Source organism: Podarcis tiliguerta, assembly GCF_965153285.1.
Source record: "Podarcis tiliguerta genome assembly, chromosome: 10".
NCBI classification, from domain to species: Eukaryota; Metazoa; Chordata; class Lepidosauria; order Squamata; family Lacertidae; genus Podarcis; species Podarcis tiliguerta.
Window position 1 is genome coordinate 53947367 of NC_139543.1, and position 72089 is coordinate 54019455.

The 72089-nt window shown below is 44.1% G+C and overlaps 1 protein-coding gene and 1 long non-coding RNA gene across 2 annotated transcripts; one reads left to right on the forward strand and one right to left on the reverse strand.

Annotated features, from left to right (window-relative positions):
* Positions 1–315: 315 nt before the first annotated feature.
* Positions 316–2894, reverse strand: LOC310658985. The gene is made up of 2 exons (XR_014502565.1): positions 2730–2894; positions 316–2147 (listed from the first exon to the last, which is right to left on the reverse strand). It is a non-coding gene; the product is annotated as an uncharacterized lncRNA (long non-coding RNA).
* Positions 2895–2978: 84 nt separating this feature from the next.
* Positions 2979–21497, forward strand: MTPN (myotrophin). Its single transcript, XM_083401586.1, has 4 exons — positions 2979–3660; positions 12433–12546; positions 13718–13801; positions 18576–21497. The coding sequence occupies exons 1-4, from the start codon at positions 3589–3591 to the stop codon at positions 18660–18662; spliced, it is 357 nt and encodes a 118-aa protein (XP_083257712.1). The 5' UTR covers positions 2979–3588; the 3' UTR covers positions 18663–21497.
* Positions 21498–72089: the final 50592 nt, after the last annotated feature.

Here is a 72089-nt window from a genome sequence, read left to right on the forward strand (position 1 = left end):
TCATGATCTGTCCTTCCAGTGAGCACTCAGGGCTGATTTCCTTAAGAATGGATAGGTTTGATCTTCTTGTAGTCCATGAGTGCTCTGACCTCCTAGCAATGGGAGATGTCCTGGAAACTGAAAATACCCCCCCTTTTAAGCACGGTTTTGATTCTATTGCCACTTTTATGTATCAATGATGCTTCACTGTGTTTGCATGGCTCTTTGATCTGTTGCATTTTGGCTATTGGGTCTCTGTTTGCTTCTATATTTGTAAGCCGCTTTGGGTGAACCTACATCAAGGGGGAAAGTGGAATGTCATTTTTTTAAAAAAATAAAAATTTGTATTATTCCAGTGCCTCTGGGATATTTGTATGTTGATAAGCATATACAAATATATAGGATTAGGGTGCCAGACTCAAACATTAACCATATTTGAGAGGTTATGCCTCATACCTTTTTTTAAAAAAGTTTTATTTTCTTAAGTGAAAAAGGGGTAAGACTGCAGAAAAATATTGTATTGCTCACCTCTCCATTTACTAGTGAAATCAGTCATTATTCAGGCCAAAATGTTCCCAGATTTTTATTTTCTTGGAAGCAACCTCCTTTGCTAGTCCTATTAATTTTAATGAGCACTTAACCCCTGTCAGGAGTTTTTGTTTCAAAAATTCTTGAAGCTCTTTACATTTTCAAGGTTCAGCAGTACAAAGGCGAAAGGAGAAAGTCACTGAAATAAAACCCAAGGATCCTCTAACATGCTTACCTTCCATTAATGAGGCACTGCTGGCAGGTCTCTCTATATTAATGGTGCCTTTCATAATCATGCAGCTGTACCGAACTGTATTAATTTTTGAGATTCATAATAGGTCACACAGCTTCAATAATATTTAAAATACTTTCATTTTACTTTCCTTGGAAGGTGGAAAGTATACTTTTTTGGTTGTCATGGAACAGCACACATGAATGAAAGTGACACCGCGCTGTTTGCTGCTACAAACTGGTAAAAATGATGCCACAAAAGACTGAAAAGTGGGGGAAAATGTTCAGCACTATACAACTCCGACTTCCCATAAGCATTTGGTTGGCCACTGTAAGATTAGAATGGAGGAATAGAATAGATGGACCAGTGGCCTGATCCAGCAAGGCTCTTCTTATACTCTGATGACTAAACTTGGCTCCAATTCCTGCTGCCCTAGCTTTAAGTTCTTTGCTGGCACTCCCCCAGAAACTTTCCTTTGTTCACCTACTCACAAAACATTTTGTTCCCTACCACTGTTACTTAGAAGACGCTGTACAGAGGTTATACATGCTAGGGATGACCCACCTTCTATACAACACCAATATGTAGCAAACCAGCTAGCAGATCCCTGGTAGATCTTTCAAGGGGACTCTGCCAATTGATTGTCACTTGGTGACAACAGGGAAGCAGACCTTCTTGGTGACAGCACCCAACCTATGGAATGCCCTTAAGCAATTTGTAAGGCGGAGACAGTAATCACCTTTAATTGCCTCTTAGAAACATTTATGTCTACCAAATATTTCCTAAACTGACACGTAATTTTCAATGCTGTTCAACTTTCTTTGTGCTATATAGTTTTGCTTCTATCTCATTTTAAAGGAAACATTGAAAATTGTTGCATTTTTATTGCTTTTATGCAAACTGCTTGGGTTTTTATTATGCAATATATAAATAAGCAATATACTTGAAGGCTTCTGTGAGCAGAGGCTGTCCTGTCCAATGGTAACAAATGTACTACATGAACACAATAAATTATAGCAACATTATCAACTGACTCATGTGCCTCCTCCCTCTCCAACCCTTATTCCTTTTGTGTCATGCCTGTTAAGACTGTAAACTTTTTTTGTTTGGTACTGACCTGTTAAGATGCAGGGAGCCTGTTTGGATGAAAAGTGGGATCCTGTTGATTTCAATGAGACTTAAACCCAAGTAAGTGAACACACAAATTATTTTATTACATTTTTTATCTTACCTTTCCTCCAACAAGCTGGCAATGGCATACATCCTGCTCCCTATTTTATCCTCTCAATAATCCTTTGAGGTACAGTAGGCTAAGCTGAAAGATGCTGACTGGTCCAAGGTCACCCAGTGAGCTTCATGCCTGAGTAGGTATTTGAACCCTGGACTTTAAAAATATTTGCTGACTGCCCTTCATGAGGAAAAAAAATCAGGCAAAGCTTGAATAAGAACTAATTCATGCAAAACACAGGTACAATTTAAAATCAGCCAAAAAAGGAGAGATAAAAACAAATCAAAGCCCAAACAACTAAAGAGTAAACTAGAACCAACAGCAATCTTCCCCAAATGTAAAATGTTAAAATGCCTGGGATAACAGAGGGAACTCTACCGGGTGCCAACTGTGTCTCCTTAGGAGGAAATTCTCAGGGAAAAGAAACTAAATGCACCTCTACTAAAGAGGGTAACAGGAGCAGAAATGTTAAGAAAATATTCCCACCTCCTTTTTTCCTTGAAGTTTTGGCATTTGTTCTACGATCTGAAGAGCTATAAATTCAACAGCTTGATTACCCCTCAGCAGCCTTGTATAGGATTGTCCTGTCACAGCGTGTCTACTCAAAAGCCTGTCCCACTGAGTGTCAGAGGAGTACGGCTGTAATCCTAACCCCACTTTCCCAAGAGTAAACCACATTGAACTCAACAGGCCCTACTTCTGAGTAGGCATGGCTACTGAGCTACTGGCGTGCACAGGGTTGCAGCCTAAAGCTGCACTTACCTGAGAGTAAGCCTTGCTGAACTCAATGGGACCTAGTTCTAAGTAGGACCTGCACGTATACTTAGGGGAACAAGCCCCGTTGAAATCTGTGGGGGGGGGGGTGTTACTTCAGAGTAAACCCTGAGAGCATCGAGCTGCTTTCGAGACCTTAAGTTATTGGTGAATCAGAAAGCCTCACCGCCCATCACAGCCAACACCATCTACGCATGCGCGAGCACGAAAGCTACCCAACAATTTATCCGGTTTAAGTTTGAACGAGCTAACCTGGAGGAAATAACACGCATGCGCGCTTTTTTTTTTTTTTTTAATCCGCCGGTCCATTCTCGTTTCCATGAGCGACTTGGACGCTCCTCCTTGCGCATGCTCCGCAGCCCGTGCCTTCCTTACGGCGCCCAAGGCACAGGGAAAAAAGAGGCGGCTAAAGCGGCTGAGGACCGGATACCGCCCCCATGGCGCATGCGCGCTTCCGCGGGCTTGTCTCACTTTTCTTTTTTCTGTGGGGGCGGGGCGAGCGAGCGAAAGCGGTGTGGGGAGAGATGCGAAAGGCGGGGGTTTTTTGGGTTATTGTTAGTTTAAAAGCACACTTCGTTTAAAGTATAAACGACTCGAAAAGTTAATGGCGGACGCTAAGTTTCCCCCTTTGCCGGCCTCTCCGTGAGTAAGGCGCGCGCAGCGAGCGGCGTTGGCGTGGCAACGGCCGTCACCGCCGCGAGAGGCAGCAGCCCAACGGCCGCCACCAACGCCGCGCCCGCTTCCGGTCCAGCCCCGCCCATCTCCTCCTCTTCCTCTTCCCCCGCCCCTCGTCGCGCGAACGCTGCCAGGCCCTCTCGCCGTGTCCCCTGTCAGGGCGGCAGCCGCTATGTCCGACAAGGAGTTCATGTGGGCCCTCAAGAACGGAGACCTGGACGAGGTGAAGGACTACGTGGCCAAGGTAAGGCCGCCGGGGGCGGGTGGGCGGGGAGGCAGGCAGGGAGGGCGGGAGAGCCTGGGCGCCGCTTCCTGGCCTTGAGGCGGGGCTCCCCCTTCTTCCTCACAGGACCCGCCGTCATCTGCTTCGCAAACTAAAGGTGCCGGGGCTCAGGCCCGAGCTCTTCCCCTGCTACTTTCTGGAGACCGCGTGTGTGTGTGTCGGTGTCGCAATCGACACATGCTCAGGGGTGCTCTTGCCTCACTCCAGGGCACCGGAAATGATTTGGATGGTGGGTGACCCCCTCCCCGCTCGCCCCTCTTCGTCGTGCAGCTGCATCTTTCCTGACGCCGTGATGGAAGCTGAAGGGAAGGCTTTGCCTCTTCCTCCTGTTAGAGGCCTAGTCCCCGCCCACCCTTATGCTTGAGCTTGCTTGTGCAGAGCGTGCTATCGTCCCTCGTCGGTTTTATAGAGGTTCAAGCATCCTCCCTCTTTCCCCAGTTCCCTCTTTCTGAACCTCCCCCCCCCCTTAAAGGGTTAGAGGGCAGAATTGCCCCACTCCAAAATTATATTGGGTGAATTGTATGCTGCAAACGTAAAGCCACACCCTTTCTTCAATGTGTGGTCCTTACCTGCTGTATCTGTATCTGTACTTGTATTTTATTTTATTTAGCAGGGAACAAAATATAATCGCTGCATGATAAGTGTGTGAAGGAAATGAGATAGGTGTCTCAACATCCTGCTGGGTTTTTAATTGAGCAAATGGTGATGAGCTAAAATAGCAATGGAAACATTGAATGGAAGACCTTAGTACCCACTAGGTTTTTATTGAGCCAAAGGTGATAAAATAAAGTAGCATTGGAAAAAGTAAGTGTGGAGGATTAAGACCTTAGTATTCTTTAGCCAGTCCGGTTGAGAGTGTATAACTAGTTAAGTTGTGTTAAGAACTAATTAATCCATCTCATTAGAACTGGAGAAGCATGCATGATGGTGAGATGCACCTTTTGCCATTCAGTTATATATTCTCTCTTATTCAAACATTTATTAAAAAGTGGGCATGACAGCCTCTTGTGCTGTTCCGTGCAAGGGTGGAAGTAAGAGCTGGTCAACAAAAGGATTTCATTGTCTACTTTCATGTTTCTGGTGGCCAAATAAACAAATAGCTGATCTGCAGAGCCTTCTGCCTCCAGGGCTAGTGGTGTAACTGAGATCAGAAATAGGGTAGGCAGATTTATAAGAGAGCCAGTTTGGTTTTGTGGTTGGTGTTAAACCAGTGCCTGAGAGACCAGGGTTCAAATCATTGCTCAGCCATGAAAATAAGTGAGTGACGCTGGCCAGCCACAGTCTCTTAGCCTAGCCTGCTTCACAGGGTGGTTGTGAGGATAAAATGGAGGTAAAGAGAACCATATACACCAAATTGAGCTTCTTGGAGTAAAGATGGGATAGAAATGGTGGCTTTCAACTACCAAAGCCTCGCTGTAAAATTGGGTGTCCTTGGACAAGGTGCAGGTTCCTGGAAATGGAAGGCAGTGAAGTTTTGGTAGAAGTTGGGTGCAATAATGATGTTAGGGCAATAGTTCTAGGTGTTAGGGGCAATTTCACATTTATCATGTAGAAAGAAGTGAGGACACTGAAGCCCCGTGGGGCTCTTGTGTTAAGGCATTTTTGGCAGCTAAGGCTACTTAAAGGTAAAGGGACCACTGACCATTAGGTCCAGTCGTGTCCGACTCTGGGGTTGCGACGCTCATCTCACTTTATTAGTCAGCGTACAGCTTCTGGGTCATGTAGCCAGCATGACTAAGCCGCTTCTGGTGAACCAGAGCAGTGCACGGAAATGCCGTTTACCTTCCCACTGGAGCGGTACCTATTTATCTACTTGCACTTTGACGTGCTTTCGAACTGCTAGGTTGGCAGGAGCAGGGACCAAGCAACGGGAGCTCACCCCGTCGCAAGGATTCGAACCGCCGACCTTCTGATCGGCAAGTTCTAGGCTCTGTGGTTTAACCCACAGCGCCAGGAGGAAACCACTTGAGGATAGAAGCTGCAGGCAGGAAAGTTCTGCCCTCCTCATCAGTGTTCCCCTTTTGCTTTTAAATTACATAGACTTGCCCAACTCATTCACTAAATAGTTGGGACACTTCAGTATTTAAATCCATGAAACTACTGCCTTCCTGTGTAACAACTTTGGAAAGTACCCAAGTATGGTTGCTTTCAAAGTATGCTGTTTAGCTGGGTAGACCTTTGGTCTGATTAGTGTTGTTGGTTTATATACTATAGAAGTAGGCTATTCTACTTCACAAAAGTCTTATAGGATGAAAGGATGTAGGTTTCATAAAACCTGAATGTCAGGGAAGAGGGAAAGTAAGTGTATCTACAACAAAATCACTTCGCCAAGCTTGTAGCTATAGATTTGTGTAGGCTCTGGCAAACAATTTTGAACAAGGTGTCTGCTGTAGACTGATACCTGTACTGAAGAATACTTGGTGAAGAATTTAGGCAGCCTATGTAGGACATTTGTAAATGATGTACAAATTCCAGGATAGACATCTATCACTTTAAAAATTTGATTTGTATACAATATCCTTATTGTGTTAGGGTTTGGTGGTGGTCATGTTAATCAATTTATATATTAACAACACTTCTATTTTTTTAAGGTGCCCTGGGTACTCTATGTAGAAAAGCAGGTATTAAATACTGTACTAAATAACAATAGCAATAGCTACAACTGTGGGGTTCTTTCCAGCTTGAATTAGCATGCAAACAGAGAGTTAAGAGAGATGCAGTCATCTACTTTTTCATCTTCCTCCTCTAGGCTAATAAAAGAAAGAAAGCTGCCTTCCCTAGGGTGCAATTAGTAATATGGAATGCGTCTTTGTCTGATCCTATGGTGTATATGGTACAACAGGACATTATAGTGGTGATCATATTTGTGTGAAGTAGTCATAAACAGATGTTCAGCCTCTTCTATTGAGTTCTGAAGGTATGAATCTGCTGGTTCTAGGTTCCATTTTTTGTATTTGAATTGCACAGATGTCTACTTAGCACATTACTTAACATCAGGGATAACTTTCTGACTTAAGAGCTGTTTGACAGTGGAACGGACTGCCTCGGGAGGTTTTTAAACAGGTTTCTAAACAGAGGTTGGATGGCCATCTGTCTTGGATGCTTTAGTTGAAATTCCTTTGGGGTCCCTTCCAACTCTGTGATTCTATGATAAACCTATGTGACAAGAGAAGCTAATCAGCTTGCCATGCATGTACAATTGACTGCAGTTAGGCACAAATACTTTAAAAATGTGAATGGGCTTATAATGGGGTTTGATTTGACAGGTCTTGATTCATAATAAATTAATCAATAGTCAGACTTCATCTTGAGTACTTTTTCGAATTCCTGGGTGCTGCACTATCAGAAGAATGTGAACAAGTTCAAACAAGGTTCAGAGTAGAGCAACAAAGATGGTCACTGGTATGAAAAACAAGTCCTGTGAAGAAAGTTTCAAGGAACCAGGTTTGTTGAGCTTGAAGAGGAGGAGAAGTTTAAGAAGGGGCACTTTTCAAATATTTGGAATGCTGTTGTGTAGAAAGGGACAAAGCCTTGTTCTCTGTTGCCTGGAGGCAGTAATGAGTGTAATAGTATGACAATGGAGCCAGTCACCTGGGGTTTTGATGAGCTCCTCCCTGGAATTCTTCAAGCATAGGATGGATAGCCATCTGTTAGGGATGCTCTAGCTCTGGATTCACTGCAACAAATGGGTAGGTCTAGAGCACAACTCAGGTCAAGTAGGATTCTATGAAAACCTATTGCCTGAACTCAATTTTCTCAGTGTGAAAGTCTCATCAGCTCTAATTGAGTCATGAGTATATTCAACTAGCCCGATAAATAGTACTATCCCTCTGTGTCTTGTAGCCCATGCATTTCTGGTGCTATCTGCTGTACTCAAAGATGTGTTGGACTACACTACAGTAGATCCTTTCTGTTTCTGCTTGATCTGTGTCAGTTCCTGATAGCAGCCTCTGCTGGTTTCATGTTCAAATTTTTCTAGTGCTCACTTTAAACATTTTTCTTTCAACTGTCCCTTTCTCCTCCACCCCGAACATTATTTCCAGACTTCCTGTTTAGAGACTTTGGTTAGACCAGGGATAGGAAACTTGTGGTCCTTCAGGTGTTGGACTACAACTCCATTCATCCTTGACCATTGGCTATGATGGCTGGGACAGATGGGACTAGATGTTCAACAATATGTAGAAGGCCACATTTTATATTACGCTTTTGTTAACAAGATTTATATGCTGCTTGATTGTAGCAAAGCCTAAGCATTTTATAAGAAATATTACCATTATAAATAAAACAGTTAAAAATAGGTAATTCAAACATTTGTTTAAAAAGCAATTACAATCAGCAGTAAACGCATTAACATCTACTTGTCTGAATAGCATCCCTAAACAAAAATATTTTAAACAGGTGCCAAAAAGAATAAAGTGGTACCTCCAGTTATGAACTTAATTTGTTCTGGAGGTCCATTCTTAACTTGAGGCCTCTTGCTGCTGGTGCGCTGCCAGCACACGATTTCCGTTTTCATCCTGGGGCAAAGTTCTCAATTCAAGGTAACTGTCAGAGCTGGCTCCAGGTCCCAGCTCACAGAGGACCAACGCTAGCCGGTAGTAATGTACAAAAGTCTTTATTGAAGTACAGTTTCCATTCTCAAGCCGGAGCGCCCCAGCTCTACGTCTAGGGTTTAGACCGGCGAAGCTCCATCTGAATCTCCGCCCCCTGTACACCAGTTTAAGATTCTAGCCTTACTCCACCTCTTCCGTCTCTCCTTTCTCCTCTGGGTCCTGCTACCCCCCGGGGTCCCTTCCTTCCTGGATTCTTCCGACGCAGACGTTGACCCCCCTGACTCCTCCCTCTCTCTTCGGCGGGCTTTGGGACCTGGCTCCCTATCTGGGCTGCCAACTGCGCCGCCCTCCTGTACATTTGAACTTGGCGCGCGCGCCCAGCCTTCAACCTTCCTCTCGACCGTTTCCTCGCTCCCCGATGTAGGCGTGGCCAGTCCTGCCTCCTGTCCTCCTGCTGGCAGCGCGCCGCCTGATCCCGATGCCTGGGACTCCTCCCCCCTACTGCACTCTGGTGTGGACGCTGGTCCTGATTTCCAACTGCTGCTCTCTGAGTCCCCTCTGGCCCCTTCTTCCTGGGGTGTCCCCCTAGGCACCCCCCTTGCCCTGACCCTGGGAGCCCCTTTCTGTGAATCTTCCGATTCGCTGGACAGACTCAGAGACCTCGGACCGCTGTCATCGCTGCCATTTCCTTCGGACTCCTCCCCCTCGCTCTCCATTTCCTGTGCCTCTACTCCTGAACCCCTGACAGTAACTCTTCCAGGTTAGCAGAATTTGTAACCTGAAGTGTTTGTAACCTGAGGCGTTTGTAACTTGAGGTACCATAGTACAATAAAAGAGCCTGATGCCAATTCAGTAGACAGGGAGACTTTTGTTTTTGCCTGCTCATATAGCACATCAGCTTCCTGTTTTTCTGGCAGATTTGACAAAGAGATTAAGGGTTGGAGAGTCTGAAGCAAAGAACTGAAAAACTAATTAAAACCAAGGCCCAATTCAGACAACTCTTCTCCCTTCTATTGGGCCTGTACTTGTGTTGGATTAATGTACCTGTTTGCTGTGAACATTTCAGTATCAAAATGATTATATTGTGGTTCTAAGATTCTTGTACTCTGACATACAGAAAGGAGCGCACTGACATACAGAAAGGCTCAACCATGTCGCCAGCTATTCCTGGATGAGATGTTCTTGCTTCCAGAACTAAGGAGGCCTGGTCCAGAGTTCACATTTCCTCATTGGCTGCCTCTCTTGTTTAAAAAGCTAGACGGGGCAGTATACACAACACTTAATCAGTTCTCCCTTGTTTACCACTCACCACAGGAATGTAGCAAATTTGATGTCCTAGATCTTAAATTTGCCTTAAATCAGATAATTTGTCAGTTTCATCAAGGTAACCACAGTTCTTGGGTTGAGTTCTATTAACTTCCACCAGCGCATTTAATTTTAAACATCGTAACATTCCTTGAGTCTTCGAAACTTTGAAAAAACTCAAATCTATGTCTTGTATTTCTCTGGGCAAATTTATGCTTCTCACCAGATAATTTAGTTGCTCTTTTCTCTACTTTCTGTGGTTCCTTTTTTTGACATAAAGAAACTGGAGCAAATAGGTGTTCTAAAAATCAGCCTGCTGTAGATCAGAGTGGGCAATCTTTTTCCTTCTTTCTTTTTCTGTTGAGGCCTGCATTCTTTCGGGAGTAATGTCTTGGGCACATGCCAATTGTGAGAAGGGCTGACTTGGAGGATTGGACTGGGACAGAGCCAAAAGAAGACCCCCCTTTCTCTCTCTTTCTCTTTCTCCTTCCCTCCTGCTTTCTACCCAGCAGGAGAAGATCACTTGCAGAGGACTTTTGAAATTTGTCTTGAGTTCTTTGTGTGATATGAGAACTTTAGATTTATATTTTATAGGGGTTTGTTACTTTGTGTCTTCTCAGTTCCTTTCCGAATAATGTTGGTCTTAAGAAAGCCAAGTTGCTGACTTCTGAGAGCTTGCTGCTTTCATCTTCAAGATCTTTTTCCTAAGTAACTGCAGCCAACCCAGAACCTTTTAGTGTGTGAGAGAATTATTCCACTATCTGATGGTTTACATTCACCGTGAAGAAATATAAGACTTCTGGGATACGTTTTCAGTCTTGAGACACTTCAAAAACTTTAATTGGAATCTAGACTTTCATTTTTACTTCTTCTTGAAGGGATATACTATAAGAATCCTTTTCTTAGAATGAATAAATAGGTTTTCTTATACTGACACATATTTCCCTTAGGTTATGCATTACATGTATGAATAGAGGAGGTAATATTGACCTGAAAAGAGCCTTTAAGTGCTTATTAGTTAGAAGCTGAGAAGAAGGTACATGAAGTGGATTTTTATATTGCTGTTCAGGATAGGAGTTGGTATTATCAGAACAAGAGGTGCATTCAGTGGTCTCAAGTGATTAGGGCATTAGTGCTGATGAGCATTCTGTAACAGTTTGACTGAATTCAGTATTCAAAGAAATAATCTTTTAGTGTAACAAAAGGGAAATGCAAAAGACAGGCAAAAGCAAAGATAGTTGGCTTGGCTTAATAATCAGAAGGAAAAGCAATGAACATTTTAAATTATAAACTTAGAGTTGCACAATTAAAAGATTTATCACTAAATTTATTCATTGTGCTTTTTAAATGTTCTGATGTCATGGTGCATCAAATGAGTAAAGACAATAAAAATTTAATTCAGTCTTATAATTTGAGATGCAAATGAATGGAGGAATTTAAATGATTAGACTTTATCAAGAGTCTTATTCAGAGCTGGAAGCACAGTATCTATATGGTCTAGAAGCCTTTGAGTTCTAATAAATGAAAGGGACATTCAGCAGTTCTAAAATTCTGAACCAAAAAAGAAAAGTCGCTACTAGTACTTTAGAAATACTGTTGTAGTGCCAGAAGTATTCCAAAAAGTATATTGTGATAGAGTAAATTGCTACATTCTTGGAAACTTCTAATTATTTGAATTAAGGAATTTATTGGGTCATTGAACTTTGGACATGATGCAATCTTTTAAGATGTTTGTGGTGTGTGGATCCTTCAGAATTTTTATACAGTGCTTGCTATAAGTACTCTATATAACACTTGAAAGTATAACAAACAAAAGACATGGACAGTACAGTGGTACCTCGGGTTAAGAACTTAATTTGTTCCGGAGATCCATTCTTAACCTGAAACTGTCCTTAACCTGAAGCACCACTTTAGCTAATGGGGCCTCCTGCTGCTGCTGCACCGCCAGAGCACGATTTCTGTTCTAATCCTGAAGCAAAGTTCTTAACCCGAGGTACTATTTCTGGGTTAGCGGAGTCTGTAACCTGAAGCGTCTGTAACCTGAAGCGCATGTAACCCGAGGTACCGCTGTATACAGAATTTGGTAGTAGCTTTTACTCTAATCAAGAAAAAACAATAAATTTTGTGGATATTATGTCTGTTAATAGTTGTGTAGAACCTCTAGGTTCAAAATCACTGTACTGTACCAGGGAATGCCAGTTGCCTTTATGGACTTCTTGGTTGCTTCACAAAGCATCTTGTGGCCTATGGAAGAAACATGATGTAGAACAGGGGTCAGCAAACTATTTCAGCAGGGGCCGGTCCACTGTCCCTCAGGCCTTGTGGGGGGCCGGACTATACAGTGGTACCTCTGGATGCGAACGGGATCTGTTCTGGAGCCCTGTTCACATCCTGAAGTGAACGCAGCCCGTGCATGCGCGGGTCGCGATTCGCCATGTCTTCGCATGCCACTGAGATGTCATGCTTCCAAAACATCTACTTCTTAAATAACTTCTAATAGTATTAGTAAGATTTCACTTCTACGTTAATACCACCTGTTGTACATTATTAGTCCTAATAATGGTGAACCTTCAAGCTATGAACAGATCAAAGTTTGGGAAAGTTAAAGGAGGTGTAGAGGGATGAATGGAACAGTAAAAACAAATTTCTTTGCAATAAACACTATCGATATAAATTTTGACACCCCTGGTTCTTGAAATGAGGCATTGCTTTGCAGACTACCTTCCCCATATTGCTGTAATGTCTTGAGCAAGTGTTTTGAGCAAGAGTTTTAAGCAAGTGTTGTCTGCTATGTTTGAGTAATGACCATAGTTATATCTCAGAGCTAAATTTGATGTAGAATTATATAAAAATATTAACTTTTTTAATTCTGAAGGGTGAAGATGTTAATCGGACACTGGAAGGTGGGAGGAAACCTCTTCACTATGCTGCAGACTGTGGGCAGCTTGAGATCCTGGAGTTCCTTCTACTAAAAGGAGCTGATATGAATGTATGTATGTTGATTAAAACTCTGTCTAGTTCTGGTTTAGTTCTGTCTTTGACTGAAGACAAATGATAGTTTTCTGTGCATTTCAAAACAATGATGTAGAGGCATAGTTGTCCTTGGATGTATGTGCATATTATTAGTAGTAGTAGTAGTAGCAGCAGCAGCAATGTTTGCTCCACCGTTGCCTCTTGTTCAAACAGGTTTTGCATGTATTTTAAACAAGACAAAAACAGACTATTCATTAGAAGGGATCATGAGATGCATCCATAAGTAAAATGCCTCTTATGCTACATTCAGCTCTGTGAAAACTAATATGTCTCCAGTCTTCAGTAACTGGCCGATAATTAAAAATAACTAATCTGGTTAATCTGAATGGCTCCGACATTTGAATGATTCAACAGTTCACTACACAATTTGTATGAAGTGAGTTTTTACACTTCCATTTTATTTGATACAATGCAATTTCTGTCTGGTTCATATTAGACCTATGAGAGGATAAATCTGCTTCATTATTAGTATTCTAGTAAGATAATAGTAGTTGGTATTATCTTAGAAACTGCTGTCTGCAGTAACTGTCTTCTATTCAGGTTAAAGTCTGCCAGTTTTCTAATGTGTTTTGTATACTAAGCTTTTATGTAAATATTTTCACCCCGTTCTTCAACCAAAAAATATCCTAACAAACAGGGCAACATCTACCCTTAGGCTTGCAGTCTAAAGGCCATGATACAAAAGGGGGAAAGAGTCTGTAGGAAAGAGGAAATCAAGAAAATCCATGCCCAAATTCTTAAATGTATGAAGTTCCTATGATGACTAGCTGAGATGAAACACTTCAGGGAGAATAGGAGACTTAAAGGAGCTACTCTTTTGGAATGGCCTTGCCTCCCATCCTGCCCTCTGCTGTAGCCTGATGTAATTCCATTTGGTAACCAATTCCAATAATTAACAGCATTTATAAACCATTTCAGGAAAATTAGGGACATGCTTTTGCAGAAGTAGAGTGTAGGTCTGGACTTGCTTTCATTTAGCAACATTGCAGCTGGCTAAATATGTTCTGTGTGCAATAGTACCATTTTTGGCAGATACCCACCTGCCAAGAATGTGATATCTGAGCATTATTAGATATAGTATATTGTAGATGGAATTTATTGTGTAACTTCATTTCTCTTTCTTACAGGCTCCAGACAAACACAATATCACTCCACTCCTTTCAGCAGTTTATGAAGGCCATGTGTCTTGTGTGAAGTTACTCCTGTCAAAGGTAAGAAACGGAGACCTGCCTGGTGGTTTGTTAATCATTCAGCAACTTAACAAATTCCACACTGCCTTCAAGCATTTCATCATTTTTATTTTTTTTAAAGCCTAATATTCATTGGGTGGAATCCAGCTAAGTCATGCTGAGAGTAGACACATTGAAATCAATGGACTTACATTGGTTATGACTTAGCAGGTGAGAGGTAAGGATGCTTAACCTTTCCTGTGTCTACTATTTCTCCCCTGCAATTTTCTCCTCTCTGTTAAGTTGCTTATTGATCTCAGTGGCTCTTTCCTATTACTTAGTCAGTATTACCCAGTGGGCACTATACAAAAATGGAAAAATGGAAATCCGTGCCCATAGGCTTACAATATTAAAACAGACAAGAGACAGAAGAAGAGAAGCTAAGGACAAGGCTTTTAACATAACTTGGGAAAATCTAAGCGTACAGTCAACAGTGTCTTCCTTTTTGCTATGATTTAGTCTTGAAAGTCCCCTTAGGTAGCTATCTTCTGAGCTGTTCTGATGTTATAGAATGCTAAATGCAACTGCAGTGAGAAGGATAGCCAGATTCAATGTGACTACAAAGTAGAGGCTAATCAAGCAAGGAGAGAAACTTCCTACAGGAAGTTTTAGAAGAGCCACATATTTAGTAGATAAAAGCTTGTTCTAAGTGAGAGCTTGTCACACCATTGTACTGCACAAAACAGGCGAATCTGATTGGTGACTGGCTCTTCATGGTTTCTTTCCCAATACTGTTACCTGAAATTACATAGATGAAGATGCTGGTGAGTCAGCCTTCAGCCTCCTGCATACAAAGGATGTGCTCTGTTACAAAGTTTGGGCTACATGCTTTTTAGCACACTGGATAGACAATCTGGAATGTGGCAAAATCTGAAACTTGGTGCCCCCAGCGACTACAATGGGGAAATCAACAAATAGCTATAGTTGTTCTGCTCTCTGACATAATGAGATAAAACTTGTATACATAATAGTCTCTTCTATAGGACGAAACTTGCCATATTTCACGCTGACAGGTGTAATAAGGAGTTGTGTTGGGCAGCCTAACAGTTTATATATAACTATATAACCCTACCTGCTTGTAAAGCCCCCAGAGATCCACCAAAATCCTTTTCTTTCAGGCAAAGAGGGTGTATGTGTGTGTCCTCTTTTCTCTGCTTCAGAACTTGGAAGCCCAGATCTCATCACTGGCTCTATAGTAAGAGCATCTGTGCATCTAAAGCTCTTCCTGCACACATCCCTCCCCATATTATTTCAAGAGGGGAGGGGAGTATCCTCCTTTTGGGGGGGGGATGGGAGCCCTGCTCATCACTTGCATTTTTATTATAAGCAGTGACCAAGTAGGCAGCAGAGGTGACAAGGGCAGCTATCTCCCAGCACCTCCACAAACTCTGGTACCTATATCTTTTTACCCATCATAAGCTTCTTGCAGGCTTATGATGGTGCCAGAAAATGGTGCCTTGCCCTCCTTGTATCAGCAGCCAGGGAGAAAGCACAGGGAGAGCTTGACTCAGGTTATGGGGACTCAGTGGGACTTCATGTTCCTGTCTGCCTTGGAGACTGGGTGTGAAGCATGAATTATTGGTGCTTCTCAGTCCATTATTTGAAGCCTTCAGTACTGCTGCTATTTGACACACAGTCACAAAAAGCAGTGGAAAAACACTGGAAGACTTTCTGGTAAGTTCCACCTTGGGTACTGACAGGAAGTTAAAAAAAAAGTGCCCTGTAAAATCCTCTGGTTGAGAGCTACAGCTGTCAGTCACAAAAGTACACCCCCACTTCCCTGGTATTTTATTTACAGGGAGAGCATCTAGGGGTACGAGAGTACGAATTTTCAGTGATTGTGCATTTGAATAGGTTCTGAAATGTTGGAAACAGACAGAGTTGCCTTGGAACAGTTCAGAAGGAAATTGCTTTGCTTTGGCTGACTCCCAAATATATGAAATGTCCCACTTTGGTTCTGGATTTGGAATTTGTCTGAAGCAAATGCACACAGCCCTAGTATTTGGTTGACTTTAACATTCTCAAACTAAGGAAAATAAAGCCAATTTATTCTGAGAGCTTTTCCCCTTCGGAGGTTGTATAGGACACATACCATCTCATGATAACAAAATGCTGTGGTTCTCTTGAGTTAAAATTGTGTGTGTTTACGTGCTGTTTGTCTGAAAAATATAGAGAGATCTTGCTAGGATTCACTCATACTAAAACTTCAAGCCAGCAGAAGTAGGTTATGAATTGTATTCTTTGTCCTTAAAGTACTTGTGGAGTCAAAAGTCTGTAGATTCATCTTTTGACTTTAAAATAAAGGCTTGGAAGCTAGTTAGTGTCACTTTGCGCTTTTTCAACTCTGGTACTGAGTATATGGGAAGGGTATAAAAAGAACAAAGGGAAAATTTGGAGAAGACCTTCGAGGTTATTTTTTTGTCAATGCCAGTAGTTTCTGCCTTTGATTCAGAAAGTATATTTGATCACATCAGTATGAGTTTGTTCTATCACAAATGAGTTGATTGTGTGGATTACTTTTAAAAAGGAAGAAGAAAAAGCAAAGCAATTACAATGTTTAGATCTCAGTGGATCCTGGATCACTGAAATGTGGCTTGCTGTGCTAAAACTCCCCTCACCTGCTGATCACTTCCATAAGTTTGCTGCCAAATGTTTTGTTGTTTTAGATCGACCTGCCTTGATTACCCTACACTGAATTGATGGCATCGGTGCATATGCATGATTGTATTTCTCCCCCATTTTAACAATCTTTTTAGTCCTATAGTTGAAACATTGTTTGTATTTGAGATTTATTTATTTTTAAGTACTGTTGGTTTTCTTTCTATACTTTTCCTTGTATCTTGACAAAACCTCTTGAGTTTCTAGTTTGAGTAGGAAACATTCCTCAACCCTTTACCCAAAAAGCAAGACACATTATTTCAATCTGCAGGCTGGTTAAAAAGAAATTAAATCTATGCTAGCTTCATAATGCAACATATATGTTTACTAATCTTGTGGAACATTAAGACCCCTGTAGCATCTTCAGTAAAGAAAACATTTGTTCCTTAATTTTCCTCCTTCTGCAAGTAGTACAGGAGCACTCAAGCCAAACGTCATTTCTTGCCCTCTTCCCCTTTTGTGTTCTTTTCTCATGCCATTTTCCTCAAATGTACTCCAAATAATGTGGAGACTGACATGCTCAAATTGATTTATTATTTTACCTCAAACTAAGGTGTACTTGGAAAATTTTCGAGTGTGGCGATTTCAAGTGAATGAGTGTTCCCAGACACAGCTGACATACTAATCATAGTGATTGGCTATAGTCTATTACAGCCTTGACTTTGACAGAGTGGAGCCATTAAGCATCTTTGGGCCATACTTCTGTGCTTGTGGTACTTCAGACCCACCTGACATTCCCTTTAAAAGACAGACAAAGCTGTGGAAAGTTGACAGTCTAACTTGAAGGAGTACATCAACCTTTATTCTAGGCCAATGCCTGCAATAATTAAAGTGCTTTTAACTACCACATTTACTCGAATGTAATGCTCACATTTTTTGGCCAAATTACGTTGCATTAGATTCGATGGCACTTTTACATTCAGCAGCAAATACTTCATTTGGTTTCAAGGTTCTGAAAATTGAGGTGTGCGTGAGATTCACTGGTGTATTAGACTCGAGGAAATATGGTAGGTTTTTAACTAGACAGAGTTTCAATTCTTTTATCTCTGAAATGACTGCATCTAGGAATAGTAACTGTTGTAGAGCGTAACCTTTTCCAACATTTTGTAGAGGTGCATGTGGGTGTGGAGGAAATGCTCTCGAAGTCTGATATTTATATTCCACTGTACGCCTACATATATGTACGTCTACATGTATATATATATATACCTGTACGCCTATATATAAAGCTCCAGAAGGTTACTTGTAGGCGTACAGGTCAATGTCATATAGAGTTCTTTAATTTCCTTTTCCTTCAAAAGTTGCAACACTTGGGACCAGATTCAACTAAATTGTTGCACTAGCAGGAACCACCACGAGTCCTGCTAATACAACAGGGCTACCCATCCTCCTCCTCTCACCCAAAATTACTGGGGGGGGGGGAGGTGTCGGGGGGAAAACCCCAGACCACCACCTGTGGGGAGGAGAGAGAAGAGCAGTCCATCAGGCAAGCAGAAATGTTTGCACTGACAGAACAATCACTTTGAATTCCACCCTGGAGCTGTGAGAGGTCTTTAGCAGAATGGATCCCAGGCCACTAAAGGTGTATGGTAAAACTCCAGTGTATATGCAAAGCCAGTAAAGGCTTTGGAACAGGATTGAGGCTGTGGCTCTGAATCAGAGGAGGAGTCAAGTAGGCAAGGTTTGGGAACCATGGTTTCACCTGGATTTAATTGGCATTTTGTCTTAAGATAACTAGAACTGAGTCTTTTGATTGGAAACTTTAATGTATATTAATACTTTGAAAATACTATTATTCAAGTGGGCCCAAGAGGCTGAGGTGTCTTCATGGGAGCATGAAGCTTTCTATAACTTAAATGTGCTATTTGGATTGTGATATTACTTAAAGCCTGTCTTTTTAATGGTGAATGAATTGAAAATGATCTCTCTTGATTAACGCACACACCCTAGTCAAGCCAATGTGACTCTAGTTGAAGAAATTATATAGACTGTAAAGTAAGAAAACAAACGTACCAGGACCCTCTCACGAGAAACTGCTTCTGGTACATGTAATTCCACCTTTTCTCTAAAAGTGACAGCTCTTCTCATCTCTTTACAGGGTGCTGATAAGACTGTGAGAGGGCCAGATGGTCTGACTGCCTTTGAAGCCACTGACAATCAGGCAATCAAAGCTCTTCTCCAGTGACGGATGGACTGAGATCTAATGTCTCTCCTGTGGCCTCACACTGCTGCCTGTCTGTCACTCTTTGTATCTTCCAGCTTCTTCAGCTAAATATTGGGGAGGGAGGAAAAAAAATCACAGTAAATCAGACTAGTTAGGTACCTCTATCAAAAAGACAACCTGCTTGGAGAAAGTAGAAATCTATATAATTGGTTTCTCCTTAGGACTTTGTTCAGGGTACAATTTTTTCCCCATTTCTAGCAAAATTGAACCTCTGCTGGAGAAGGGGCGAAGAATGGAGTCTGAAATTTAGTCTGCAAACTTTCCTTGTTCTTCTAAGACTTGCTGGAAGTTTGTCAGACAGAAGCTCCATCCCTGTACTTTCTAACTTGTAAAGGCAGTAGCAGCCCTGTGCTGCTATGCTGTCATCTCCCAGTCAAGGCACTGGGATAACTGTATCCCTGTGCCTTACGTAGGTTGTGCAATGCTGAAGGCTTTGGTTTATCATTCCCCGGTATTTAACAGTTGGATGCCACACTAATTTTGGCTGCCTATTTTAACATGGAATATACAGTGATAGCAGGAATGCATCTCAAAACGGGGTGCCAAGGGATGATCAAAATCGTGTGGGGGTTTTTCCACCATCCAAACATTTTGTGAAGAACCAGCCAGATGATAGACAGTGCTTAGTTCTGGGTAAGATTTGCTCTTCAAAGACTTCCAGTTGGAACTTCCTCACCCCAGCACATCATAATATTAACTGGAAGAAAGTGACAGCTCCAGACCTATTGGTGCTAGAGGATGATGACTTTGCCCTTCAAGATTTAGACTCAAAGTATCTTAATTACTAAAGAAGGAATGGCTCTCAGTTTAAGTTAATTTCATTCTTTTAAAGAAGGCAGGAGCTTCCTTTGCCCTAGTTTCATCCTCAACACATTGATCTTGTAAAATGCATATGTCTCTGAAATAAGATTTGAGTCACTGCTATGGCATTGTCTATGAAAAATGTAATTTGACAGATTAAATAGTCATGTTTCCAAAGGAAACCCTGCCTTTATTGCTGCCCAATAAAGGATGCTTCTTTCTACGTGACATTTCACAAAAACTCTTCAAGATGACATTTTTAAAGAACATTCAGGCATAGGGTTTTGTAATATGCTAATGTGTTGATTAGAAGATGCTGGGGCAAATAGCACTTGGATATTCTTCCTCAGAAACTATGGATAAATTTTGTATCATGTTAAAAATTTCCCACTGAGGCTTCTACTGACTTTGCATCAAGATGTGCAATACAATGTCTTCATTGTCATCCAGGTAACTGGCGTGTGCTTTTGTATACACATTTCATAGTATTGAATGTACCTTTTCAATTTTGAAAGCATTTCATTTAAATGGGGAAACCCTCTGTATACCCTAGTAAAACAGAATTAGGAATAAGGCCTCTATAGACAATGCAAAATTGCAGGCTAGCGTTACATCTTAAATTGCCATTTATTTGTCCCTTATTAGCACTGATACCACCCCCAACATTCAAATATTCAGCAGCAAAGGGGGGGAAGAAACTAGATTCTTTAAAGGCTTTCTTAAAAGTAGAACCATGTTCATCTGGTTTTGTTTTTTTGTATTGGTGCAGGAATGTGATATAGAAATAGCAAGCTTTGCATGCAGAGTCTGTGTAGTCACATGTTCACCTTCCTATGCGACACGAAAGGCGTTGCTTATGAAGATGCTAATTGAGTAAATGAACATGTTCAGATTAATTTTAAATCAAACGTTCTTAGTCATAGTAGGCATGATCCACTTAATATCTCCTGAAGTCAAATGAAAGGTCTGATGGATCAAGTGAAGGAGAAATTGAAATTGTGCTTCATGACTGGCTATTTCATAACCCTGTGTCCATTCGCCTTCAATCCTCCTTAGATAGTATTGGATCACTTTGAGCCTCTTTCGTGCAGTTTGTTGCCCAAACATTTGAGGCTCTGCCTGCTTGCCTTTTCTTTAAAAACTATCATGTTGGCGTTTTGCACAGTTCTTTTTTTTCTGGCACATCTTTATTCGTAATTAGAGATGGATTCTGATGTGTGGCTATAATAAAGTATATTTTAGCCACTTGGGTCAGAATACGTAAGAGTTTGCTCTAAGCCAAACTAATGTTTCTGAATTTGCTATGGCATAAAAGGTCCACCCACTGTTTTCTGTCTTAGAAATCAAGAAATCAAACCCAACTTTAGATCTTTGTGTGAACAGATCATGTGCTATTCATATCATATCCTGCTTTTCAGGAGAAAAATGATGGCTACCAATGTCTCATGCTAGCTCTTAGATAGTGAAAACTCTTGGAGTAAATTCTTTTTCCAGGTAGGAAACTTAAGAGAAGTCAAAGCTAGCACTCTAGAAATCAGATTCTAGCACCAATATCCTTCCTTTACTTTCAGATTTCAGATTTCAATTTAAAATAATGACTTGCGGTCTAAAAGCTTTCTGCTCCCCTTTGTATAGGCATTGCTTTCTTAACTTAGTTCTTTAATGCAGTACTAAATGGGTTAATTGATGGATAGAAGAAGCTGGTAAGAGTGGAATGTCCTAGTTGAGCAGTTGCAGTGTTGCATGCTAAATCTCAAACTGAACAGTCTTATATTTTATAAATGGGGAAAACAATCACATCTTTCTACCCAATTGATGGAAGAAAAATAGTGCTTTGTGCATTTTGATATTTGACCTTTTTCCACAATGTAACTATTTTGACACAGTTTGGTTTATCATTATCATGGTTCATAGAAATTGGATTGCTAAATGATACTGTGTTAAGTTTGTGTTGCAAGAATGAATGGAATAAACTTGAATTGTGCTATAGAAAAATCTGAAGCTTTATCTGCCTCTGTATACTTCCCACGCTGTTCTCCCTCGACTGCCAACCTTATAGAATTATAGCTCTACTATAATTCTCTGCATCGAGCACTTTGCAACTTCATTAAAATCCTTTGTAAAACCCGTTTTGTGTACCCCACTCTTACTCTGATATTAAGGTAGTTAAAATGGCAAACCTCATATTTTGGGAAAGGCCTATCTTGATTAAGTACTTTGAAGCTCCCAGCTCAAAATTAGAATCCTGCTGCCTCTGATTTTATGTTTGATTCTTCTCTCATAGTTAGATGAGGATGCAGAACATGTCCCTTAACACACATTACCTAGATCAGCAAACCTACAATTTTGGGGGATGCTCATAACTCTACATTACAACTCTTAATTTTCTGAAAAGAAACATTCCCATATTAAAGGGATGTGTGAATACAGAATACATGCATGCATATGCCTCACTTAAATTGCAATTACTTGATTACCCAGTGCCTGGGCAGGTTCAGGCATTCAACCCAGCAATAAATTTCTGTTTTTGAAGAGTATGCCTGAGCACTGAGGATTAATGCATCTGGTGTTGAGTATAGTTATTTGCATATATGAATGTATCTGCAATTAACCTGACTCCCATGATTCTCTTGTCACACACACCCCATGCAAAAAAAAGAAGAAATAATGATGGCTTTAGCAAGTGGTGAAGTTAGGCAGTGTTCTTGTTGTAAACATAAACCAGCCCCTACTCTAAAAGAAATTCCAGGGCCTAGAGCTCCCTCTCTCTTAAGAGTAGCTGGGAAACACACAGGGCTCCTTTTGGTCTGTGAATTATAATAGCTTCTTCATAGTTTTTCCAGTTAAGCTACCATAGCCTCCATCTCTGCAGTGTATAATGATTCACAGCAGGGCCTTTAAAAAGACATGTTGCACTGTGTCCAGTTTTCCTTCTAAATTATTTCACTGACAGAACAGATTCTTTCAATTTCCCATATTATTTACACACATCATTTGAAAAGCATAGATTTCACACTCTGTTCTAGCTACAGGAAACTCCCATCAGCAACCCATGAAGCTCACCATAAGTAGCTCTTATGAAGGGTTGTGCCTCTAAAAATGGTACAGTATAGCTCACTGAAGAGTACAAGATGTGGCTCTAACTTGGTGACTTACCTGAGTCTGTGTGAAAGTGCAGCTTCCAGAGAATTGCACGTTTTATTGATTAGTATGCAGCACAATTCAAAAACCAATGTGTGTTTGAGAAGTACCAAATGGTTGCCCCCTAGAAGTGTGGTTCGGTGGGGATACAGAATGTGAAGTTGGCCGTAATGCAGCTCCCCCAGGATATAGCCACCTATTTTTTTTTTTAAAAAAAATAAGGTTTCCAGTTTTCATGGCTGCAAAGAGAGTGTGGGCAACACCTTCTCTCGTAAGAGAGGCAGTGAAATGTCTTGAGTGGTTGGTGTGCTGGGTTTCAGCATCCTGAACGTGCCTCTTTTCATGATTTGTGTAGCCCAAACGAATCAGGCAAAGCAGCAAATTGCAAATTCAGTTGTGCAAATGTGCATAGTTTATACAAAAATTAAAGGTTTTGTGTGCAGTTCTTTTTTTTATAAAGACAAAAAACGTGTGGCACACATGCAGCCCTGCCTTTTGAATAAAGTAATGGGAGTAGTCTGTAAACACTTTAAGAAGGGCAGAGTTGAGACCAGAAGAGATCTGAGGTTCCGAGGACCACAAGCTTGTGCAAAGGGGACTTTTTCCCACTGCAACATCTTTACACTCCCAGAAATCAGTTCCTGGGAGCTGAGGGCCCCCTTCAGGTGACAGGTATAGGGAGATTAGCTGAAATTGGGGAGATAGGCACACAGTTCTTGCGTTGTTAGCAAATGGCTTTGTGGATCCATTCAAATCAGGACTTGGAAAAAACACTTGTGTTTAATTGGAATGATTCATAACAAGCACCACCATTAGCACATGGTTACCAATATTGCATTTAGACTTGTTCCGACAGAACTCTTGACTTTTAATTAAATTTGGACCGGGGGGGCGGGGATTTTTCCAAACCAAGTTTCTTATCATTCACCCAGCTTCCAGTACATTTAATACCCCTTCCCTTCTGTGAGAAAAGACAGCTCACTCTTAATTCGCAGTGCAGAGATATGGCAAAGCTACGGCACTTTGTGGGTTTTGTACCTTTACCTTGTAATGGAGAGTAGAAGGTATATCATTATGTCCTTTTGTAATAGGCTGATGAGTTCCCTTGTAATTAACCCAACTTGCCCTCAAGCACATGCAGGAACAATGGCACTGATTTCTCTCATTATGACCCTTAGCACTTCGCTGCAGGGAAGCTTGTTTTTAATCTTTTGTTGGCCATATTGTCCCCAAAAAACAATGGAAGAGGATACAAAAGTCTTGGAATAATGATTTCACAATTGGTATTTCCAATTGAAATGAGTGTTCGGAGTGAACACATCTAGGGCTTTTATAATGTAGGAAAGATGGTGATGTACAGGGAAGTTGGCAAGGGTCGGAGGAAAACAGTACAGATACCAGCTCACAAGTTTTGGGGTATAATGTTGCCCTTACCACAACCCCAAATAGCACCCGAAATTTCACTTTGGGTAGTAGCACCCTTGAGTGTTGCTTTGAAGTTCACTTTAAAGGCATTTATACCTTGCCCTTTAGCAAAGAAAAGGCTCTCAGAGCAGCTTATGAAAAGCAGTAATGAGTCAGTCCCTGCCCTTAGGCGCACATGACACACAAGGAAAAAGAGAATGGGAGGGAGGAGGTGAAAGCAACCTTAGGAACAAGTTCTTGAAGGTATAGTTCAGGAGTCAGCAAACTTTTTCAGCAGGGGGCCAGTCCACTGTCCCTCAGACCTTGTGGGGGGCCGGACTATATGTTGCCATGATTATGACCCGCATTTTTGGCAAAAAGCCTTCTTGGGACCAACCCCAACATTGCCCAAATGTGCTTTGGGGGGGGGGGTTCCCCTCATACACCCATGCTGCTTCCTTTGTGTTTTATGCGTTGACAGTTATTATTTCTCTTGTAAGGTAGGGTGGGGGGCTGAGGTAAGCGCACCATTCCTGTCAGCCCTGGTCGGCATGTACGCATGCGTGGGCAAAGGGAAAAGCCGTTGGCCACGCTAAGTCAGGCCGGTGCTGCTCAAGCAAAAACGTTATTTCCCCTATGTGAGAGAAGATGAGGTGGCGGCAGCTATTTACCTTTCCATGGCTCGCACCGTGTAACTAATGAGCAGCCTCCCCAGCAGAGCGCATAACTGCTTCGGAGTGGAGCTGCCCAGGTGCTCTCCGCTTCCTCTGGTGGGGAGCGCCACAGACACAGTCGGTCATCGCTCCCGAGGCACCTCCATGCCCCTGCCACCACAACTGCCCTTCCTGAGGTCAGTCACCGGCAGCTCCATGGTGGAAATCCAAACTGTGGCTCCTTTTCCCTCTTCCCCACCCCCCCACCCTGGAAGAAAAGATTGCTGTGCACGTGCGTGACAGATGGAGAAGGGGCTTGTCGTGGGCCTCACTTTTGACCCTCAAGCCTGGCTGAGTCGCAAAAACCATTGCATGCGTGCGCTATGCCAGCTGCCTGGATTCCCGGACTGTCCGCGGGCTGGATCTAGAAGGCAACTGGGCCTGATCCGGCCCGCAGGCCTTAGCTTGCCACCCCATGATATAGTTCTTATAACGCAGTTATAGAGTTCTGTCTATGCAGATTCTGGCCTTCTAAAAGAGCAGCAAGTCATCACCAATGTCCGTGGTGGATTGGGCTGTTGGAACACCCCTGCTCCCCCAATCAGATCTAGGATCAGAGCTGATGACCAAGTCCAAACCAGGAAGACAAAGCAGATCCTGCCACACATTTCTTCCATCAGTCTTGACGGCTGTTAGAGTCCTCACTGGAGGGTGCTTGATCGAGCTCTTCATCCTTGTCGCCATTGTCAGTGACTGACGTGGTTCTCCATTTCAGAAAGCCTGGCCAGAGGCTTTCTCTTTAGGGTTGACTCTCTTCCCTTAGGACTCTGCAGAAGACAGCTGGGTATTTTTGAACTTGCCTATTGAATGAGAAGTCCTAGCTGCAGATAAATTGCCGACATGGCTTCTGGAAAGGTAAGTCCCGCCTCGCTAACCTTTTCAAGATCTTCAAAAGTGTCAACAAGCATTTGGTAAGGATATTGCAACAGGCATGATATACTTGGGCATTTGAAAATCTCTGAACAAAGGTTTGTGAGCACACAGCCATCATAGGATAAGAGAACAGATCTCTTACAGCAGAGTTGGGGAACCTCAGGGCCAAGGTACCCTTCTAGCCTCCTCTGTCTGGTCTTCAAAACTCAAGACTTCACGCCTAACTGGTCATTAATATTTTTGTCTAGCTGGAATATGGTGTGGAATTTTGATAATGCCTCTTGCTTCCCTGGGTGGAGGGTAGAGAGGAATGGATGAGGATGTGTACATTCATTGCTCCATTAAGTCCAGAGTCTAAGATTACCTAACCACCCCTGCTTCAAGATCAGGGATGGGTTATCTGTGGCCTTCCATATGTTCTTGGATCGCAACTCCCATCAGCCCCAGTCAGCATGGGATAGTCCAGCTACATCTGAAGGGGCCACAGATTCCACTTACCCTTGCTCTAGAAAATCTCAGAAGTGGTCTCCAATTTAGCTGACTGCTGGAACGTGGCTAGAGGCTTCATATTTATATCTCTATTACATCACAGTCTTGAGATCAGCAGCAAGCCTGCGGTGGAGAACTCTCCAGCTGCTTGGCCTGTATAAATAATGAGGATTTGCCAAACAGTTGGCTCACAAATTGGTTCTTCTCTCTTGTCTATTAAGGAAATTCAGCGCTCACTTAACAGACAGTTGCTTGGGGAGCAGGGAGCTCTCTCGTTCCCGCTTTGCAGAGCTCAAAAGGTTTTTCTGTCAGAGGTGCTTCGCCAAAAGAGGGGCAGGTAGCACAATGCGCTGCAAATTAATGTCAAAGATTTCCCTGTGCGCTTCCCAGAGATGAGATTCTGTCAACTGCATCCTTTCTCTGCGTTCCTGGGTTGACCTGTAGCGTTCACACTGTTCCTCACTTGCCGCCTCCTCCTCTCTCTTTTTTCATTTCTGCAGCATTCAAAACTTTACTTTATCCCATCTGGGGTTTTTCCTTCCCTTTCTAGAGAGGCTGAAAAACAGCTGCCTTTGGAAGTTATTGTTAGTATGCAAAGCTACTGCGTTGTACCTGCTGTGAACAACTATCCCACTACAATCTGCATCTCACCTGGAAGTGGGTCGGGAGATTCTTTGACTTAAATGGAGGAGAAAAGAGGTTTCTGAGAACAAAAGGAATTGCATTAGATACACAGAATGCAGTTCCGTTATCTTTTGACACAGTGACAGATTGCAGCCCGGCTTGTTTTTTGTTTTTGTTTTTTAAAAAACCAACCACAAGCCTGAAGTGACAATCATAAAATCAAAGAATCTGGAGAATGAGGGAAATGTTTATGATCTTTGGTGGTAGTCAAAGGCTGCTTATGGAGATTTTTTTGAAATGCAATTCTTCTAATGCTTTTGATTAGTGTTGCTCTCCAGAGCCACGGTCTCGGTCCCTAATGTCTATGGGACTTGATTTTTTTTAGAATTTGTTTGTCCTCTGAGGTACTGTACCGCAATGGTTCCAGAGGGTGACAAATACTCAATCTAGCTAGAGGGATATTGCCATTCTTTTTCTCCTGGAAGGAAGACCACTTATGCAGCACCCAAAATGAGGAAATGCACTGCCCAAAAGGAGGGCAAAAGAGGGTGCAGATTTGCATAATATTTAAATATGCTGATGTGTATACTTGGAGAGTTAGACGGGTGTCAGTGTACTTTTAAACAGAATACATCTCACAATCGCGGGGAAGACTGTGATCAGGTGGTCTGTGTCACATGCTCAACCTATTGCCCAGGCCCTAACTATAGATTGATCATTTCAATGGCTCTGTTGCTCTCCCTCCTCAATTGAAGTTCTTTAGCTTTGGACCAGACAGCCCTTAAAATGGAAACTTTCAAATAGAGAACTCTCCTCTGTAAAGTACAATACACGGCCACCAACATCAAGTCTTACCCCTCGCGCAAGAAGGCCAGAGGTGCAGTGATTTTCACTCATGTAATAATAATAATAATTACTTATGGCCTGTCCATCTGGCCACTCTGGGTTGCTCCCAAAAGAATATTAAAAACATGATAAAACATCAAACATTAAAAGCTTCCCTAAACAGGGCTGCCACTGATGTCTTCTAAAAGTCAGATAGTTGCTTATTTCCTTGACATCTGATGGGAGGGCGTTCCACAGGGCAGGAGCCACTTACTAAGAAGGCCCTCTGCTTGGTTCCCTGTAACTTCGCTTCTCGCAGGCAGGGAACCGCCAGAAGGCCCTCGGAGCTGGACCTCAGTGTCCTGGTTGAATGATGCGGGTGGAGACGCTCCTTCAGGTATACAGCACGGATATCAGGCATCTGTTTGTTGACTGTGAGAACAGGATGCTGGTCCAGAAGAAGAAGAAGAAGAAGAAGAAGAGTTTGGATTTGATATCCCGAAGGAGCCTCAAAGCGGCTAACATTCTCCTTTCCCTTCCTCCCCCACAACAAACACTCTGTGAGGTGAGTGAGGCTGAGAAACTTCAAGGAAGTGTGACTAGCCCAAGGTCACCCAGCAGCTGCAGGTGGAGGAGCAGAGACACGAACCCGGTTCCCCAGATTACAAGTCTACCACTCTTAACCACTACACCACACTGGCCTGATCCAGTAGGCTTTTCTTTTGTTGTTAGGTTCTTAGTTCTGTCCCCATCTTCCTTCCTTCTGTTTTCTACAAGCAGGGGTGAAGCATGTGGGTTGCCAGGGGGGCCGTGACCCCAGGCACACAATTTTTGAGTGGCAGCGAACCAAGCACCCTCACAGAGGTGCCCCCAGTGCAGCCTGACCTAGTGTTCCTCTCTGCCAACCAAGGGCCATGTCAGCCTGCCAGGCTCCTCCCTCCCTGTGTTGAGCAGGCAGACAACTCAGTGCAGGCCCACTTTGCTCCAGTTGGGGTGAGGTCCCTCTGGCCTCAGCAGGGGCTGGGCTAGTGTCCTGCCCCCCAATGTGTGCGCCCCCTCTGCTTGGCATGCATGTGCAACAACCTGCCCAACAACTGACACTATACTGCTGCCTACAAGAGCAAATAAAGAAAAAAAATGTCCAGTAGCACCTTAGAGACCAACTAAGTTTGTTCTGTGGGATGCAGGGGGCGCTGTGGGTTAAACCACAGAGCCTAGGGCTCGCCAATCTGAAGGTCGGCGGTTCAAATCCCCGCGACTGGGTGAGCTCCCGTTGCTCGGTCCCTGCTCCTGCCAACCTAGCAGTTCAAAAGCACACAGTGCAAGTAGATAAATAGGTACCACTCCAGCAGGAAGGTAAACGGCGCTTCCGTGCACTGCTCTGGTTTGCCAGAAGAAGCTTAGTCATGCTGGCCACATGACCTGGAAGCTGTCATTGTCCAGTAAAGCGAGATGAGTGCCGCAACCCCAGAGTCGTCCGCTACTGGACCAAATGGTCAGGGGTCCCTTTACCCTTTACCTTTAAGTTTGTTCTTGGTATGAGCTTTCATGTGCAAGAGCAAACTTGGTCTCTTAGATACCACTTGACATTTTTTTTATTTTATATATATATTTCTACTGCGTCAGACCAACACGGTTACCTACCTAAATCTAGATACAAGGGCAAAAGTGAGACTTAAAGGAAGCTGACAGCCAGGCCCCCACCCACTGGACTCGTGAGTATGAAGGCAGACTGGATGGGGGCAGGCTGAGGTTTGTGGGTCTGCCCACCATTTGCCCTGATGGACCTGCCTCCCCTGGACTGGCTCAATATAAAAGAGAGGGCTTTTTCTAATGCAAGTTTACTTTTCAGTACACAACAAACTCTGCAAACTTGGAAACCATGTACAGGAGATACCAGTTTCGCAGCTGCTGCAAAGCAGCTGCTGCTCAGGTGGAACAAAGGCCCGGAGATCTTCTTTCCACTCTTTCCCTGAACAAAAGAGGATGTCATTCCTCTAGCAGCGATGGAGTCATCACTTGTCAGCTTCTTTTCACAATCAACTTTAATGTCACATTAAAACAGATTGAGTCTGCTGGAAAGCCTGTCCTGCTCCCCCCCTTTTTTTTTTTGCTTTTTAATTGACATCTTGCACTGGAGCGTAGTGCAGGTGTAAAACAAAGTTTGCACTTCCACGCTGATGTCTCCAGGGGCAGCTGTCGATAAGGAAACTTTGCAGAGAAGTGCAAAGGAAAACCTTTGGAGGAAGGGGGAAAAATCCAATCCGTTCCCCCGCATAATGACTGGACCTTTCATTGCGGCATTTTTATATTTCATATTACATTTATAGACAGCCTCAGATAAATTGCTCACAAGGTCATTTGATGCTCTGAGTATCGCTTAGTTGGATACGACCCAATAACATACCCTCCAACATGTCTGCAATGAAAATAGGAATGTCCTATCCATATTATTATTATTATTATTATTATTATTATTATTATTATTATTCCCCTCCCATCTGACTGGGTTGCTCCAGCCACTCTAGGTGACTTCCAATGTATATAAAAACACAAGAAAACATTAAGCATTAAAAAAAACTTCCCTATACAGGGCTGCCTTCAGATGTCTTCTAAAGGTTGTATAGTTACTTATCTCCTTGGCTCAGGGGTCGCAAAACTCCATACCCTCCAATATTTCTCCAAAGAAGATAAGGACTTCCTAAGGAAAACTGGGACATTCTGGGATCAAATCAGAAACCGGAAAGGCTTCTGTAAATCTGGGACTGTTCTTGGACAATAGGGACACTTGGAGGGTCTGCAATATGGATATGAATGAATGTGAAGTGCCTGGTATTGTGGAATACCAATGTTTCTAAATGCCCAGTTGCTGGAAACGACCAGAAGGGAGAGTGGTCTTGTGCTTGGGTCCTGCTTGCTGCTTTCCCAGAGGCATCTGAGTGGTCATTATGAGAACAGGACACTGCATTAGATGGGCCATTGGCCTGATCCAGTAGACTCTTGTTATATTCTTAAGTGAGACTTTGATGTTTAGATGCTAAGTGATATAAGTAAAAAAAACTGCTCCTTTTTCCGTATGGGGTACCCAAGAACCCATATAGCAGCCGTTCTCAACCTGTGGGTCCCCAGATGTTGAATTACTACTCCCATCACCCCTAGCTAGCAAGGCCAGAGCTCAGGGATGATGGGAGTTGTAGTCCAACAACATCTGGGAACCCGCAGGTTGAGAACCGCTGCCATATAGAGTCTTTCTGTAGGTTCTCTATCAGTAGGAGAAAATTACAGAGACCAACGAGAGAATACAGTGGTACCTCGGGTTAAGAACTTAATTCGTTCCGGAGGTCCATTCTTAACCTGAAACTGTTCTTAACCTGAGGTACTTTAGCTAATGGGGCCTCTCGTTGCTGCCGCACGATTTCTGTTCTCATCCTGAAGCAAAGTTCTTAACCTGAGGTACTATTTCTAGGTTCGCGGAGTCTGTAACCTGAAGCATCTGTAACCTGAAGCGTCTGTAACCCAAGATACCACTGTAGTGAGAAGCAAAGCAGCTAGTAAGCCTGATCTTTATTAACTGTTGCAACCCCACACACAGGAGAGAGGAGGAAGACCCCAAGCCATGGGGCCTGGAGTCCAAGACCACCCCCAGAAACACCATACATACATCGCAGAAGGGGTGTAGCCCAAGACCACCCCCCAGATACATCATACCTACATCACAGAAAAGGCGATCTACAACATAAATCTGAGTGCGTTGTTTATCTCCTGTCTGGCAAGTTATCTGATTGCATTATCTGGGGTTTGGCCACTCTTTGTTATTATAACTACTTAATTCCTGAATCTAGGTCACAGTGGGTCAGAGGCCCACATGCTGTTCATACCTTGACTGTGCCCTTACGACAGGATTTGTGAGGACAGGATTTTTGAGGAAAGAGACAATGGGGAGGTTTCCCACTTTGACCTTGACATTCTTATAACATAAGCAATCCTAATCGCTTTTCAAACTATGGAGTACAGTCGTACCCTGGAAGTTGAACGGAATCTGTTCTGGAAGTCCGTTTGACTTCCAAAGCATTTGAAAACCAAATTGTGGCTTCTGATTGGCTGCAGGAAGCTCCTGCAGCCAATCAGAAGCCGCAGAAGCCCTGTCGGACATTCGGATTCCAAAAGAACAGTCGCAAACCGGAACAGTCACTTCCGGGTTTGCAGCATTTGGGAGCCAAAATGTCCGAGTTCCAGGGCATTCGGGATCCAAGCTATGACTGTACTTTAGTTCATGCACATCCCTGAGTGCATGAGCACCAATCATGGAATTCGTTTCTTGCAAACTTTCCGAAGAACCGGTTTTAACGCAGAAATTGGGAGGGCCCTATAAATTCTGAGGTGGCTGTTGTGGGCTGAGTGTCTCTCCTGCAGAGGACAGCTATGTGACAGAATGTAAATTTCCAGATGGCATTTTTCCCAGGAGCAGCGGTGAGAACCAATTAATAATTTCATGGTCATTTAGGCAGAAAACCGTCACCTAAAAAATCCAACAACCTGCGCACAACTTGGTGGTTCTTAGCTTCAGAGAGTTGTGGCTTACAGGGTGAGCAAATACCATCTAGAAAGAATTCAGCAAAGCTTGAAATAGAGAGTGCAGAGGAAAACAATGTTAGATCTTCTTCCGAGGAAATTCTCCCGAGCACCGAAAGGTTATGCGCAATGTGTCACAACGCTCGACAGCTCTTTCTCTGCATGGCTAGTCTGTTTTTCCTCTCTGACTTCATCTTTATACGTGTGTGTGTGGTTAACCATCGCAGCTGCTGGATGTGAATTTAATCCAGTCAATTTAATGATACAAATCTGAGCAATTCAACTTTTTTTCTTTTCTTTAGAGTACAAGCACAATGCTCCAGGGGTTCCCAAAACGTGGTCTGCACATCACCAGTGGTCTACATGTGGCCCATGCTGTGCCTGTGGATTTGTGGTTGAAGATAGGAGATGGCACTTTCATCGCATTAAATAGTCAAATTGATTTTTAATTTGTTTGCCTCTCCTGTTTCATATATTGCATTTTGTGGCCCTACAATTTGAATTCAAACTGCAGTACAGTAAAATACGAAATATAAGAAAGCAATAAAAAAAATTAAATGATGCAGCATCTAGCACAGTGCATTACAATGGCTACAACAGGTGGAAAAATACCGTATTTTTCGCTCTATAACACGCACCAGACCATAACACGCACATAGTTTTTAGAGGAGGAAAACAAGAAAAAAAAATATTCTAAACGAAACAGTGGATATATGATTTTTGTGGTTCATGCTGTGGCCACAGACATGCGATCTGACAGTGAGTTTGGAGTAGCCCAGTGCAAAAATCCTGAGGATCCATGTGGATCCATGCTTTGCAACCACGTTTTTGCACCACTGAGGCCCCAGGCAACAGTGGGTGCGTGATTTTTTTGGTGCAAGATGTAGCCATGGACATGCTATGTGATCTGATGGTGAATTTGGGGTGACCCAGTGCAAAAATCCTGAGGATCCATGTGGATCCGTGCTTTGTAACCACGTTTTAAGTGGGGAAGGAAGGAAAAGCACTCAAGGGACAAGGAACACGCGTGGGGTGGGTGGAGAAGGATGCTGCTAATAATGCAGAAGAGGAGTTTAAGGGAGAAGGAACACGCGTGGGGTGTGTGGAGAAGGATGCTGCTAATAATGAAGAAGAGGGGTATAAGGGGAGAAGGCTCCTCTCCCCTCCCGCTTTGCTCCTTTAAAGAAGCAGGCTCTCTGTCCCTCTCTCCTCCCCACTCCGCGGCTCTTCTCCCGCTTTGCTGTTTCAAAGCGAGCCACGGAGGAGGGAAGGAAGGGGAACCATGGATCCTCTGCTCACGACTGCAGCAGATCCCCGCCGCCACCCACAGGCATTCGCTCCATAACACTCACAGACATTTCCCCTTACTTTCTAGGAGGAAAAAAGTGAGTGTTGTGGTGCAAAAAATACGGTAATTAAGCAGTCTGCCAAGACGCTCAGCGATTTTCAAGTCGGCGGGGGTGGGGGATACTGACAGAGCTGTTCTTAATGTAATTTCCAGTGGCAGATCCGGTCCTCTGGGTTTACTAAAAAGTAAACCCCACTGAGTTCATGCTCTCAAGCAAGCATGTAAGATTACAGTAACAGGGATGTCATTTAACTGTGAAATGTGTTATGGAAATGTGAAAAAAGTTAATGCAACTTACCTCAGCGGAAGGCAACCCATGGCCCTTGAACTAATTTTATGCAAGTGGGGGAAACCCGGAGGGGAGAAGGGGGGAGGAAAAAAACAGATGGAACAAATAATAATAATAATAATAATAATAAATTTTATTTATACCCCACCCTTCCTGGTTTAAAAACCAGGCTCAGGGCGGCTAACAGCAAATATAAAACATTGATTAAAATGCGACTTAAAAACAGCATAAAATACAACATAAAATGCAGCATCAATATCAATAAAATTCAAAAATTCAGAGATCATTTTGGGGGAGAGGGGACCCATTCAGTAGACATGAAATGATCACAAGGGCTAAACTGGCCAAGTTGGTCCTACTAGGGCCAGCAAGGAGATCAGGGAAGAATTTAAATGTGGGGTTCCAGAAAGGATTTCTTCATAGAAGGGAAAAGGGAATAGAGGATCAAGCTAATTCAAATTGAAGGCCAGGCAGAATAGCTCTGTTTTACAGGCCCTGCAGGAGGGAAGTCGATCAGTTTGAGCCAACTGTCCCTCCCCTTGCAGCCAATTGGGTGAGAAGGAAAAGGAAGAAAGGGGTATCAGAATGAGAGAAAATAGAGTAGCAATGCCTACTTTGGGCTCTGGTCCCACCTACCACAAAGAGCCAGCGTGGTGTAGTGGTTAAGAGCGGTGGACTCGTAATCTGGGGAACCGGGTTTGCGTCTCCGCTCCTCCACATGCAGCTACTGGGTGATCCTGGGCTAGTCACACTTCTTTGAAGTCTCTCAGCCTCACTCACCTTACAGAGTGTTTGTTGTGGGGGAGGAAGGGAAAGGAGAATGTTAGCCACTTTGATACTTCTTTGGGTAGTGATAAAGCGGGATATCAAATCCAAACTCTTCTTCTTCAGGTTGCCCCTGAGTTAATGCAGCAGTCAGCCAAAACAGGAAGATTCTGTTGCATGAGGCCAATGGCCTATCTAATTTATCACCCTGTTCTCATAATGGCCAACCAGTGGCCTGGGGAAAATCCGCAAGCAGCATTTGAGCACAAGAGCACTCTCTTATCCTGTGGTTCCAACCAGGTGGTATTCAGAAGCTTTGCTGCCTTGCAGGCAGAGCATAGCCCCCGTGGCTAGGAGCCATGGATAGCTGTCTCCTCCATGAATTTGTCTAATTCTCTTTTAAAGCCATCCAAGTTGTCGGCCACCTCCTGAGTTCTATAGTTTGATTATGCGCTGCAGGAAGAAGTACCATTGGCTGGATCCAGCAGGGCTCTGTCATTCTTGCATTCCTCCACAAAGCAGCTGATAATCATTGGTGAAAACATGCATATAAAATGACAGAATGTGGAACAGCTAAAGAATGAATCGGCCTAAAAAGTAGGGTACGGAAACAGAATATATGACACAATGCAAATACTGATATAGTATAAAAACCAACAAGAATTGAAATAAAACAGACTGATTTGGAAAGGGAAGGAGGGAGGGAAAGTATGTAAAAAACTGTTGTTTAAATTAAGTTCGACCTCTGCCAATAAATCTGTTCGGACAGATTTATTGCTTTATGGCGTCCAGCACACTCTCTCTGCGCGGGCCTCTGTAGGTCATAAAATCATCAGCAGAATTGCGCAGCGTCGCGTGTGATAAGGGAAGAATCCCGAGACGTCAGCTTCTGTTTCTTTAAAGTTCTTTATTGCTCCGAAAAACACATATTTACACAGATCAGAACCCATCTGAATGAAACTGCATTTTCTCTGCTCCTTTCTCTGGAGCTGCGCAGTTCAACAACTGCTTTCGGTTCCCACTGAACACACACTGCATTCCAGCACGTCACATCCTGGCTGGTAAGCCCTTCCCCTCAGCTCCGAGGCACAGCAGGTTAACCCTTCACTGCTCTCAACAAAAACAGAACTAAGCTGAGACTCGCTTCACTTCTATGCAGACACAATTCCAGAGAACTGGTGCCACAAGGCTGAAGACACAGGCTCAGTTCACAGCAAAGGGGTGTGTGGCCGATCGACAAATCTTCACCCACAGTGGTGGGGTGTAGAGGGAGAGGTGACTTCTCAGAAGCCCTGGCCCAGAACCATACAGGGCTTTATGATACCAGTAGAAAAAACCTTGTATCCAGCTTGGTAGCAGCCACTGGCAGCCACTTTCAAACAGAGGGGGTCTCCTGCTGCTGATAGGTGGCCCCAGGAGATCAACCATGCTGCCGGAATCTCCCACCGGTACCACTTCAGCTTCCAGATCAAGTTCAAGGGCAGCCCCACATGAAGCACATTGCAGTGATCAAGTCTAGAGGTTACCAGTGGATGGATCACAGTCAGCACATTAGAGCACAACAACCTCTGGGGGCCACAGGTTCTCCATCTCCGATGCAGACAATATTGAATTAGGTGGACCACTAGCCCAACTCAGTATGTTCCTATATTCCTATAGTACTGTAGTACCCACTAGCTCCTCTCTCCCCCCCCCCCCTGAGATCAGCTTTAAATTCTGATTGCAATAAGCCTTTCCACCAAAGGGTTTTTGCCATCTTCTGCTCCGTCTCAGCTCACAGACCCAGATCAGCCTTTAATATAAGCGCTGCAGTTCATTATAGCAAAATGATTGCCGTATGGCCCAATGATCCATCCATACAGTGCTAATATTCTGTGTGTTTACAGTGGGGGGCAGGCTGGAGAGGGGGAAATCATAAAGCTCTAGCGATACTGAATTGATAACAATTAAGCTGCTGTAAAAAGGAAAGAAAGAAAGAAAGAAAGAAAGAAAGAAAGAGAAAGAGAAAGATTTGCAGGTTCTGTCACACTGAAAAGTTATCCATTTAACTCTTCTATTCATATATAGCACTCAATGGAAAAAGTATGTATGGAAATGGAAAGCTGAGGGCCCCCAGTCCTCTCCACTACAGTGCCCTTGCTAATGAACTTCAGTTTACACTGCCAGGCCAGGTTCTGCACCAAAGGACTTTAACTAGTTTGCTATAATGTGACAACTGCACTTGAGAGGCTGTTTGTGCTGCTACTCGAGAGAGACGGACAGACAAATGAGCTTATGCTTGAGAACTTTAATTAAAAAAGAAAGAAAAACCCCACAGTTTCATATTATCATTTAAGTGAACAATATTTTTCATTCGGCTTTAACACATTAATTTCTCTCACACTTGAGGTTTTGAAATGTACCAGTTAAATACTAATGTAAACATTTTTATTTTTTTAAAAAACCAAGTTCTGGAATGTGTGGCTTTGGAAAGCTTTGGCTGCAGCTTTGAGCTGCCTGTTTTCGTCTGTTCATTTTTAATGCCTGCCTCGTATCGCATGAGATTTTAGTGGCATCTTTCAACACATCATCTTGCTGCAGGAAATGTCATCTTGGAACACTGCTGAAAGTGTGGTAGCAGCGGCAGCATTTAGCAGACACAGAGTGATGACAGACAGAACGGTTTGGTCTTTCAAGTTCATCTCAGTTTTTTTAAGAAAGGATGGGGCATAAATTTAGTTCAGTTCCCATTTTCAGGCAAACCTGCCTAATTTGCATTTCCTGAAACCAGACAGGAGCTGAGACAGAGCTAGCCTTTAAAATCCACACCTTTCCAAATTTTGTGATGCAGTTTTCCAAACAAAACATGTGTGCAAAAATGAGTATATCAGGAGACACTTGCATAAACACATATATTATGACAAAAACATGCAAAAATGCTTTAAAAACACCAAAAAAAAAAAAATGCTTACAAAACTGTGTACGTTGGTAGAAATTGCTAGAAATCCACCCCACTCACACACAAAAACAAAGACCACCAGAGCCAACCACAAATAAACAACCACACCCTAGAGGCCAACTCCAACCTTTCTCACCACCAAAGGAACACAAGTGAACAGCAGAGAACCTGCACAAGCAACGCTGACACCAAACCCTACATATATTAAGTAAAATAGAAACATAGCCACCCGACCCCACCGCACCCCCACCCATCTTTCTCCCCCCCTTTCCCTCTTTCCCCCTCACCTCTTTCCCCCTTTTCTTCCTAATGTCTCAACAAATGAAACTGATTTGTAAAAATGTTACATGGAAAAAAGAATAATAATATGAGAGAGAGACATTGCACACACTTTTGTAAATCAAGAAAATCTTTAATTAAAAAAAATCTTCTCTGGAGAGTTGGAGGACCCTCCAGAGCAGCATAGGGGGCTGCAGGGGGGGGGCCACCCCACTTGCACTCCAGCAAGAACACCCCCTGGATCCCACTTCTCCTCATGAATGGAAGGTGGCCCTCCGATTCACAGAGAGTTTGTTAGGATCCAAGCTGTAGTGTAAGCATAACTAAATAAATGCAATAAAAGGTTGTTGTTGTTGTGCACAGAACCTTAGTTTCCAATGCTCCACTTCTGATTTTTCCATAGCTTTAGCTGTAGCATTTCCAGGAATGTTTTGCTAGCTGGAAAATTTTACTCCCCACCCCCCACCCCCGACACCAGAGTAGTTCACAAACAACAGGGAAAGCAGATACCTCATGCCAGGAATCGATGCATGTGTGAGTAAATAGCTGCTTAATGACAAAATGAATGCTAATGGGATGCTGCTTTGGAGATCACAGTTTGTAAATAAAATTAAGGCTTAATGAGAGAGGTTGTTTAATGAGACGGAAGGGGATGAATGTTGGAGAAGGAAATAGATGAAGGTCCAACTCCCTTGGCATTCTTTATCTGACTTTCTGCCTTGGTCTATTCCCCTGTGTTGGAAGTGGGACTTGGTGTTCTCAGCAGGGAAGCAAGCAACATTGGCCCACATACCATTCGTTCCACCTCGGGCCTGCTTCTCATCCCACCCTCCCAGCCAATCTCCACCTGCACAGCCTTGCTTTTTCACATGGCAGCCCAATAATTTGGTAAGAAACTTGGCAAGCACTTCTTCTTTGCTAGTTTCAAGATTTAGGCCGCACATTGTGGTGTAGTGGTTAGAGCGCCAAACTAGGACCAGAGAGACCAGAGTTCAAATCCTCACTCAAATCCCCATGAAGCTCACTGGGAGACCATGGGCCAGTCACAGCCTCGTAGGGCTTTTGCCAGGATCGAACGGAGAGGTGGAAAACCATAAGCCCCACCTTGAGCTCCTTGGAGATTAGGTGGTGTTATGTACTCAGCTGAATCCTAGAACAATAGGATCCAGAATGCAGCAGTCTGATTGGTCTGCAGAAGCCACCCAATCCAGCTCCAGGTGGAAATGAATCAGCGACCTGATTGGCCTGCAGGAGCAGCCAATCAGGCTCTTGGAGGAAGTGAATCCGCAACCTGATTGGCCTACAGGAGCAGCCCGGAATTAGCCAATCACATGGGACCCATTGTGTAAATAATGTACATATAGCTAGACGTTTTGGGGAAAGCTTCATTCATTGCTACTACGAGCTGAATAAAGAGCATGAAATTCACACTTGACTCCGAGTGGGCTATAAATACAAAGATCAAGAGCAGAAACAGAGGACCAAGAAATGGTGTCAGCATTCCTCTCCCCAAGAGCCACCCCAGTTATTGGTGATGGTGGGGAATGAGCCTAAATTAGCTACCAGCTCAATCACTCACTAAGGAAAGCTCTTTGTGTCTCTCCTTTGTTCAGATTGGAAGGGAGGGCGAGAGTCCAATCCTGGCAAAAAAGGACATCCACAGGCCATAGCCATCTCCCTAACTGCCCCTATTACACATTCTCTGCGAGTGTGTTTCCCTGGCTGGCAGGAAACTTTGATAGTACCTCTGGCTTGCATGGACAGAGAGAGGTATGTCTCTGTATAGAATACTTTTCTGACTTTTGTGTATTTGAAAGGTAAAGGTAAAGGGACCCCTGACCATTAGGTCCAGTCACGGACAACTCTGGGGTTGCACGCTCATCTCGCTCTATAGGCCAAGGGAGACGGCATTTGTCCACAGACAGCTTCCGGGTCATGTGGCCAGCATGACTAAGCCGCTTCTGGCAAACCAGAGCAGCACACGGAAACGCCGTTTACCTTCCCGCCGGAGCAGTACTTATTTGTGTACTTGCACTTTGACGTGCTTTCAAACTGCTAGGTTGGCAGGAGCAGGAACCGAGCAACAGGAGCTCCCCCCCCCATGGGGTTTCGAACCGCTGACCTTCTGATTGGCTAGCCCTAGTCTCTGTGGTTTAGACCACAGTGCCACCCTGTAAATTACTTCCATTGCTCCACCCACTTCCTCCCTGGCCCCGGCAACCACCGAAATGTGGCTCCCAGAAGAGGGAAGGTCAAAAAAGTTTCCACGTTCTTGTTTAAAGCATCCTGAGAATGAGGCGGGGAAAACAAGCCTCTTTCACGGGCGGAGGAACACTTTCAAGATGCTGAGGGACAGGTTTCATCACGGTCCATGTTATGTGCACACAACTTTCTTGTCGCTTCTCTGCAGGTGTCAGAGACGCACGCCTAAGCAGAGAGGAAATCCATAGAAAGTAGACCCGGGAGGGTTGTGCGAATCATCACTCCAAGAAGAGAGGTCACTTCCCAATCCGTCCTGGCGTCCTACAACAGGCTGTTTCATGCTTGGCTCATTTTGCATGCTCTGCAATCTAATGACCAGCAGAAACCTGTCATTGCCTGACCTCTCTCTTCCCTAACAGGAGGATTTGCAGATGATCAGAGCAGGCGAACAGTGCTCCCCCAGCCCCAATTCCAAACCTAACTTCCTTTTCAGCAAAGAAGTGATCCCCTCTCCTGAGTGGTAATTTTGGCTATGCTGCACTGGTTTGACATCACCATCCCTACGACGGGGGACGACAACAACAACAACACAAGCTTGCTGCTGCCTTATCCTGTAACTTAAAATTCCACCTGCTCACCCTTCTCTGCAGCAACCTGATTGCTTCATCAGCCACTTTTGCCCTGTATCTGGGGGTGTCAGGGACACCTCTAAATTACATAGGAGAGGAGGAGGAACGATATATATATATATATATATATATATATATGCAGGTTTTGGTGTCCTCGGGTGTCTTCCCGTGTAAAAGTTGGGGTGTCTAGGCGACGTTTCGACGAGGTCTCACTCGTCATCTTCAGGCTGGTGCTTTCGGCTTCTTGTTACTGGAACAGAGCCGAAAGCACCAGCCTGAAGATGACGAGTGAGACCTCGTCGAAACGTCGCCTAGACACCCCAACTTTTACACGGGAAGACACCCGAGGACACCAAAACCTGCATTCCTGTACCCGTGAAAATCTACGAAAGCATATATATATATATATATATATATATGGTTTGGACAACAAGATTGGGTAATCCATCAACAGGAGTATCCCTGCTGGAAATATTGCTCTTCCAGACAAAGGAAGTATCCTGCTGATACTGAATACTAAAAGGTTCTTGAGTTCTCTGTGCTCACCCCGAAGGCAGAAGAGGAGATTGTTTTGTTTCCTTTTGCAGGATATGGTCAGGTGAATTTTGCTTGCAACTTTGTACAAGTAAATGGGAAGCAAGTTGCACTGCTTTTTTTTGTTTTTAACTGCAGAGACCAGAGCTGCAACAGGGATGATAGGTAAAAAAGGTAAAGGACCCCTGGACGGTTAAGTCCAGTCAAATGCGACTATGGGGTTGCGAAGCTCATCTCGCTTCAGGCCAAGGGAGCCAGCGTTTGTCCACAGACAGCTTCCTGGGTCATGTGGCCAGCATGACTAAACCGCTTCTGGTGCAACGGAACACCGTGATGGAAGCCAGAGCGCATGTAAATGCTGTTTACCTTTCTGCCACAGCAGTACCTATTTATCTACTTGCACTGGCGTGCTTTCGAACTGCTAGGTTATCAAGAGCTGGACCAGAGCAACAGCAGCACACCCTGTTGTGGGGATTTGAACCACCGACCTTCTGACTAGCAAGCCCAAGAGGCTCAGTGGTTTAGACTACAGTGCCACCTATGTCCCTTGTAACAGGGATGATACAGCTTCCTTGGAACATCAGAAAGTGACTTGAAGAGGCCCTGTCTGCACTGTACAGATTTAAAGCCATGCCATACCATTTTAGACACCCGTGGCTTCTTTCCCCAAAGAATCCCGAAGTTAAGGATGTTGAGAGCTGAGAGTTGCCACAGCTCAGTGGTGGAACACCTGCTTTGCATGCAGAAAATCCCAGGATCAATCCCCAACATCTCCAGGTAGGGCTGGGAGACAACTCTGCCTGAGAACTTTGAGAGATGCTGCCAGTCAGTGTAGACAATACTGAGCTAAACAGGCCAATGACCTGCCTTGGTATAAAGCAGCTTCCTGTGTTTCGCTGATCCGACAGCTAGTTGCCCTGGGACTGCGGAACTAAAGGGAAGCATGTTATGAACATCAGAAGAGACTGCTGACTCCTCTTATGTTTTGACCCCATCCATCAAAGGACTAAAGGCTGCAAGCTCTCTCTCTCTCTCTCTGTGTGTGTGTGTGTGTGTGTGTGTGTGAGAGAGAGAGAGAGAGAGAGAGAGAGAGAGAGAGAGAGAGAGATAGAATTCCTTCCCCTCATCCCATTATTACAACCTGCTGTATTGTAAGCCACACTGAAAACCGTTTCAGTTGAAAGGCAGGGTATACAAAATGAATAAGTCAAGCCTGGTTTTGAACTTCTTGGCTCACAATTCACATTCTTAGACAGTGGCAGAACAGTTCAGCCTTCCAGGACACCCTGGAGCCAAGATACTTCAAAGGGAGACTGCACCATGAAAGTGCCGAATTACAATACATCAAGAGTTTTGAAGCTATCACTTCTGGAGTGAACCTAACAAAGGAATTTTAGCACCTTATCTGTGTCAATAGGCTTACCAATGCCGGCATGTAACCTTTCCTCAAAAACTGTTTTGTGTTATGCATGTAGTCCTCGGTGCCTGCAATATTCTGCATTTTACTTTTGACAGCCCCCCATCACCCGACCACATAGATTGCTATAACACTTTGTGCGTCTGAGGATTGGGGCTCAAGCCCACCAAACCTTGTCCATAATACATGATCAAATGGTTGGTTCTTAGTTCCTTTTGCTGCTCAAGACTAAGATGGCCCCTTCTCTGGAAACATGTAGACAATCTTCTGACAGTAAGAGCTGTTTGACAGTGGAACAGACTCCCTCGGAAGGTGATGGAGCCTCCTTCATTGAAGGCTTCTAAGCAGAGCTTGTATGGCCACCTGTCATGGATGCTTTAGCTGAGATTCTTGAATTGCAGAGGGTTGGACTAGAAGACCCTCAGGGTCCCTTCCAACTCTACAACTCTATGATTCTATGACATTGAACTAGTCCTCAAAAGTGTCCCCTAAAAGTTGAATGCTCTTTCCCAATATTTCTGCATCAGCCCACACTCCTTTGCCACAGCTGTTATAGCAAGCACCAAGAAGAGAAGGCTGGCTTTGCACTTGCCATCCTTGAAAGCAATTTGTGGAGATTAGGGCTACTTTGGAGAGACGTAATTTGAAGGTTTGGGGGCTGGCTATCTGAAGTGATTTGCGATTGGCCAGGGCTGGCTAGCAGACTCTGATTGCTGCTTCAGAAACGACAGGAGCCAAAATAGAAAGTTGTTCACAAATGGAAACTCAGTTTTGTCCCTTATCACAGTGCCTTTTGTTTAGAGAGGCAGAATGTCTCGCAAAGAGGCTCAGAGTCAACTTCTTAATGTGCATTTCAATGATGAGAACTGGCTGCGCCCCACATGAATAAACTGGGACCAAGTGCCGCAGATGGCAAAGAACAAGTCTGCTGCGGGAAGATAGTCTCACGTGGACCAAAGCGAAGTGACCTTGCAGTGACAGGGGAGATCTGCAGGCAAACATCATGCACAAGCAGCTAAAGGTCTAGACTAGACTACACAAAGGAATCGCTTGCTGATTTGTTCTAATTACATTCAAAGTGGGAAGGGAAGGAACCTCCACAAAATGCAGGTTCCTTAAACTTTTAAATCACACTATTCCTTCTAAATTATCGTATTTTTCGCTCTATAAGACGCACCAGACCACAAGACGCACCTAATTTTTGGAGGAGGAAAACAAGAAAGAAAAAATTCTGAATCTCAGAAGCCAGAACAGCAAGAGGGATCGCTGCGCAGCGAAAGCAGCAATCCCTCTTGCTGTTCTGGCTTCTGTGATAGCTGTGCAGCCTGCATTCGCTCCATAAGACGCACACACATTTCCCCTTACTTTTTAGGAGGGAAAAAGTGAGTCTTATAGAGCAAAAAATATGGTACTTCCTTCTTTCTTCCTCTGTCCCATTTCAGAGTAGTGGGGAGAGCTCATTTAGATTTAGGGGGGGCAGTCAAGATTCACAGCACAAGTTTGAAGCCAGAAGGTGGGGGGTTCTGTTAACTTACCCTGTGGGCAAATAGGGTTTTTTAAGCCTAGAAAGGCTTAAAAATTGGGGGGGGGATTGCTTCTGACCTGCAAAATTTCATTATATATATATTTCTAAATAAAAACAATGGAGGTTGGGGTCCAGCAGTTCTAGAGTGCCATGGGGCCTCATCTTGCATCCCTCCTTCAATGGAAGCTCCTCCTCCCTTGTGCCCACCCAGATTTGAGACCCAAGCAGTGCTGCTTTTCCAGAAAAATAGGTGCTGGAAATCACCATGAAGCTGCTACAGTTGGGAGACTCAGGGCAGCCCCGGACAGATACCGGTTGGACAACAGCCACATTCACCTCCCGCTGAAAACTAAAGCAAGCTATCTCCCTAGCTGGTTTGGGGGTCATCTCTGGTTCTGGTGCAGGTCAAATTAATGGGCCCCCACCTCCCTCATTCTCTTAGATTCAGGTGGATGGCTAGGATAGCTTTTGCACAAACACATGCACGTGCAATGGGAGAGGCCTGACTTGAAAGCTTAAAACCTGCCACCGCTACGGGGGAGATGGAATGAAGAAAAGGAAATACAAATTGCCCTTGCCCCATAACTTGACCAATTGCAACTAGGAGCGGCTAGAAGCTTAGTGGAGTTATAGCTCTAAAAGAAAGTGTAGACTGGTGCAAGCTGGCCAGCTGCCATTTTGACTTGAAAAGTTCATTTTGGGCAGAAGTACGTAAAGGCAGGAAGCAGGTGGGGAGAGCACCGGCCCACAATGGCACCTGTTAAGTTGTGGGTGAACATATCAGACGACACAGTGATTCTTCAAACAGCTCTTGCTTATTCATAGGCTAGGACAGAACTGAACTGAAGGGTTCAGTCAGCCTGCTTATATAGAGCTCCAGTACAACGTAACTGTAACAATTTTCTAAAACTATCCAATCACTGAACGTCACTTTCGATCCCTTATTTGCATAACTATCTACAGTATCCCCCTGCTGGCCCAGGGTGAGAACTTCAGTACATAACAGCACCCACCTGAGAGGTGCCAGAACTGCACTCCGGCTGAAAAAACACACCAGGCCCAAGTATTCCATGTCCTTGCTCTTTGCATCACTTTAATCTGTGACATTGTAAAGAGGGGGGAGCCCTGTCGAACAGAGATTAGAAGAAGCGTTACCTGAATATATTGGCAAGTCCTACATTTGAAGAGGTTGTTCATCTTGCTACCCCTTGGAGTCGTGCTCTATAAAGGTCAGGCAGCCAACGAATGGGGAAATCTCAGCATAAATTGATTAGCCCCCCCCCCCCAAGCTAGGAAGCAAAGGAAACGGCGTGGTAACCCTCAAAAGCAATTTACTTTTAATAGATGATTTGTTATTATTCTTTTGATTTCTCAGGATGATAGATGGATTTGGCATGGGCTCACTTTGCAAGTTGCGGGTCTTACTGTGTGCTGTTTGGCTTTGCTCTGCTAACACAATAAAACATGAGAAAAGGCTTTCGAAACAAAACAAAACAAAAACAACGAAGGGAAGGGAAAGACAGGGAATGCTCACGGTTTGCAAGCCAGGCCTTACAAATCACAGTCAGTTTTCTATTCCCTTCCTATTAATCGCTGGTGCAAGGAGAATATCTATATTTCTATATATAAGTACACACACACTTCCCCCTGGGATGCAATATAGAGAGAACTCAGGCCCTCATCTTTCTCCAGAGATAAATGGTACCCAGGGGTTTCCTCCCCTCCCTTGCCCAGCTGCCTAGCAGGCTTATCAGGAGAGATAGCAACAAAGACAGAATTAAAATAGCCTGTGGGTAACCAGTACCCATAGGTCTAAGGAAGTAAAAACTGGGGAGCAGACCTACAGAGAAATAAACAGGGAGGAGCTGTTGGCACAATCCTGACCCCTGCCTAGTCTGCTCTCCCCAGCCAATCCTGACCCCTGCCTAGTCTGCTCTCCCCAGCCAGTGAGAGAGAGTGTATGTTTCTACCTGCATAAGTTTGTTGGTCCAGTGAGATGTATTCTCACAGCATTTTTGAGAAGCAATTTCCCTTCATAAGTTGCTTTTTGCTATAATACATTTACTAATATAGTGTTGTAGGTTGGGTGTGTGTGTGTCAGTCTGGATGATACCTTCCAAACCTGTGCAGCTGCGGTAGAATTGATAAGTGGGAAAGGAGCCACGTCACTTCCTTTGTGAAGATAGGGAACTAAGCTAGCTAGTTAAGTACTGTCGTTTACATTAGAAAGAGGTTGCCCTGTTGCCATAGAGACAAATTGGAGTAACACCCCCCCCCCAGTTGGAAGTGATATCTTCTTGTAAGGTAGGAGAACAATAGCCAGGGTGTTGTGTGAGTGTTTTGACTGATGCTGGAAGCTGACAGCATTTGGCCCTGAGCCTGAGGTTCTTTCCTGCTCCCACTTTAAAAGTAAAGTAAAGGACAGTTAAGTCCAGTCCCAAACGACTCTGGGGTTGGGTGCTCATCTCGCTTTACTGGCTGAGGGAGCTGATGTTTGTCCGCAGACAGTTTTTCCGGGTCATGTGGCCTGCATGACTAAGTTGCTTCTGGCGAAACTAGAGCAGCACATAGAAACGCTGTTTACCTTCCCGCCGGAGTGGTACCTATTTATCTACTTGCACTTTGGCGTGCTTTTGAACTGCTAGGTTGGCAGGAGCAGGGTCCAAGCAACGGGAGCTCACCCCGCCGCAGGGATTCAAACCACTGACCTTTTGATTGGCAAGCCCTAGGTTCAGTGGTTTAGACCACAGCGCCATCCGCGTCCCCTGATCCCAAAGAGGCTGCAGAAGATCAGAGAAAATCAGATCCTTGACCATACAGAGGCCAGCTACCAATAAGATGCACTGATTATTTGTACCTAACTTCCTAGTGTCTCTCACCCTCTTAAGGTGTTGTTTATCCCCTCATGAGAAGCTGCCATTTTTGAGAAGCCAAATGGCAGGCTCCAATTCCAAGGGGTGCCTCGGGGTCCACCCCATTTAAAGAAACGAGAGAAACAAATGCTAGTAACAAGCAACAGGCACTGGATGGCTTCAGCTACTGACGGAAGTCTGGATGTATTGTTTGTGCCTGAAAGAGGCCAGTTCTGAAATACACTCCCTGTGATGATAGTTGGAGCTGTGGTGATGATGAATTCAACAGGCACCCGTGACTGTCTGACCCCCACTTTCAGTGTTTCTTGGCAATATCTGTGTTACTGGTAGGGATGCAGTGAGCCATGAGAAGTTGACTTCTCTTCCTAGAATATATAAAAGTTACTTGCTTAATACGTGGATTTGGCCAATTATGTGGAATTCCTATGCCTTTGACATCTGAGGTATGTGTTTTCAAGACTCACCCTATTCCTGTGACTGTACTATATTTTAATATTTTAATGTTCCATTATTTTAATGTTGTATTTTATTTTTGTTTTTAAGTTGTAATCATTCACCTTGTTTTTATTATTGCTTGTAAGCCGCTCTGAGCCCGGCCTTGGCTGGGGAGGGCGGGGTATAAATAAAAAAATATTGTTATTATTGTTATTGTTGTTGTTGTTAATATTATTATTACTGTGTTTAAACTGCATTTAATTCTGAATTTTAAATTGGTGCAATCCACCCTGGGACCTGCTGGTGAAGAGCAGGAACAACAACAACAACAACAACAACAACAACAACAACAACAACAACAACTTGTGGTCTTTAGCCAAGGCTGTGTGGCTTTCTAAATGTTGCTGGACTGCAGCTCCCACCATCCCTGACCATTTGCCATGATGGCTGGGGCTGATGGGAATGGATGCCCAACAACATCTGAAAGGTCACAGGTTTCCTGCCCCGGTGTTGAGCAACCCCCTTCTGTTTCAGTGGGACTTGGCACAGAAGAAACTACCGTACAAGTGGATTGTACCCAAGCTTTCACCACCTCCCAGAAGCTTCCTCACTTTGAACCCATGCTGAAATAGTGCACTATTGCAGAGATTAAGTGATTTGATGGGTAGGAAAGGGGAGACCCCCAGGCCACTGTTTTCCAGCAGCCACCAGCTGGGGAGCTTGAGATGTTTCAACTTGACAACTTGGTGTAAGGAGGTAGAACCAACCAATTTATTTCCCACTGACAGCTCCAAGTCTCCGGTTCCCCTCCGCTTCACGCCTCCCTTGCATTTGCCACTTGCTTCTTCTCTAATTGCACGGGGCTACTGAAAACGGGCAACGAGAACTGTTTCCTGTCAGCCACACTTACGGTAATTACATTGTTACCCATCAGAGCGGGTGACGTTCTCGGGGGTATTTCCCAACGCACACCTCTCCCCGGCCCTATCTTTCCTTTGGCTCTCCTACCCTGAAATGAAACTTTCCTAGCCTCAAAATTAAAGTTCCAAACTTATTTAATGAGGGAGAGAAAGAAAAACGGTGTGTAGGGAAAGCATGCAGAATCCCTCTAAGGACAATGGTGCTTATTCTCTGAAAGAGCTCAGCATGGAGGGCAAGATAAAACAGACGGTGCCGGAGAGTGATTCGGCAATATGTTTCTCTACTATATATTGATTACTTTCCCCTCTCCTTTTCAGTAAGCAGTCAGCATGTAGGAAAAGGCCTGTGGGGGTGATTAGGAGAAGTAGTTGTTTTCAGTGGTGTAATATAGTGCCTAAAAGACTTGAGTTATGAATCAAGCAGTCCCACTTTGCTTGAATCTCACTTCTGCCTTGAAATACTAGGTCGGTATAGCTAATACGGTGCACCCAGATGTTAATGGGTTGTATTTCCTCTCATCCTGGCCCAGTTGATGGGGTATGGCTGCTAGTTACAATCCCACTCTCCCCCCAATTCATTAGCACTGCTAAAAGTCTGCACCAGATATCTTTCTGCAGTCTGGTTTTTGCCCAGGCTTCTGCTCTGCACACATGCAAATTTGTGCCTTGCGTCTGACTGTGCCGGCAAATCACGCACAAGCACACACCTGCATTGCGTTTGCCAGTCTACCCAATCAGCATTCCCTTCCTGCAGGATGATACGTCAAGCTTATCTTGACACCTATATGAGAGCCACCATTTCTACTCATCTATGAACGATGCTGTTCTGCAGAAGAACAGGGGAGGGTGATATGAACAAGATTCCTAGATCTGGAACATAGTCCGTATGGGACGATCTTAATGAAATGTAAGACATCTCAATCAATCCTTTACAGGACTCAATTTAGCCTACAGATCAAATTACCCAGCCAAGCAAATTCGAGGCTTTTTGAAATGTAAGTCACATTTAACCCTCTGCAGTGAGTCTAAACTTCACTTCTACCCATGCGTTTCGTCCTCTTTTACAGTGTGTGAAAAGCTTTTGCAAAATGTTATTATAACGGTTATGTTTTATCAACTATTTCGTGCCATTCCCATGATTTCTCAGCATAGCCATGATGACTCTGCTGTGCCTCCACACTTGGAGACAGCAATACCTCTGAATACCAGTTGCTGGAAACCCCAGGAGGGGAGAGGACTCTTGTGCTCAGGCCCTGCTTCTGGGTCTCCCATAATGGGCATCTGGTTGGCCACTGGGAGAAGAGGAATCATAGAATCATAGAATCATAGAGTTGGAAGAGACCACAAGGGCCATCGAGTCCAACCCCCTGCCAAGCAGGAAACACCATCAGAGCACTCCTGACATATGGTTGTCAAGCCTCTGCTTAAAGACCTCCAAAGAAGGAGACTCCACCACACTCCTTGGCAGCAAATTCCACTGTCGAACAGCTCTTACTGTCAGGAAGTTCTTCCTAATGTTTAGGTGGAATCTTCTTTCTTGTAGTTTGGATCCATTGCTCCGTGTCTGCTTCTCTGGAGCAGCAGAAAACAACCTTTCTCCCTCCTCTATGTGACATCCTTTTATATATTTGAACATGGCTATCATATCACCCCTTAACCTCCTCTTCTCCAGGCTAAACATGCCCAGCTCCCTTAGCCGTTCCTCATAAGGCATCGTTTCCGGGCCTTTGACCATTTTGGTTGCCCTCCTCTGGACACGTTCCAGTTTGTCAGTGTCCTTCTTGAACTGTGGTGCCCAGAACTGGACACAGTACTCCAGGTGAGGTCTGACCAGAGCAGAATACAGTGGCACTATTACTTCCCTTGATCTAGATGCTATACTCCTATTGATGCAGCCCAGAATTGGATGCTGAACTTCATGGGCCATTGGCTTGATCCAGCAGGATCTTCTTATGTTCTTAAAAGTCAAAGTCCCTGCCTATAGAATGAATCAATGTGATCACGAAGATGCACATCAAAAGCAGATGCTTGCTTCGGGCCAACCATCATCCAACCTACCCACAAGCAATCATGCATGCTCAAAAAATAGCTATTTTTGTCTAATCTCTCTGCAAACAAAGGAGGACAAATGCTCAATGAACAGGCCTCCAGGAAGCACCCTTAACATCAAGCAAGTGCTATTCCCACACTTTCCAGTGTATTTCCTTACTGCAGAAAAAAATCTGATATTTCAGGGAATCGGGTATGTTGTGCAAGAGATCAAGATCATCTTTCATTCTGCAACCTGAATTTACTGGCATGTGATTGAATTCCATCTGAAAATAACAACAAGTTAGAAATGCCTCGGGTATCTAGGGTCTTAGCAGCTAGTTTTGTAGCCCTGGCTCCAGAGTCCTCATTTCCTTCCTTCTCTGGTTTATCATTTGAGGAGCACAGGGAGAAATTGTCTGAACGTTCATTGTTTGGACATGTGGCCTGACTTCCTTTGCTTGTAAAGTAGGCCTAGGTCTTGTGTCGCTGAGTCACGAAGGAGGAGGGGGCACGGAGGAAGTGTCCTCAAGGCATCCTAAGCAGCCTTGCTTCCATAATTGCAGGACGGATCAGACCGAGACTGTATTAGCAGCTGATAAGGAAGGACAAGCCTTGGGTTCATTTGTATTGTTTGCTTTGTCCCTGCAAATTGCTTTGCACTCCCAGTCGGAGATTTGTATTAGAAGGCAAAGCAAATATGTGAGCCACGGTAACGGAGAGCTGAGTTTCACCTGTAATGTAAGACTTAGCCTGTCAAATAACCTGTGCCATAATTGGATGGACCTGCGCCAAAGGAATTTGGGAGGCGTAATTGTTTCAAAAGGGAAAGTTTTGCTGAACTCAGTAGAACAAAATTGAGAAAAATGTCTTCTTAAAAAAGAAAAAACCCAACAACTACTTTTATGTTTAATTGGAGGGCTCCCAAGTGCCATCGCTCAAGAACAATGTGCTTTAAAGGTCAGGGTAATTCCTTACATTGGTTACATGATTCACTTGAGGACTTGTGTGCAGTACTGGTTTTACTGTTGGCAGCTATTAAAGAACCACCCACCCCTCTAATTGAATAATTGGCCCAAAGACTGTCCAAACAAATCTGAATAAGAATGCAAAGAGAAGCCCAGTGAATGTTTACAAAAAAGAAATGCCTAAAGTTATTTTCCCTCCCCTGTTAAATGTAAAAAAGGTAAAGGTACCCCTGACCATTAGGTCCAGTTGTGGACAACTCTGGTGTTGCAGTGCTCATCTCGCTCTATAGGCCAAGGGAGCCGGCGTTTGTCCACAGGCAGCTTCCGGGTCATGTGGCCAGCATAACTAAGCCACTTCTGGTGAACCAGAGCAGCGTACGGAAACACCATTTATCTTCCCGCTGGAGTGGTACCTATTTATCTACTTGCACTTGACATGCTTTCGAACTGCTACGTGGGCAGGAGCTGGGACCGAACAACGGGATTCAAACCACCAATCTTCTGATCGGCAAGCCCTATGCTCTGTGGATTAGACCACAGTGCCACCAATACCCCCCTGTTAAATATAAGATGGACCAATTAGCCATTCCATTAGAAAAACTCATTTGCTTCCAGAAGGTGGGTAAACCACAGAAGATAAGTGCATAAAAACCAGGAAAATGAAGATTTACATTTGGGTTTCACCCCAACCTTCTGTCACCATCACGTTCCCTTAAATGCACCCCACCCCAGTCATTTATGACACTCACGAGTGCCATCTTTTCTCTCCCCCCCCCCCGTCCTCCTTTCCCCATTCCTGAATTTAAAACCTTAGGAAGCAGCCAATGAAAACAGTGTGATGATGAACTAGTGCAAATATTTAGAGATAGATAGATGATGATAGATAGATAGATGATAGATAGATAGATAGATAGATAGATAGATAGATAGATAGATAGTGTCAGGCTTTGCGTGTCCCCCTTTGGCCGTAGAAAAGCAGTACAAAGAGAAATCAGCTCCCCCTTTTTGGAGGGGCTGCTTTGCAGGTGGGAATCCAGGTCCTCGCAGTGACCTGGCAGTGGGCGGAGTATCGCAGCCCACATTAGCAGGAACCCTGGCCACATCATGCCCCCCCAGCCGGCCAATTGGGTTTGCCTGGAGGCATGGCTACGACCTCTTAAATTGCAGCGGGGGGGATATGGGGACTTTAGGATTCACTAAAACATTTTGTCATCCAGAGCATCACAGCAGTCAGTATTTTAGAAAATTAAAATAGGAACTTGGGAGGGCACAAAATCATGTTATTACAGCGGGGGGACCACAGAAGTAATGTATTTGGTGTTTTTTAAATTTGGGGGAGGGAGTCTTGAAGGCTCACAAAAGAACCTCTTCGGACACCAAATGAACCATTGGTTATTCCCCCCCCACACACACACACACTGGGTACAGACAGATGGACCAATAGTATTCAGTATAAGGCAGCTTCCTATTCCCAAAGCTGTGCTCGGCTAATATATCACTTTTATCCTGAATCTGTAAGAGATATGCCATGCTGCTGCTACTGCTGCTGCTGGTAATGGAAGTGCAAGTGTGCCTTTGTTTATGGAATAAATGTTGTTGAGAATACGTGTTGTTTTCATTTTAAGCATATAATTTTAAAACTCCTGCGCACATGAACTTGGATTCACCTTTTTTTAAAAAAATAGTGCATGACTCAATCAAAATGCCCCTGAGCTTTTGTTAAAAAGTAGATTTATTCTTCAGCCATTGACATAACTCATGAAAAAAACATACCCGAGGAATAACAGCTGACTTGTAAATTGTTCCATGGTCAGGAAGGTGACTGCTTCTTCGCTGTATTTCTCAAAGCCCCCCCCCCCCAACCCTGGTGTGTCTTGGGTGGTTTTTTGCAGGGATATTTTGCAACATATCATTGATGTATTAATAGTGCATTAGTGGTGGGTTGGTACTGGGCCATTCATATATCATTCCTCTTCATGCTACAACTCGCCCCCCCCCAAAAAAATGCATTTGTTGTATGAAGAGGTACAGAATTTTAGTCCCTAACAGAACTTTCTTCAAACAGACGCAAAGATAAATAATGCTACATACAAATAGTTGCATAAAACCATTTGCTAGTCCAAGCACAGCTTCGGCTTCTTAGTAATATTAAATTACTTCAGACAGAACTGAAATCAAAGGTTTCTCTTCAAGTTACAAGAAAGGAGGCTTCTCCAGCTAAACTAAACTACTGAACTTAGTCTGCATGAGAGGAGACTGAGAGGAGATACAATAGCCATCTTCAAATGCCTAAAGGACTGTCACATGGAAGGTGCAGTGAAAAAAAATTCTCCTGCGCCAGAGGGTAGGGCGCGAAACATCAATAATAACTTTCTGACAGTAAGAGCTGCTTGACAGTGGAACACACTCCCACAAGAAGTGGTGGACCCTCCTTCCTGGTAGGTTTTTAAGCAGAAGTTGGATGGTCATCTGTCATGGATGTTTTGGTTAAGATTCCTGCATTGCTGGGGGTTGAACTAGATGACGCTCAGGGCAGTGGCGTAGCGTGAGTTGTCAGCACCCGCGGCAAGGCAAGTAATTTGCGCCCCCTAACCCGTGGATTTGCGCCCCCTAACCCGTGGATTTGCGCCCCCTAACCCTAACCCCCAGATGTTGCGCCCGGTGCGGCCGGCCCCCCCTGCAACCCCCACGCTACGCCACTGGCTCAGGGTCCCTTCAAACTTTACAATTTTATTATTCTGATTCCTGAGCCATGCCCTTCACAGTTCCACTCCCTCCACCCCCATCCCACTGGAACTGCAGAAGCAACTCTCAGCTTTCATGGCTCTGTGAGGTTCCCTCTGTTTTCAGTCAAGCCTGTGGGCTGAGGAGAATGTCCAAAGGAAAACTGAGCTTTTGCTCCAGATAGACTTGCAGCCCGTGTGACCTGCCATGGGCCAACATCCAGCTCAGCCACGCAGGCAAGGAGCGGTGGAGGCTTTGCCTAGGGATGTGCTGTGTCTTGCATTAGGTCTGCCTGCTGCGTTGGTTTTTTTGCTAGTGAGCAAAGTAATGAAAATGAGAGAGAGAGTGATTTCCTTTTGACCTCATTAGACTTTGAGGCCAACCATTACATCCTCAGGGAAACACAAAAAAGGACATGGGATTGAAAAAGCTCCTTAGTGCTTTTTATTTTTAAGGTCTGCCTTCTCTTCTGATTTGAAATGTCCCCAAGAAACAGTTTTGGCTCAGATGTCATTCCGTAGAACTTCTTCGTTCTAAGTACATAACCAGAAGGCTGATCGAGTCAAACGATTTACAAATAGGAATGAAAAGGAAGGGCTGTAGTTGAGCAGTAAGAGTTTCTCGATTGCATGCAGGTTTGAGCTGGGAGAGAGTCTTGTTGAGAAGCTGCTGTTCAGGCTGCTACCTTGCAGTGTGCTTTGAAAGAGACTTGGCAACCCACGGCATGCAGCTGATTGTCGGGTCTGACTGAGTCAAAGCACTTTGCAGGCATCCCCAATCAGCTGAACGCTGGTACCTGCAAAATCCTGTGCAAAGTCTCTTTGGAAGGGACTCAGCAAGACCTGACAGTCAGGTGGCACTACCAATCAACTGATCATTAGGACCTCCAAGCCCCCTTTTGACTGAGCCAGGTTTTTAACCTGCCCCACACTTGGTATCCCATAGGAGTCAAAAGAGCTCAGGACTTAAATGGGCAGATATATTCTGTACCATACCTTTAAAATACATTGCTCCCACCCCAAAGACTCCTGGGTATGGTAGCTTCTCTGGGGTTCTGGGAACTGTAGCTCTGAGGGGTGTAAACTACTGTTTCTGGGAGCTTTCGGGGAGGGAGGAGGGAAGCAACACGCTTGAAATGTGTGGCATGTATCTAGGCATCGCCCGAGCTGGTATAATAAGGCAGCTTCCCACGCTGCCTGCTATCTGAAGGACGCGAGCAAATTGTTTCTCCTGATTGCCTTGAAAACAAAAAGGCGCCTTGTCCTAAAAATGCCACTGGGAAATGTCCCGAGTCTCTTATGCAAAAGACTAAATAAATTTTAAAAGTGTGGCCTTTGGTTGCCGCCTGGCCTTGCTTTGACTAATTCTTGTAACGCTTTCTGAATCGCCAGCCTTCAGCCAGTCGTCAAGCTGCATTTCTGGGCAAGGGGCATTGGGGTCACTGGCCCCCTTCGTTTTTCACAGCTGACCTGCAACATCGGTGGTGGGGCTTTCTAATTGGAAGCCAACGGAGGGAGCCAAAGAACCGTAACCCCAGTACTGCTTCTCCTCCACTAGCTCCATCCTCTTTCGGAGTGGTGCTTTCCTCTTCAATTAATTTCGGAGCGAGCAGCGAGCGGTGGCACTCCCAAGTTCTGCTCTTCCTCCGCCACGGCTGTCAGTCAGGCTGCCACTCATTTTTAAGGCAGAAGGAGAAGCAACGGGGGCTGGAATCAAATTATTTTTAATGATCCCTGACACATCCTGATCGAGCCTTTTCTTCTTAGCCGGGGTTAAGTGTCAGGGCAACGCGGCAGCTTTTGTCGGAGATAGGAAAATAAAGCAAATAATAGCAGCGTTGTGTCCTCTCGGTGTGGGCTTCTCTCAAATGGCCTGTTTTGCAAAACAGGGATGCGGCAAGTCGCAAAACAATTGTTTCCATTCAGTTGCAATTTGAAAGACACAGCAACAATCGCCCAGCCTTACGTGGGGGGCTGGTGGCCCAGCAGGAGGGGGAAAGAGTGGGAGGAATCTCTGCTGTAACCGTCAGCAGCATATTGTGGACCAGAAGTGGGGACCCTGTGGGATTCCAGATGTCCCTAACCATTTGCCACGCTGGTTGAGGCTGATGGGAGTTGGCATCCAATGACATCTGAAGGGGTAAAGGTTCCTCAACCGCTGGATTAGACAAATTCAAGCAAGCTAAGTCTATAAATGGCTCTTAATCATGGTGCCAGAAGTGGGTGTCAGGAATAAATTACGCGGAGTAAGGAAAGTTAACTCTTTATTAGAAGAAATAGGATCTGCTCAGTAGTGCCAGGCCTAATGAGAATAGAACTCTTCTCAGTAGGTCTTGTCCCTATGAGGCAGTTGTGGAGGCTGAAGCTGCCCGCCTTCCCACAGCTGCCTAAATCTCCTCCACCCCAAGCTCCTTCCCAAACAATCTGAGACTATGCCGACACACCTGACTCTGTTCCTCCCTCTTCATACTTCTCCTGCTCCTCACCCTGGCTTCTTCACCATCCTGACTAATTTCTGCCTCTTGGCATCCCTTCTCTCCAGCCTCCACTTTGGCCTCTGATTCTGGACTGCCCCCTGCCACAACCTCTTCCTTCTCACTAAACCCTGTTACCGCTTCAGCTCCTCCTCCCAGTCTACCCTCTCTTACCCTCTGAACACTCAATGTCATCCCATCACCAATCCCTTGGCTCTGAGCCTTCTTCCCTTGGGGGTTCCCCCAGCTGGTGCCTCCCACCATTCCCCAGTGTCCATGGCACATGATAGCTTTAAATGGAGTTCAAAGACAGTTACCTCAGATACCAGGAGCAGACAACTGCAGAGACAGCTCCATGCCTTCATGCTCTGCTCTTCAGCTCCCAACAAACATCTGGTTGACCACTCTTGGAGACCAAATGCTTGGTTAGATGGACCTCTGGTCTTTTCTCACAGATCTGTTCTAGGCCAGTAGCCCTTACCTAGCCAGGTTCGGTCCCTGACAACTTCCTTTGAGAAGGGTAGAGAAAGAAGCCACATGCTCTTCCAGGAGATTCCATTCTATCTGTCCCCCCCACACACACCTCAAGCCTTTGCTGGTTTTCTGGTTTTTCCCTACAGCAGTCAGACAGCATTCAGTTCCGTCCTCACTGGACTGTTTAGTGGTCTTCCTTCCCTTAGGTCTTTCCCCTCCCTGAAACATTTTTAAAATACAGTGGTACCTCGGGTTAAGAACTTAATTCATTCTGGAGGTCTGTTCTTAACCTGAAACTGTTCTTAACCTGAAGCACCACTTTAGCTAATGGGGCCTCCCGCTGCCGCTGCGCCGCTGCTGCACAATTTCTGTTCTCATCCTGTAGTAAAGTTCTTAACCCAAGGTAATATTTCTGGGTTAGCGGAGTCTGTAACCTGAACCGTATGTAACCTGAACCGTATGTAACCCGAGGTACCACTGTACTTCAGACATTTCTTCACAAGACACATTTGCCTCCAGATACCAGGTGCTGGTTATCACAAACAAGGAGAATGCTGTGGCCCTCAGGTCTTGCTTATGGTCTTCCTTTGGCAAATACCTGGCCACCATGAGAACAGGATGCTGGACTAGATAGGCCTTTGGCCTGAACACAGCTGGGTTCTTATGTACTTCCTTCCAGCTGCCTTTCTCCTGACAGAGCTTTCTCACAGAGTCTAGCTGGGAGAAAATCATAGGGGTTTTTTTCAGCTGGAACTCACCAGAACTCAGTTTTGGGACCTCTCAGATGGGCGCCAACAAGGGAGGTGTTCATGGTGAGTTCTGGCACCTCTATTTCTAGAAAAATAGCACTGGAGAAAATCATCCTGTGAAGGGACTGCACAACTGGGAGGAGAAGACTTCAGCACCCCTCTCCCACCTTTAAGTCATCTGCCTTAAAACACCCCTTCCTTTCTCCATCTCCCACTTTACAGCTGTGTCACAGATCCCCCTCCTACCACATGGCTTTACCAATGGCAAATGCCAAAAAAGCCTTTTGCTCCCCCGAGAGTGTTCAAGGCCTCTGTTTCTCCTGTAAGCCACAAGCTGATTAACATTCCTCCAACGATATCCACTCCTGATTTGAAAGAAAGACACCTTTGATTCTGGCCTGGTGCGCACTTCTCAGTTGGGCTGGAATGAAATTCCTTGAATTCTGAGCTCGCTCCTTCTTCTTTTTTTCTTTCCTCTTCATTAGCATGGTTGCACAGTGTTCTTTGCTTGATAGGAATAATGTCTTCTAACAGGCTTTCAGGAATGTAACTCTCGTAACTCTCGGGGAAAAGAGAAATGGCATTGATGCAGAATAATTTGTCAGCAAGTTTTAAGATCCGCAGCCATTCCTCTTCTCTGTTTCTGTCTTCAGTTTTCATCATTGGCATTCTCCTAATCTCCCAAGATTGCCCTTCATTTCCCCCAGACAGCCGAATGCCCTTCTGCTCTGGAAACATTCTCTCTCTCTCTTTCTGAGTTCATATTTATTTTAAATATTTCAGCCAAATGATGAATAAGGGCCTGGAGAAGAAGTTGAACTTTCTCTCTGTCTCTCTTCCGAGATATGAAGTGATTTTTCATTTCGGCTCTGGGTCTTCGAAGGCCTTAAAAAGCCCTGGCTCTTTATCATAAAGGCTGTACACAGAAGTGGAAGGGGGAATGATATTAGTATTTATTTATTTATTTGGGGGGGGGAGACCAATGGTCCTCATGAATGCAAGCTTTCTGCAGCGTCCACACATCCAAAACAACAACGGATCTCCCAGATTTGCACTTTTCAGAGAAAATCTCATCAATTAAAAAAAGCCTGTTGCAAACAATCCTGTCATTAACGATGCAACTCATGCAAATTATTTTAATGTTTCTGTTGATTATGTGTTATGTTTTTATATTACCTTATTTTTGCAAACCACCCTTCGGCCATTTTTGGTCACTCCTTGAACTTATCCAATTTGCCCATTCTTCTTTAAAGCCATCCAAGTTGGTGGCCTTCACTGCCTCCTGGGCGAGGGAGTTCCATAGTTTTACTATGTGATGCATGAAGAAGTGTTTTCTTTTTTCTGTCCTGAATCTTCCAAGGGTCACCATCACTGGATGTCTACAAATTCTAGTGTTATGAGAGAGGGAGAAAAACTTTTCTGCATCCGCTTTCTCTGTGCCACACACCATCATTTTACACGTCTGTCACGTCATGTCTTCTCACCATTTCTCTAAACTAAAAAGTCCCAAACACTTCAACCTTTCCTCACAGGGCACTTGCCAGTGTGGTGTAATGGTTAAGAGCAGTGGACTCATAATCTGGTGAACTGGGTTTGATTCCCCGCTCCTCCACATGCAGCTGCTGGGTGACCTTGGGCTAGTCACACTTCTCTGAGGTTTCTCAGCCTCACTCACCTCACAGAGTGTTGGTTGTGGGGGAGGAAGGGAAAGGAGAATGTTAGCCACTTTGAGACTCCTTCGGGTAGTGATAAAGCGGGATATCAAATCCAAACTCCTCCTCCTCCTCCTCCTCCTCCTCCTCCTCTTCCATCCCTTTGATCCCTTAAGATATCACAGTGACCTGCTTGCAAATTAAGCTCTCATCTAGAAGTGCCCTGTGTTGCTCATTAACTCAGGTGGATGCTTGAGTGATGCATATCCAGCGATCAAAGTATTGTTTCAGAAGATGACATTTTGCCAGCAGGGTGTGTCAGGCTTTGTATCAGCATCCTTGGTCTGCTGCTGGGCCCAGTTTCCATCCAGGAACTACTGTTGATGCCTACTGCAACCTTGGATAGCTCTGTGGTATGCCTAGGACACAGCCCTTCCCCTCCTAAGGAGCTATTGCAGGGGCCTAAAGAGTTTCCCGGGACGCGGGTGGCACTGTGGGTAAAACCTCAGTGCCTAGGACTTGCTGATCGTAAGGTCGGCGGTTCGAATCCCCGCGGCGGGGTGAGCTCTCGTCGTTTGGTCCCAGCTCCTGCCCACCTAGCAGTTCGAAAGCACCCTTAAGTGCAAGTAGATAAATAGGTACCGCTTTATAGCAGGAAGGTAAACGGTGTTTCCGTGTGTGGTGCTAGTGCTGGCTCGCCAGCTGCAGCTTCGTCATGCTGGCCACGTGACCTGGAAGTGTCTTCGGACGGCGCCGGCTCCCGGCCTCTTGAGCGAGATGAGCGCGCAACCCTAGAGTCGGTCACGACTGGCCCGTACGGGCAGGGGTACCTTTAAAGACTTTCCCATATGAAGTATGGGAAAGAAATAAAAAATTATTGGAAAATAAAACACCATGGAGGTATTGACGGTTAAAAAATTAAATATGGAGGGAAGGTGGGCTACATATGAAGAGATTTTGATGGTTTAGAGATTTAGAATGCTTTACTAAAGATAAGGAAGTAGAAGAAGTTATGATAAAATAGGCACTAGATTTTGGGTATAACATTGAATTTGATTCAGAGATAAGATTGTGGAATGAAAATTTAAAATTTACAGCAGGTATGGCATTAAAAGAAAATGTAATGAAGATGATGTACAGATGGTATTTGACACCAGTTAGCTAAATGTATAGAATCAGAGATAAAACATGCTGGAAATGTAAAGAATCAGACAGTAACTTTTATCATATGTGGTGCACCTGTGACAAGGTAAAAACATTATGGGAATTGATCTATAATGAACTAAAAAAGATGTTAAGATACACCTTCCCCCAAAAACCGGAAGCATTTTTGCTAGGTTTGATGGGAGAGGAAATTGCAAAGATAGATCAAAGATTGTTTATGTACGCCACAGTTGCATCGAGAACTTTATTGGCCCCAAAGTGGAAGTTACAGGAGGTGCCTATCATTGCTGAGTGACAGGCGAAGATGATGGACTTTACAGAACTGGCCAGACTGACTTGCAGGATTCGAGACCAGGACGATCAGAAATTCCAAGGGGACTGGAGTAAATTTATTGCATATTTGAGTAAGAACTGTAAAAACTTGAAACCACTAGCAGGATTGAAATAAATCCTACAATGTGGACAAATAGGTTAAAGATGTAAATTGTGTGATTGGATTAGAAATGGAAAACCTGCTCAAGGGAAGGAGGGAAGTCGTATGCTCGGCAGAGCAGAGAGGTTTTGTGTTTGATATTGTAATTTTGCAATGTTGAAAATGTTGTTTAAGGAGGAAAATAATAAAAATATATTGAAAGGTGGGGGGAAGGGTTTGGTCTAGGGAGATTGGGAGGGAGATTGGAGGAGATGTAACAGATCCAGAAATAAAAGAGACTGGAACCTACAGTGAGAAAGAAGGGAAGAGAAAGAATCACCCAGAGAGGATAGTAGAGCAGGGGTAGTCAGCGTGGTGCCCTCCAGATATTGTTGGAACACAATGGCTATTGGCCAGACTGGCTGGGGCTGATGTCCAGTAACATCTTAGGGCACCTGAAGTAGGAGGTTGCACAGGGTTCTGCATCACAGGGGGAACCAACAGCCAAAGGTCAGGATTCCCTTGTTAGACCTTCCTGCCTTGCATGGATGGCAGGCAGGGGAAAGAGCCAATGGGGATGTAAGGGTGGGGCCAGTGGATGGGGCTCCACTCTTTCACCTATGCAGCCAATCAAAAGAGGGGAAGAGGGGAGCACCATCCAGTAGGCCCACCTCCACAACCCCATTGGATTTGCCCCCTGCCACCCATGCAAGGGGAAGAAGGTCATGTTATTCACATGAGGGAATATCGTCCAAGTAGGACTTTTGTCGTGTCTTGCCACATTTCATCTCAGAGTTGGCTACTGTCCTAGACAAGGAGACAAGAGCAGATTATTTGCTGATTTAGACCATTTATCTTGCTGGTGGAGTTTGAAAGATTGCTTCCCTATGTTGAATTTGCATCCCTGGTTCTGGAAAGCAGACTTACAGATGGAGTTTATTTGTTTTACTTACTTATTTTTAGCTTTATAAAACTGCAGCTCTGCCCTGTAAGGTCGCTCAAGGTGCCTGGGAGTACAGCAATATAGAACAAATGCCTTAAAAAGAAACTTTGCCGTGAGATGAAACACAGCCATAATAAAATCCGCCTCATAATAATAGCACCAGAAGAAGCCAGATGAAATCTGCCAGTATCCATTAACCTCCTCTAAATGTTAATTCCCAGTGGTCAGATATACAGGAAGTGGGTGATGAAAATAGGAAGAGCATTTGACTCTGGAATATTTCAATATTGTTTTAGGTTTATGGTGGGACTCTTCTAATTCCTGGGCGCAAGACATTGAATTGAGCATGTTAAAAAGACAAGCCAGGAACCAGACCGGCGATGGCTGTTAAGATGGGTCCTTAACTGGGACAAAGGGACTGTCTGTGTGCCAGAGGGCAAATGGGAAGGGGCCCTCTCTCAACTCAGAATTAGTTAGGAAAACAAAAGCCTCTGGAGTAGAATTTTAGAGGTTTCCTGGGATGAGAGCTGGGGGGGGGGGAACAGGGCAGTGTTCAAAATGCTGTCAGCTGCAGAGCGTCAGAGAAGCATGTTGGATTTCTGATTGGATCCAATACTGCGGCTTTGAGAGGAACAAGACCTTTTTAGGGAGTGAATGTTGTGAGTCCCTCCACAGTAGGCTCAGGTTGTATATACAGTGTTGCCTTGGTTCTTGAACTCAACCCTTTCTGGAAGTCCATTCGACTTCCAAAACGTTTGAAAACCAAGCCGTGGCTTCTGATTGGCTATTTGGCCCTGGAAACAATGCCAACAGCCGAAACGGGTATTCAGCTTCCGAAAGACGTTTGCAAAACAGAACACTTACTTTTGGGTTTGCGGCATTCGGGAGCTGATTTGTTCGTCAACTAAGCTGTACGGGAACCAAGGTTTCACTGTTTGAGTAAATAAACCATATATCCTAAGGGCACCACAGTCTTTGCTGTGCCTAATTACCAGGCCTGGGACCCATGGAATTGTGGAAGTTGGGGTGGCATGTAACAATATGTTCTTCTGTGGTTGAAATTTTATCTACATTTCCCTGGAAGTAAGCTCCATTGACCATAATGGAGCTTCCTTCTGAGTAAACAATAGGTCTAATAATAATAATAATAATAATAATTTTTTATGCCCCGCCCTCCCCAGCCAAGGCCGGGCTCAGAGCGGCTTACAAGCAATAATAAAAACAAGTTGAATGATTACAACTTAAAAACAACATTAAAATACAACATTAAAATATTACAACATTAAAATAAAATGTAGCCTCAACGCAGGAGGAGAAGGAAAGAAAAAACGAAAGAGAGGGAGGGAATCAAATTGGCTCCAAGCCAAAGGCCAGGCGAAGCAACTCTGTCTTACAGGCCCTGCGGAAAGAAATCAGATCCTGCAGGGCCCTGGTCTCATGAGGCAGAGCGTTCCACCAGGCCAGAGCCAGGAAAAGAGGAAATACATCACCCAAAAAAGAAACTAATTAAAATCTCTTTGCTCTAGTGGGAGGAGGATTTAATTTGACTAAGCCTGCCTTTGTTAAGTTTAACCTCATAAGAATACTCCATGTCTCTAAGGCTCAGAGTGCTTTTAGCATGTGTGGAGTGGCTTTTCCTCTCTACTGCCTAACATAGCTGTGCTCTCTTATCTAGACTGAGGAGAAATGGCTTCCATATTTCTGTTATTGGAAGCAATAAATAGTATGAATAAAAGCTGTCCAGTCCAAAAATATAATTCAAAAGCTTTACCAACAGAACTTGTTTCAAAACAGACACTTAAAACAACAGTGTTACATCCAAATAGTTGCATAATATTATGTGCTTATCCAAGCACAGGTACTGCATCTTAGAAATAGAAGATAGCTTTATCTTGGAACTGAAATCAAAGCTCTGTCTCTCTCACAGCCTCCATTAGAAGCCTGAGGCTCTGTTCCTGGAGAGAATCATTTGCACATCCTTTCTTCTCCAGTGCCTCAGAGAGAAAACAAAGACCAACTCACACAAAACGAAGATTTGCAACTGAATATCCCACATGATATAAGCTAAATACGTCATGAGAGAGCAGCAGAGATAAATTCTTGGTTACCGTAATTATAAACTTCTTAGGTACTCTGCTGCTCCTGCTTAGTTTCAATGGAATTTTCCAATGTTAAATATTTAGCAATACACATACAGAGGTTTTTTTTCCCATTCCAATACACAAATAAACAAGTATACTAACATTCCAGACCAGAGTCATGCCTGGCAGGCAGATTTGATGTTTCTTTGAAAATTAACCACTGCTTTAGAACCTACACAAAGTTGCTCCCCCCCCCCCGAATAAATAAATAAATCCTCAGCATTCCTAGTTGTCAGGACTGACCCAAGACATTTTGCTGCAGGTGGGACTTCCCTTCCCCCTATACCTCTGTTTAAGTGCATACAGTGGTACCTCGGTTTAAGAACAGCCCTGTTTACGAATGATTCGGTTTACGAACTCTGCAAAACCGGAAGTAGTGTCCCAGTTTGTGAACTTTACCTCGGTCTAAGAACAGCATCCGAACAGTGGAAGGGCACCGGCAGTGGGAGGCCTCATTAGGGAAAGCGTGCCTCGGTTTAAGAATGGTTTCGGTTTAAGAACGGACTTCCAGAACAGATTAAGTTCATAAACCGAGGTACCACTGTAGTGTTCAAGGCCAGCCAAGTGACTGTGATTCAGCCCAGACATGGAGGTCCAGCTCCAAGGGCCTTCTGGTGGTTCCCTTACGGTGAGAAGTGAGGCTACAGCAAACCAGGCAGAGGGCCTTCTTGGTAGTGGCACCCACCCTGTGGAACGCCCTCCCTTCAGATGTCAAGGAGATAAGGAACTGTGCAACCTTTAGAAGACATCTGAAGGCAGCTTTTAATGTTTTATGATGTTTTTGTATATGCTGGAGGCCTCCCAGAGTGGCTGGGCAGCCCATTCAGATGGGCAGGATACACATTATTATTATTATTATTATTATTATTATTATTATTATTAGTGCTGGACATGAGGCAGAAAATCCCACAAATGCTTCTCCCCAACAGTAAAAATAGAATAAACAATCATAATATAATATAACCATTTTCTGCCCTTTCGTAACACCCCAAATCAGCTGCTTGAGACTGCAACCTCACCCTGTCAAATGGCAGGGCCGGCTCTGCTAATTGTCCGGCTGTTCTGCCAATGGAAGAAGGCGTGGAAACCCTTTCAGAAACACAGGGGGGGGGCACTCACACATTACAAAAAAAGAGTGCATCACACAAAAGAGGACAAAAAGAGGCAGCTGATCTGCATAAAATGTGCATACTTTCACTTAAATGTCTGTTAAAGTTTATACATGTTGGCAAAGTAGAAGAATTTAGAAAGAAGCCAGACCCTGGGAAGTTTCTTTTTTCCACTCTCAAGCAGGTTCTTGCAATCTTGTCTTTCCGCTTGCATTCTAAAGGGATGCTAATCTCCGTCAAGGTAAAAGGGGTGGCAGTGGACATCAGTCACACAGAAGCGCATGAGCTTTATCATTCTGAAATCTGTGGTTATTACACTAACTGCATAAACGCTGCAGCCAAATGGAGACTCATCAGAGATAAGGGAAACAAAACCTGCATAACAACGAAAGGCAGTCAAACATCCTTCTTCTTCTTGGGCAAGGACCAACTTGATTTCTGTGTATAGCTCCCCAGAAAACGGTTTCCATGCAAAGTTTCTCCTTCTTCCCACTTATACATGAAATAGAATTAGAAATGAGAGGGAAACTTTGCTTCCCAGCTTGTATTGTTTTATATTATTTGTGGGGAGCGTGTTGTCTTAGCACTTTCAGGGATAGGGTTTTATTTCCTTGTTGGGCATATGGGTACATTAGTTTTAAATCCCTGAGGAACACCTGATTCCGACCATGCAGAAAGAGACAGGCCTCCTGTGGATGAAGGATTTTAAAATGTGTTCCATGATTGTGAGTATGCTTAGAAGGATGAAGCTGTGAGTGGATGGGAAGCAGGGAGAAAGGGGAATGTCTAAGCATGTATGGGACAGGCATGTTCCACCATGCTCTGCCCCCTGGTATGGATGAAATATGGTGGGTGCAAATGCAACTAAAATTGCTACATTACAAACGATGCTTTGTGCAGTGTGGGCATGGCAGCACCCTCTCACAAAAGTGGAGAGAGAACAACAAGAAAGTCATAGGAGTCTTCCATGCTGAAGTCATTCTCAAACCTGGTTAGAAACCCAGTGCCGGATTTACGTATAAGCTAAACAAGCTATAGCTTAGGGCCCCACTCTTTTGGGGGGCCCCAAAAAAATTAAAGGAAAAAAGTGTTTGCGTTATTAAGTTTGTTACGAATAAAAAATCATTTTAAGTTAGAGCTTAATAATTATTTCACTAGTAATATACTTCTTTATTGTATTTCACTATTAATATACTTCTTCTTAATTGTATTTCAGTTCAACAATTACTTTGATAAAATACATATTTTGCTATGTGCAAATGGCTTTAGATACCTATTAGGTCCATAAAGGTAAAGGTAAAAAGATAAAGGACCCCTGGATGGTTAAGTCCAGTCAAAGGCAACTATGGGGTTGCAGTGCTTATCTTGCTTTCAGGCTGAGGGAGCCGGCGTTTGTCCACAGACAGCTTTGCGAGTCATGTGGCCAGCATGACCAAACCGCTTCTGGCACAACGGGACACTGTGACGGAAGCCAGAGTGCATGGAAACACTGTTTACCTTCCCGCCACAGTGGAACCTATTTATCTACTTGCACTGGCATGCTTTCAAACTACTAGGTTGGCAGGAGCTGGGACAGAGCAACGGGAGCTCACCCCGTCGTGGGGATTCAAACTGCCGACCTTCTGATCACAAGTCCAAGAGGCTCAGTGGTTTAGACCACAGCGCCACCCGCATCCATAAATTAGGTCCATAAATTAGCATATAGCATATTCAACACACACAAAAGCGACAAATTGTTGTTGACAAAGGACAGCTGGACATATAAAGGGCCCCATTACCTTCAGTAGCTTAGGGCCTCATCAAACCTAAATCCGGCCCTGTAGAAACCTGATCATCTGATTTGTAAACTCTTCGCTTAAATCCCAGATGGTGGATTAGAGCAAGGCAGTTATACCACTACCAACTCAGGAATAAATATTTTTCAAGAAATTTACTGCAAGGACTTCAGTAGCAAACTGTCATAACAGATTAATAAATGAGTAATTTTACCTTCATCTGCAATTATGAGCAATTAGAGAAATTATCTAAGTGAGCCTTCTCATTCTTATTTTTTGAATTCAATTGAATATAATTTTCAAACCTTTATTTAGGGTGAATCAGAATGATTAGAGTACTCAATCACATTTTCAGTCATAGTTTCCAGTAACTTCAAGGATTGATTTCTCCCATAGATCATTGTTCCTTTGTTCCTAATGGAATTCAACTTATCTGTGCTTTACTTTCTAAACATTTTGAGCGACGCAAATAGTCCTGAAGGTAAGGTGTTCCTGCTGATTGTTATATTTTTGAATGCAGCATTCTTACAGTTCAGTCCTATACATGCTCACAAGGAAGTAAATCCTATTGAGTTCAGTGGGGCTCTCTCCCAGGTAAGTGGGCATACATTTCCAAGGGTATAGGACACTCAGTGGGTATAGGATTGGTACTTGCATAAGATTGCGCTGTGAAAAACCGATCAAGTAGCAAGCTTGAATAAACAAAGGCAATGGCCCTATCTGTACTTCACATTCTCATACCACTTAAACGGTCATGGCTTCCCCCCAAAGAATCCTGGGAACTGTAGTTTGCTAAGGGTGCCAAGAATTGTTAGGAGACCCCTGTTCCCAAGGAACTCTGGGAACTGTAACTCTGTGGAGGAAAACTCTAGGGAGGTGAAAGGAGGGGTGATGTCTGTCATCCCTGCCTTTGTGACAGTAGCCCACTCAGGACAAAGATGAGGTAAGTTCAAATGGATCCTTATGACCATTCCCATGGACTGCAGGAGTGTTTCCTTTAGTTTTTGGGCTCCTCCAACTAAAGCACATTCTGTGAAGATCTGGCTTTCCAATGCAGCTGTGAAAGCACTCAACAAAAGTCATGTTAAGCATGTAATGTTTCTAACAGAGCAAATGACCAGCTTCCATCCATACTCTCCTGTTAACCTAAGAAAAGTGTGCCATCTCGTGGAGGACAAAGAGCCTCAGCCTTCTGATTTATTCTGTCGCATGCCTCATTTGATCTGCTTGCCCCCAGGTTAACATTTAATTATGTTGCGCAAAATGCATTGAGAATAATTGCAGGTTGCGGGTATCAGTCAACATTAAAATCCTTTCGAGGGAATTTATTTTTATAACCTTGCCTATTAGAAAAATGTACAGAACTCAGCACAGAACTTGACAGCACTGACAGACCTCCTCTAAGCAGCGATAAAGTGTCAAAGTCACACTCCCTTTCCATGTGGATTTGAAGAATATATATTTGGGGATGTAATGCCTAAAGAACAAGGTTTTCAGTAGGATATTTATTTTTAAGAGCACAAAAAGCTGCCTTTCCCCCAGGCCAGATAGTTGGGCTACCTAGCACAGCGTACAGAGACTGGTGGATGTTGTCTGGGACAAGGAAAGGGCTGAACTACAGCTCCCCCCATCCACAACTACTGACCACGCTAAGTGAGATGGGTGGGAGTTGGAGTGCAACAACATCTGGAGGATTCTCCATCCCTGATCTAGGGCTTTAATCTTCTCTAGCCCTTTCTAGTCTCAGGCCACACCTGGAATCCTGTGTCCAGTTCTGGGCGCCGCAATTTAAGAAGGATGTACAAGCTGGAACGTGCGTGGAGGAGGGCAACCAAGATGATCAAGGATCATCTGGAAACCAAGTCCTACTAGGAACAGTTGAGGGAGTTGAGCATCTTCAGCCTGGATAAGAGGAGACTGAGAGCAGATACCATGATAGCCATCTTCAAATATCAGATGGAAGGTGGTAGCAGATGACAGGAATAACCTGTGCCTTAGAGCAGCCTAGGTAGACAAATAATCTGTGTATGCTGTGTTCCTATGAATTAGGATTAGACCTTCACCTGGTATGCCCTAAATGTCACTATCACCTACCCACTGGTAATACTCAGCTATAAAACTCAGAATGTCTCAAGCTCCAGGGTTTGAACTACAGTGAATTTTGACCTGATGACCTGAGGGATTTTTAGGCTGGGGACAAAACTGTGTGTGCCTTTACCTGCAGCTCTGGCAAAAGGAGAGAATTGTGTGGAAACCAGGAAATGGGGAAGGGGATTGTTGTTTTGTTTTATTTTGGTTTGTGAATGTATTTTGTGTTTATATCTCGTATTTTTATGTTGTGAACTGCTGTGAGATCTATGAGATGAGGGATGGTATAAAAAATTAACTAATAATAATAATAATAATAATAATAATAATACAGTGGTACCTTGGGTTACAGACGTTTCAGGTTACAGACGCTTCAGGTTACAGGCTCTGCTAACCCAGAAATAGTACCTCGGGTTAAGAACTTTGCTTCAGGATGAGAACAGAAATCGTGCTCTGGCGGCACAGCGGCAGCGGGGAACCCCATTAGCTAAAGTGGTACCTCAGGTTAAGAACAGTTTCAGGTTAAGAACGGATCTCCAGAACGAATTAAGTTCTTAACCCGAGGTACTACAGTAATACTGCACAGCAAAGTAAAGGTAAGATGATGAACTGGTAATGTTTGGTGTGTGAGGATTTTTCTTTTTATTTTACTTGCAAATGTATGATCAGTAGTTGATCTTGGTGTGAGAAAAAAAGGAGGCAGCCTTGTTTTCATTCCCATCAGTTCTCACCAGCCAGCGCCACACTGCAGGAGGCATTCCTCAGAGCACAGCACTGATAATGATGTGCCTTTTCCTGACTATGAGCTATTGTGTACTGTGCGGAAAGGGAGATCGGCGGAGATTGTTTTCTGCAGTAGGTTTCCTGAGGACAAAAAAGAGACACTGTTCCAATTTCTCTCTCCCAAGCCTTCAGCTTGGGAGGGATAGAATTAGGATTTGGAACTTTTTAACAGCTGGAGAAGTTGGGGTGAGACTTCAGTTTTCAACTCGGAAAAACCTAAACCTTTCAATTTATGCTTTCCAAGTACTTAAACAGTATACACACTAGTGGTTAACCTGACATTCCCACTGCTGGTTTTTGAGTCGATGTAAACATGATGTTAGCCAAGATCCACACGTATCTCAGAGTTTCTGCATTCTGATGTGGTTCCTCCCCAAAATAGGTTCATTCTGATTTGAAAACTGTCTGCTTTGTCAGTGTGTGGTGAATCCCAGGTGTATACAAAGGAAATGATTGCTCCTAAATCTCTGGCATCAGCAGGGTGTGTGTAATCCCATGTCCTACCTTCCACTTCCTAGCTGCACTCTGGGATTATTTCACTTCCTGCGCTCTATTCTCCTGCACTCCTCCCCCATCCTTGCTGTGAAAGCACCAAAGGACACATAGTCATTCCTTGGTGACACATGCAGTGTGACTGTTTCGATCCTTATTTTCTCTCCCCCCCCCCCAACATCAGAAGCATGAAGTCTTAGGAGGGATGGGCTTAGACTGAAGTGAGACTGAGCAACAGGAGGAACTCCCCACTCATAAACACAAGATGAGCCTGGTGGGTTCTCACAGTGGCCAGCCAGATGCCCCTAGCAAACCCACAAGCAGTATCTGAGCACAGAGCACTCTCCCCTCTTCTGGTTTCCAGCAACTGGTATTCAGAAGCATCTCAGCCTCCAACTGTTGAGGCAGAGGATAGCCATCATAGCTATAGACCATCAATAGTCCTCTCCTCCATGAAATTGTCTTCTCCTCTTTTAAAGCCATCTAGGTTGACGGCCATCAATGCCTCCTGCATGAGGAAGTTTCATCGTTTAACTATGCGCTGTGTGAAGAAGACAAGGCAAGCATCACAAGAGCACAAGGCAAGGATCTGTGGGGAACCAGGTTTCTTATTCCTAGACTTGATCAAATATATATTAGTGGGTATCACAAACCAAAGGCATTGCTACCTGTCCACCTGGCAATCAGGAAGATGGCACTTCCAGGTGATGTACATATTATGCCCTTGCAAAATGTGGTTCTTTTTTGGGGGGTGTTATTGGGTTGGTGTGTTTATTTTGATTATATATTTTGAAATCATTTTTATTTGATTTTACAAATGTAAATTAATTACAGTACCAAATACATATTCAAAAAATGAGATTTCTCTGAATCTCAAGACCTCCCCATTTCACACTGTCAACATTTCCAACTGCATGTTATTTTATAGTCTACGTTTTATATCTAACTATATTGTCCATAGCATTTGTTACATTACAAGTGAGATTAAAATCCTGCTATTGTTTTCATCTGCTTACAGTGGTCACTTAAACAAATTATAATGGTTTTATATTTTGATTTTGTTCTGTGAACTGCCCTGAGACCTCCGGTTATAGGGCAGTATATAAAATCTAACAACAGCAGCAGCAGCTCCTGCTGCTGCAGCAGCTACTATAACTTTAAAACACATTCCAATCTTATTCTCTCTGCCAAAGAATTCTGGACCCTGTAGTTTACCCCTCAGTATTACAATTCCAGCAACCCTAAACAAACTGTAGTGCCCAGAATTCTTTGAGGGAAAGACTGTGCTCCAAAGGTACAGTGTGTGCACACAGCCCCATACTACTGGTGCCAGCATACCTTCCTTTACCCATTTGTTGTGGATCAAAACAGAAATCCTGCTTACAGCATGAGTGGGCAAAAGGCGACTGCCAAAATCAGCACTAGATGCCACAACTCTCTGCTTTACAGCTTTGCAAGGGGCAAGCATCATATCTAGAATGGCAGCTGAGAATCCAAAACACTGTCTACACAGACGAGCAGAAAAACAAACCCTTTGACACTTTCTTCAACATCTCACAATGTCATCAGGATCTTTGTCTTGGCCATCAGCAGTAACTGGAATGTTCCAAACATTGCTTTTGTCCTGGTCTTCGTAGCTAGCAAAACACTATCTTGTTTTGAATACCTGCTGAACTTAAGTCTAGAGTGTACGCCAGCAGCCTGAATCTTTTTTTATCAAGGTGTTAATTCGAAACAGCTCCCAAATCTGTAACAGCCACTCAGAGGAATGGTGGCCAAGCGATCAAGGCATAACCCCTCAACAAGTTTGAAAAATC

Coding starts and splice junctions, on each gene's coding strand:
- MTPN (XM_083401586.1), top strand. CDS start 3,589: ATGTCCGACAAGGAGTTCATGTGGGCCCTCAAGAACGGAGACCTGGAC. Junction 3,661..12,432: donor TGAAGGACTACGTGGCCAAG/GTAAGGCCGCCG, acceptor TTAATTCTGAAG/GGTGAAGATGTTAATCGGAC. Junction 12,547..13,717: donor TAAAAGGAGCTGATATGAAT/GTATGTATGTTG, acceptor TCTTTCTTACAG/GCTCCAGACAAACACAATAT.